The 72,089-nt window shown below is 37.4% G+C and overlaps 1 long non-coding RNA gene across 2 annotated transcripts; it reads right to left on the bottom strand.

The window, feature by feature from the left end:
- Window positions 1-11,763: 11,763 nt before the first annotated feature.
- On the bottom strand, window positions 11,764-70,302 carry LOC125317144. 2 transcript variants are annotated; one of them, XR_007199948.1, is made up of 4 exons: window positions 70,219-70,302; window positions 28,338-28,443; window positions 24,076-24,205; window positions 11,764-11,993 (listed from the first exon to the last, which is right to left on the bottom strand). It is a non-coding gene; the product is annotated as an uncharacterized LOC125317144 (long non-coding RNA). The 2 variants fall into 2 exon arrangements; XR_007199949.1 differs by having other exon boundaries at window positions 24,076-24,118.
- Between the last annotated feature and the right edge of the window lie 1,787 nt (window positions 70,303-72,089).

The following is a 72,089-nucleotide window of genomic DNA, read 5'->3' as shown; positions in this document are numbered from 1 at the left end:
TTCATCTGCAGCTCAAGGCCAAAAAAAATGTATTTTATTCAGATCATTAGAGTTACATGTAAGTCTCGTACCCCATGAACCTTGCCATCTTTAGCAGAAATTTACCTATTGGAAATATCATGAAGCAAAGAAAAAAACTACTTACTCTCTTATGCAATTTCTTGAATACTCACTCTTTAACTTAAAAAACAGCATTTGATGGACAAGCTAGCAATACCTATAATGACATACAGATTGAATTAAGATTTGATTTAAGATTATAATTAAGTACCAGCATTTGAAAATATTTGTGGAGATGTTGATCAAGTGTTGTTTTAGCTTTGAACACAGATGTTATGAAATGCATATTGGTAAAACATTTTTCTTGTGACTTTGTTGTAGAGGTTTTCAGATCAAAACACAATTGTTTTTTTCTGCCTTTGTTGAAATTTTCTTGATGTATTCTTTTATTCTTAGCAGCATGGGCAGCATAGGAAAAGAAAATATGAAAGTCTTTCTGAAGTCATACTTTGATATTAAAAGTTATCTGCCCTGTATTTGTCTGCCTGTTAATATACTGATTAATTCCTATCCATTATTATTATCAACACAGCACAATTTCAAGAAACATGAAGGCTTTTTATGTAAATAAAATGATGTTTTAAAAAAATTATACACATTATGGTATTTATGCACTAGAACAAGAACTTGTCCACTATCAATGTTTAGTGATATCGCTTAAGCCCCAATATTTATTTATGCCAAATTAACATTTGAGGGAAAATGGTTTACTGTGCATTACAAAAATCCTTAATGCATTTTCAGCAACAGTTCTACTTACAGAATTCATCAAATGAAATTTCACTGCCATAAAAGTTAGCTTCAATGTAGTGAAACTGACCAGTTAGCTCAAATGTAGTGAAACGCTGAAGAAGCAAAGTTGTTGAGATATAGGAGCCATTTAAAACACAGAATTAAAAAAAAAAAAAAAAAAAGAAAAAAAACCACCCCAAAGTAATGAGTTGGAAGGGATTAATTCAAGCACCTCAAAAGAAGGACCATTTTAAAGATAGATCCCATTTTCAAGTTAAAACTGCTTGGGGTTAAATTCAGTCCCATTTTGAATATCTGCAAGAATAGAGATTTCACAGGCTCTCTGGGCAACCTGTTCTACTGTTTAAACACACTCACTGTAAGTACATTTTCCTAATATCTAATCAAAATTTCTTTTGCTGCACCTTGTCCCCCTTACATTTAATTTCTTTTCTTCTATCATCGTCCTGTTGCTGAAAACCACAGTAAAATCCTCCCTCAGGTTTTTTTTCCAAAAACTGAGGAAACAATTTTTTCATTCTCTTTCTGTATATCACATATTTCAAGCCTCTAATCATCCTTGCAGCCCTCTACTAAGCTTGCTCTGTTGGGTTTTTTAATGTGTGTTTTCTACTGGGAAACAAATCTTGTTGTAGGACTCTGAATTTACTCTCAGAATTGTCAAAGGTAGGTTACCTGCTGTCTCTACTCTTGTTAATACAATCTATTTTGCAATGGCCTTCCAGGGTGAAAGCTCTCCTTGATGACTCTTATTCACCCTGTTGTCCACAGGAAGCCCAGCTCTTTTTCTACAGAGACGGTTCCCAGCCATTCAGTCCCCAGCTGCATGGGATTATTTATACATTTGCCCTTGCTGGACTTCATATAGCTTCTTTCACCCCATTTGTGAAACCGGCCCAGGTACGTCTGTATCAGTCCTGTCCTCTTCTCACAGGCTTTGTTCTCAACAACAACACTTTCTAAAGGTGTATCCTTACACACCCTACAGACCATTAATGAAGATGTTGAATAGCACTGGCGCTGGTCTTCATCTCTGAGGAGTACCACTGTTAATAGTATTCAGGTGGATTTTACACAGCTGACCACAGTCCAGTCAGGCCAGCCCTCCTGCCACTTTTCCATAGTGTAGTAGACCTTTCCAATTTGGCTACAAGATTATACGTGAAATGCCTTATTAGTCAGGATAAATAGCTTCCACTGTTGTTCACAGATTCAGTTACTACAGAAAGCAGTCAGGTCCTTCAGGTACAATTTGCCCCTGGTAAATCTCTGCTGGCTCTTCCCATCAGTCTTTGTTTTTTTCCAGCAGTCATGAGGAATGCACCTCACTCAAATGAGAGAAGCAAGAACATGTTTTATTTAGGGAAAATAATATAGTTCAATAAATTTGATGAAATTTAAGACAGCTTAACAGCAGTTTACCAAGATTCCATAAGTTTGGTAGCAAGGTTCACCTTATTAATTACTGCATCAAAGAATGATACAAAGGAAAATCAAGTTAGGTTTGAGTTAGAAAGATTTGCACAGAGACCCTTCTGCTGGGTCACAAGGATGAGAATGGATCCCCTTGCCTTCTAAACTTATAGATGCAGCAAGATCCTGTCTTAGTCTCAAACATGGGTGATGGTTTATGATGAATGGAATTACCCATACAAAGTTTATAATGATATTGAGTAGCTGAATGGTTTAGCAATGTTTCATTAATTCAGCATCAGTCACTTACCAAGTCAGATCTGTCACAAGCAAGGGGTCTCTATGCCTTGCACTAAGAAGAATCTCAAGTAAGGGATCTCAAACCTTGAGAGACATCCCTGTTCGAGGACAAATATACCTGGCGTGCAGTCCAGATGCAATTCAGGAAGAGCTCAAATGAATAAATCCTTCATCCTGACGGTAATATTTATAGAATGAAGGAGTTGGCTGTTAGACAATAGTATAGACAGATAGATGTCTTTATATTAGCTTTTGTATCTTGTTCTGTACTTTAGTTATCTTGCATTTTTGAGCTTTGAAACCAACTTTCAAAATCTTTTTCTGGGGCATCTTTGCTTCCTTGTATGTGAGCCAGGATCTCTTCAGCTCACAGATTTATTCCAGGGCATGAGTCCTTTTACTCATTAGTCAGTCCAATCCAAAGTATGGCTATGGGTCAAGTGTATCCATCACAAGCCTCTACTGACCCTATTTCAAAGTCCTTCTCAATAGGTTAAGAAGCCTGTTAGCAAATGCAAATATTTCTCTGCTCATCAGGTGTATCCTATCTCTCCCCAGAAATCCTAATTCCTCAGAGAGAGAGCTACAGTCAGAAAAGCCAAAGAGCAGTCTGAAATATCATGCAACCAATCAGGCACTGACTCACTGGATCCATCGGCTCATTTGTAAGTCCTTCCCTTTGACAGAATTGAGGTGTTCCTTGAGCTGCGATGTTGCATGCTTTACAGCCTATAAACTCCCTTGACAGTGTCACTGATGTCAATGCAGATGAGCAATGAGACATAAGACTGAATTCAGATGAACCTCAGCAATTTCTCTTCAACGTCCCAGACTGAGCTCCTGACAAGCAATAAACTTCACAATACAGAAAATCTGTTTGGGAGACAAATGCTGATCCCTGCAGAATGATGTCTCCTGCTACTATCATTTGCTACTTCCACTTGGTGCCGGTACATGGATCAAGCTGAGCTGGTCCAAGTGCCTTCTCTTAAACTTCTTCTGTCCTATGTAACATCATAGCCCTGTACCTGTTTTAAAGTGTGCATCAAGAAGTGAAGAGAGAAATATCTTTCTTTTTGCCAGAAATCACAACATTCTATGATGCCCATTTTAGGAGACTGTCATGGTTTGATGTAGCTAAGCATCAAGCACATGAAATCTGTTATTTTCATAAGGGGAAAAAATAAGAAAATATTGAGGAAAACTAGAGAGCTGCAAGGCAAAACAGGTTCAAACTTAAACAGTTCCTGTACAAAGAAAAAGTTTATTACTGACAGAATTAAAATTAAAAAGAAATAATGAGAAATTAAAGCAAACCTACCCTCTCTTCCAGCACCCCCTTCTTTTTACCCAACTCGCACAAAGGATAACAGAACATGGGATTTTAGTCAGTGTTGCAGTTCTTGAAAAGTCTCTTTCTTATGCTTAAGGAAAAAAGGGTTTCTTCTGCTTCACATGGTTCCCAAACTGCCACTAACAACAGATCTGCCTGGAAATAAATCTGCTGTAGTGAAAAAACATCTCCTCCATCCTATGAGAAATTTCACAGTTTCTTCACACTGCCAGACATGGGCCATCACATGGGGTTATTAGTCTTTTTAAGGATGAGTTATTTTGGCCTGAACACAAAGGCTTTCTTCGTCACAAGTCCCTAAAAGCCTTTCACTGCTTCTATATAGCCTGGCACAGGCACTCTTCACAATCTTCACAGGCCTTGTGTGAATTCTCCATCCCCCCATGTACTTCAAATGGACTAAAGAAACTAACAGTTTGTGATATTACAGTTTCTTACCACTGCCTGCAAGAAGTACTTTTAAGCTTACGCGTGAAAAACACAGCCCCGCCCTCTTTTCTCCCATCGCCATTTTCAGCTTCGTCTCACATGACTCACTTTCTCTCTGACTCTGAAGCCGCCATGTTGAGGGGTGTTCTTGTTCAGGCTTTACGGTGGAGAAAGCCTCGCTCCCTTTGTGCTGCTGGCTGCATGGTGTCTTCTTCAGTTCAGCACAAAGTGTGCTGGCTGCAGAAAGGAGGCTCCGCCAGCCCCCGCTGGCTCTGCCGGCTCCGCATGGAGAGGAGAGGGACCCATCGGTCCCAAGAAGCTGCGCCAGATGGGTTTAGTTGTGTGGCAGCTAGTTTTAGTTGCCTGCGGCTCTGGGATAGTTCCCCCCCCCCGCCCCCAGCAACCCAGGGTCCGTGCCATGGCATTGGAAAAAGGGGAAGGGGGCAGGTGCCCCAGCCCAGCGGGGCCTAGAGGCTTTGAGGACCCCCACCTTCTGGCAGGCAAGCTGGAGCAAGAGGAAATTCCCGCCTTTCCGCACGGCTTAAATATGTAAATTGTGAGAAGCGTTATTGGTCTAAAAATCTGTCCATTAACTCAGGTTCAACCCACTACAGAGACTGAATCCTCCACTTGTTTAGTGCAGCCATAAGTTGTCCATCGTTCTGTACGGTGTGACACACTCTAGTGGGAGAAGCACTAGTCACAGCCCACAACCTGAGACCAGGGCAGCTGCTGCAGTCAGGCCAGGGACTGTCTATTGTGACACAGGACTGCCGTAGTCATGCCCTTTCTATCAGTCCCCTCGAGCCTCAGGTACCACCTCTACTCTCTTCCCTTTCTCACAAGCCATTAAGGGCTTAGTCCATCTTTGGCAGTCCTGTTTGCTGAACTCAGTATATCTGACTAATTCAAGAACTACTTTAAAATTTTATGTTGGATGCTTCATTTTTGGCCTTCATATGTGCTTGTGGTGGGTTGACCTTGGCTGGCTGCCAGTTGCTCACCAAACTGCACTATCAGTCGCCCTCCACCAACAGGACAGAGGGAGAAAATATGACAAAAGGCTTGTGGATAGAAATAAGGACAGAGAGATTACTTTCCAAGTACTTCCACAGGCAAAACAATCAGCTTGGGGAAACTAATTTAATTTATTGACATTTACTTGTAAGAAAGTAAGAAACTAAGAAATAAAAAAAAAACCAAACAAAAAAAAAACTAAAAGACTTTCACATCAACTCTTCCTTCCTCTCAACTTCCCTCTCAACTCTTCTACCTCCTCTCCACCTGAACAGTGCATCGGGATGGAGAATGCAGACACCTTGTCTCTGCTGCTCCTTTCTTTTCACATTCTTCCCCACCCCAGTGTGGGGTATTTCCCATTGAATGCAGATGTTCACAAACCTCCAAAATGGGCTCTTCCTATGGCCTACAGATCTTCAGGAACTGCTCCAGTGTGGGTCCTTTCCACAAGGTACAATGCTTCAGGAACAGACTGCTCCAGCACGGGTCCCCTACAGGACAGGTTTCCTGACAAAAACCTGCTGTTTATGGACTAGTGTCCATGGGCAACAGTTTCTTCTCCAGGGTGGCCTTCTCCAGGGTGGGCTCTCCACAGGGGCACAGGAAACACATGCCTGTTGTTGTGTGGAGTCCTTCATGGTCTTCAGAGTGGGTATTTGCTCCTCGTCAGTTCTCTATGCTGCAGGGCAATCTCTGCTCTGGCATCTGGAGCACCTCCTCCCCCCGGCTTCTTCACTGACATTTGTGTCTGCAGGGCTGTGTCATACATTCTTACTCCTCTCTCACAGATCTTGAAATATTTTTTTACCCTTTCTTAAATATGTTATCACAGAGGCACTACCAACACCATTGATTTCTCCAGCTTTGGACAGTAATGGGTCTGTCTTGTAATCAACTGAAACAAGCTTTGTCCAACATGGGAGCAGCTTCTATCATCTTCTTACAGAAAACACCCGCTCTACTACCAAACCCCTGCCAGCTAAGCCCAGTACAGTGTCAAATACTCTGGTATCTTTCAGATGCCATATATGGACTAGTGCTATCTTGTTCACCTCAGTATAAGGAGTTCAAACCAGAAAAATGGATGCTAACTAAAATAAGAATCTTACCGGAAATGAAATAAGCCCACTGTACAGGACAGTGAACATGTCAGCTATTGGTGAATTTTATTAGCTGTGGATTCTATGCACACTGCCTTTGTGTACCAAGGAGAAACACCAGCACTATGAGATGTTCTCTAAAGTTAAAAAAGTTGCAAACATAGAAAGAAAATTTTGCAAACAACACTAAAGCTTCCAGATATAGGGCAGATGAGAAACAAAATGCATAAACTAGCAAAACCTTGAAAGGCTCAATATTAATATCTTTAAAGTAGCTTGGTATTCAATACCAGAAGTTTACTACTTCACACACAGCTATAGAAAAGTATGTCAAAATCATTTTTTTATTTCTTGTTTTCTATGTGGACGGGAAAAACCCACTCTGCCTAAGACACTGTTATCAAACATTATAATACAGTTGCTCTCCAAAACAATTGGAGAAGATGGAAGGCTTGGAAGAATAACTTTTCCTATATATTGGTGAAAGTTAAGAAAGGTGGGGGGGCAAGTTCACAGTTATGACATTTGTCTTCCCAAATAATTGTTATGCATCGTGGAGCCCTGCTTTTGTGGAGATGGCTTAAAATGTGATTACTGATAGGAAGTTGTGAAGGAATTCTGTTTTGCTTTTCTGCCCCCTTTTTTAAAATGAAGGCTTCTTTATTAAAAAAGCATTTCAATGCAACATTGTTATAGTCCAATTACTTTTCTTGTTGCATCGCATACTGCATGTGAAAGAAGAATGTGTTAAATGGGTTCTGAAACATGAATTTTTTTCCAGTTGCCATTTAATTAATTCTCATATCTGTATGCATATTTTCATTTTACAAACTTATTTCACTCTGAAACTGACACTCAATGACAGGATTTCTAGATAAATTAATATATCTAATCCATAATGATGAATTCCATGCCAGTATCAAAAGCATTTGGAGAAAGAGATTCAAATAGATATTTCACTGAAATAAGAAAGAACCAGAAGGGAATTTTAGATTATCTTTTTATCAAAGACTGTTAACTATTACGTTCAATCTTATCCAGGTTTAAGCATGAACTTTGGGAACTTCTGAGTTTTAGGAAGTCACACTTATCTTTATGGAAGAAGTCACTCTGCGAAGGTAAGAGAAAATGGAAGTTGAGAATCCAGATAGGTCCCAGCTGACTGGAAGATGGCAAATGATGTTCCTATTTTCAAGAAGGACAAGAAGGAGGATCACAAAAACTACAAGCCTGTTAGTCTCATTTCAGTGCCTGGCTGAAATGTGAGGTATTGAAAAACACCTGAAAGACAATGCAGTCAATGGTCACAGCCAGCATGGCATCATGAGAAAGAAGTCCTGCTTATCAAACCTGATTTCCTTTTATGGCAAGGTAGCCACTAAGTTGATCAAGGGAAGCCAGTTGATGCAACATTTTTGGATTTCAGTAAAACTTCTGGTACTGTTTCTCACAGTCTCCTGTTATAGCCGCTGAGCCAGTGATTGTGATGGCTAAGGGGCCAAGGAGCCCCAAAATAGCAGGGGCCTGCTGGTGGACCGATTCCGAGGTTTAAGAACACCCCCTGATCTCATGGTGAGAAAGGAAAAGCCTCTCTCGTCAGGCTTTGTGGTGCCATGCCAACTTGGTCTGTCTGAATGGCTTGATACCCTGCATGCCCCTGGAGTTTCCCTATTGGTTCCCTTACCCTAGTCCCACCTTTGTACTGCCCCCATGCCCTCAGATCATTCGTTTCTGATGCTCTCCCCGCTCCAGTACAAAAACCCTGGACCCTTCATGGTCCTCTCTCTTTTGTCTCTGGTCTCCTTTCACGGCAGGATGCAATAAACTTCGTCCGTGGAAGTGCCGTACAGGAGAGCCCTCCTAACTCTGCCTCTGGTAACGCTGAGCTATCTGGCTTGAGTGTGTGTGTGTGAGATCTGTGCCTAACAGCTGCACGGGTGAAAGGAATAAGCTTGCTGGAGTGCTATACTGCACCCACCGGAACAATTCCTTTGCCAGGGACATTTCAGGAAAACGCAGCAACCCTTCACGAACCCACCATGCAGTGCGTTAGTCTCCTTCTGGACAAAATGTCCAGCACACAGCTGGATAAATATATCATGCGATGGGTGAGCAGCTGGCTCATGGGTTGGGCACAGAGGGTTGTAGAGAATGGGAAAAGATCAGACTGTCCTGTCACTAGTGGGGTTCTGCAGGGCTGCATCCTGAGACCAATTCTCTTCAATATCTTCATTAACAGCCTGGATGCAGGACTCAAAAGAATACTAAGTTTGTTGATGACACCAAAAAAAGGAGGAGCTGTTGACTCACTTAAGGGCACGGAGGCCCTTCAGAGAGACCTTGACAAGTCAGAGGACTTGTGGGCAATCACAAACCTTACGAAGTTTAGCACGAGAAAGTGCTGGATTCTGCATCTGGGATGCAGCAGCCCTGGATGTACTGACAGACTGGGGAATGAGATGCTGGAGGGCAGTGCCATGGAAAGGGACCCAGGCATCCTGGTCGATGGCAAGTTGAACATGAATCAGCAGTGCCCTGGCAGCCAGGAGGGCCAAGTGTGTCCTAGAGGGCATCAGGCACAGCATCGCCAGCTGGGCAAGGGAGAGGATTGTCCTGCTCTGCTCTGCACTGGGACAGCCTCACCTCAAGTCCTGGGGGCAGTTTTGGTCACCACAATATAAGAAAGGTGTTAAGCTACTAGAAAGTGTCCAAGGGAGGGCAACAAAGATGGTGAAGGGCCTTGAGGAGCAGCTGAGGTCAGTTGGTCTGTTCAGCCTGGAGAAGAGAAGACTGAGGAGAGTCTTCATTGCAGTTACAGCTTCCTCATGAGGGGAAGAGGAAGGGCAGGCATTGATCTCTTCTCTGTCTGGTGACCAGTGACAGGACCTGAGGGAATGGCCTGAAGTTGTGTCAGAGGAGGTCCAGGCTGGATATTAGAAAAAGGTTCTTCACCCATGCAAAACAGCATGAAAATGTGGTTGTATTTTGTGTAGAATGGAACATTTTTTGATCTGTGGTTTGTTGTAAAAGAGAAATAAAAAAGTCCATACCTTCTGAAAATACATTATTTCTCAAATAATTGGTTTTTGTCAAAGACAGGAAAATTAGGAATTAAACACTGGTGTTCCTGTATAAAATATGCATCTTTTTTTCCCAAGTTAAATATTGAACAAGGCAAGCAATGCTGAGAGTTTAACACCTTAAAAAAATTTACTGATCTGGTTTTAGCTCTTCTCTGAGAAAAGACTTTCAGATTTTGAATAGTTTGTTTATGACTTCACAATGGGACATGATGCAAAAATTCTCAAATTGTGACTTCTCTCAGGGATGCTAATGGGTGAAGTGTTGGTCTTGTATTTTGTTTTGGAGAGAAAATTTTCTAGAAAAGATAGATATATAACTTTATATCTTAAGTAAAACATACTATCTAACTTATACCATCAACAATGAAATTATAAAATGAGAAGCAGGTCTAATGGCTGGATGTAGGTTCTTGTTTAAATCACTTGATTCACAGAAAAACATCCTAATTTTGATGATGCTGTGATTCAGTTGTAGACATTATATTTGAAATAAGATAGCTCCTTAAAAATAAAAAGTGTTTCAAAATCAAAAATGTGAACTCTACAAATGGAAAAAATCTTTAATTTTGTAAAAAACCTGACAAATGTAATTTTAAACAACTTACAAAAGGTCACAGAAAAAAAAAAACAGAATAAGGTTGGAGTACAAATCATTGTTCTGAGCTCTCAGAAATCATAACTTCTACATATAATGTTTTTTTCTCTTTGATCTAAAAGGAAAAACAGGAAATCATGAAAGGCAGGTAAGCTCTGTAAAGACAGAAAGGGAAATAAATTTGATCAAATGGACATTTCTATTGAATAGAAAGTTTCTCTCTGAGAAATTGACTCACAAATGTCCAGGAGAAATGGACATGTAGCTGGAGGTATTTAAAATTAATGAGCACTGCAAAAATGTAGTTGACATCGGGAAAGAAAATCTGCAAGTCTGGAGGGGAAGGCAGTAAAGGCCCCTTACAAAAAGAGTAAAGAATCCAAAAATCTTCTTTTGAAGATGATGATCAACAAATCCAAAATTTCACATAATTGCAAATACTACAATATTAGGTTAAATTATGATACAGTGTTATAATGAATTATTTTACACCATGGTTTAAAAATATGACAAGTTAAAAAAAAAATGCCTGCAATGATAGTCAAAATTAAAACAGAGTCAGGAAAAGAAGAATTGAAGATTGCTGGAAGAAGCTCAATTTAAAAAGGAGTTTAATGTAATGATCATAATTTGAAATATTTTGCTTAAACTGGTTGCTTATTCTAAAGAGAAATCTTATGCCTACCTTTCATATTGAAATTTAGCAGGATTTGTAGTAAAAATAACTAATTAAGAAAGTTACTTTGATCAGTTCAAATCAGTAATCAAGTATGAACTGCAAATTAAATCAGAAATAATTTTTAAAATAAGAAAAAAAGCATGTATGTTATATCTGTTTACTATGTAAATATCAGTATGTAATGGAATTCAAAATAAGTCAAACCTATTCTGACTCGTTCCTTAAAAATAAAAGACAGTTCAAAATTAGACAGATGATATTGAATAATAGTCTAGCAAAAAAATCTTTTTTCTCAGCTGACTCCAGTTATGATCAGATTATTGAGAGATGCCTCTCCCCAAATCAAGGTGCAAACGAGGCCGTATGTTGCAGTCAATAATACGGATTTTATTTAACAGTAAATGTGAGGCAGAGGAGAGAGACACAGAGAGAGAGAAGAGATTAAGCAGAAGATGGTTCCCACACGTGGATCCAGAGGCATCCCATTGGTCCTCTCTCACCCTGGACTTCCCAGTGGTGGGGGTCCCGGGTCGATCTTCTGGGGGTACCACCTTTATAAAGTCCACATTCGGATATCCGTGGGGTGGTCGAAGATGCAGTTCCCACAATTTTGGGTGATCTTTGTTTGTTTGGTGATATGTGTACTAGCAGTTGCTTCCTTTCCCACAGTTTGCCACTGTTGCAGTGGGGATCCTGCAACACGCATATATCAAACCAGGAGTCCCGTGGAAAGGAAATATATATGGACAGACAGATTCTTGATAGCTGTTTCAGAGATGTTTATTTCTCCAGCCGCATGGCCGGAGCTCTGCTGAGGAACTGTTCCAGTCACGGGACCAAGGGTCCTTCTGCCCGCGCAGGGAACACAAACCAACCAATGGGAACGAGGCTGAGCAGGGGCAGGGAAGCCCCGTGTCTGTGCCCTCAGGGCCCCTCTGCCAGGGCTACACGGCGGGGGAGGGACCCCAACATGCCACAGTGGGAATTTTTGTCCAGATACGCTAACCAGGATGTACTAGCCAGATCTTACCTCCACCAGGTCTGAAATTAGCTCCTTCCTGGCAAAAATTTCTCCTGTCTGTGTTTAAGTTGCTGTTTTGGTGTCTTATGGCAAATTCCTTCTGTGGCCTTGCTTTGAGACAGGCAGCTGTTTTCTTTCAGTCCTTATAGTTCCACATAGAACATTTATGCCAATTTACTCCAAAATCTACAATATAAGCAGTCAAAAAAAAAAAAAAAAAAAAAAAAAAAGAGATTAAAGGAAATAAGACTCTTAGAGAAGATAATATATCTGTGACTGAAGAGCTTTTGAAAAATATATTTTTTTTAAACTTGCATATTAATTAATAAAGCAAGATCTTGCATGCAGTATACACAGATTTTGGACATACAATGAAATTTAATTTGGAAGAAAGATCTCAGAAATTAATACCACATTTTAATGTCCTAATAAGGAAATTTAAATAAAAGGAACAGTTATGAAAAATAGTTATTGCTTTTGTTTTGCAAGTATGTGGTGATGAGGAACAAGGAGAACTTATCTTAGGCACAACCTTATTTAATGTGCTCATTTATGTTCTGGAAGATTTACAGGACACTGCATGAATATGATTCATAGGTGATGGTATAATAGAAGGCAGAACACTTACAAGAAAGATAAATTAACAGTTCCAGAGAGATTAGACATATGACCACAGATTTCTTATGTAAGTAGAATCAAGTACAAAGTATCAAACTAATGCAATTCAGACCTCAAAAAATTAAAGAAACTATAAATTATTTAAGAAATTATTTAAGAATTTAGAAGGGATATTCTGGCAGTAATTTTAAGGATTTAAGAAAAAAAGACATTAACAAAAAAATATCAACAATGAGATCTATATTCCCTGGTGACATGATAGAAATTCTATCACTTGAAACATTCCAGAAAGCCTAGGAAGAATAGTAATGAATGTACAATAAAGTAAAATGAGTAATTGTGGGGTAAAATTACTTAAAATTACTTTTTTCAAGCTCAGATTAAAATGACTGTGTACTACAGATACGAAAACCAATGAACTGAATAATTTTTAGGTACTTTCTTTTCACTCTCATCTACATCTGTTATACCACAGTCAGTATAATGCTTACTTTGGTAGACATATATTTTATTGGTGCTTATATAGTGTAAAATAAAAGGCACTTTATACAGTCAGCAATTAAATGAAATCTTATTTCTTCTGTCAATTAACTATATGACATTTACTACTTTTAAACAAGATGGCTCAAAATTTTCAGTCTGTCATTTATCTACAGATATGCAAGATGTCAAAATCTCAATATAGCATCATTAAATTGTGAACTTTCTCTCTTATCAGAAAGCCACTATTGCATAACATCTTGAAAGCTCAGAGTTTTGTTAAACATACAGGATCACAGCTTGTCAGAATCACCAACTACCACCTGGGACATAAAGAAGAAGAACAAAGAAAAGAAAACATAAAATACATTTATTTTACGTCTACTCAGAAGTTCTTTTCTGATGATACCTTGATAGTTTCAACTTTGGATTATAATACTTGCTTAGCACTTTCAATTGCAAATAAATGTTCTCATTAAATACATTGAGTTTTCATGGCTATGAAATGTTTCTGTTGGGCTGAATAATTAATATGTTGTTTATTTTAGGATTGTAAATGTATCAGGAAAGTTTTTCTCCATATCAGAAAATCAACCAACTTGCCGAACTTTACCATAATAGACTCAAAGTTTAAAAAGTTTTAGAAAAAATTTTTGGAAAGAACTGAAACATATCACAATAGTAGCACAAGAAGATGAAGGGAAAACCAAAGATGAAAACACTAGGACTACCCCCAGTAACAGTAACGCAACATGAAAACAGCATCAAAAATCTCACCAAAACGCTGCCAAATATAAATCTTTGTTGTCATTGAACAATAGGGAAAAAGAGTACATTTCCTGACATGCAATCTCTGAGTGTGAAGTAATATTTATTTATTCTTGTAAAGTGGCAACATAACAATATTTTTAAAATTTAATTATTATTTAAAATATTTTACATGTAGCAAGTATTATATGATTTATAATTTTAGTGAGCTAAGTGATTAATCAGATTGTCAGGTGAGCACTTTATGCTGCATAAACTCAGGACATTGGCTGGGTAATACTGCTAGCCCTTTGTTCATGATGTAGAAAATATGGAATGACACTGAAGAACTGATTTTTTAGCAGGTACAGTATGTGGTTTTGTTCTGAAAAATACTTGGAAAAGTACATTCATGCATTTGATATCAAAACCATTAAATATTGAAAACTAATAAGAGTTAAGTAAAACAAAAAGTTATTCTTTTTTTTTCCATTTCATAATGAAACAAAAATTCTCACAAAAACCCTTTACTTGTCTGAGATGTTTTATTATTGAAAGTCAGCCAATATAAACAGGTTGCTCACCATGTTCTATCTGCCTTTTTTTTTTAACAGTGACATCCAAAGGAATGTGAAGAAGAAAATAAAGAAAATATATGGTTTAAAATTCTGATGTTGATTTATACTCACTACCCCTGCCGTCTGCATGTAGCCGAGCAGAGGAATGGTTGACTGGCTCAAGACAGTCAGGTGGGAAATGGGTGGGGGAAGAGGCAGGATGGAGCACCTTCGTACAGTCTGTGGGTAGTGAAATGCGACGCGGGCCCACACTGTACTGGGAGCAATCAACTGCATAGGACCACCATAAGCCCCAAAGTGGTGCCAGTAACATTCTGGCATTTTGTAAAGTGCAGGCATGAGACTTTGGCACCACAATTAACATAGGCCAGCCTGGGGGGCCTGGAACTGATAAAAGGTCAGCAAGATATGTGCAGCGTGGTGCACTCCACTACCCTGGATTTGAAAGCTGATGAAACCACACTGGTTCCTAGGCTAGTGGTTATCTACTCTCTATTTTCTTTCTCTTTTGCTTCTTCTGCATTCTTCTTCTTGAAAGATATTGTAATCCAGACTAAAAAGTCTAGTCAAAGCCATGCCAAGTGTATTATTATATCTGGATATTCTAAAGTTTGCAAGCAAAAGTTGTTTGTTACTAAACCTGCTGAGAACGTTGTTATTTCTCCCATGCACCTCTGAGAGTATATCCAGCTACCTTTCCCTAAATCTGTCGAGTGGGATTGTCCACTACAGTGAATAATCATTAAGTGCAATAAATTTTAGCAAACACAATGTTCAGACAGCAAAAGATATTCAAAAGATATCTATAGTTGGAAATAAAGAGGAATTATGGTGTTCCAGGGTCTCTGAACCAATGAAACTTACTGGTGCTGCCTCTCTCAGATACCCTTCCCACTCTGCCCAGAACCCAGTTTCAGCCCCCCGAGACCCGGTAGTCCTGTCTCAGAGATGCCACAGTAGCGCCAGCCTCCATCTCCCTGCAGCTCTGCCATGCCTGGCCATGAGACCTGGTGATCATCACCCTTTCAGGATCTTAGCTATGATATCCATTCAGTAGGAAGTTATGTCCTCTGCACTCACCAGAATAGATGGCAACCCAGACAAAGCTCACACCAAAATATGCAGCCATCCAGGTCTCTGTGGGCCATAGCATTTAACTAGTAATGGATGGCAGGAGTGAGAACAGCTATGTGAGTTGTGATCAAGTGGATGATCTGATCAGTCTGGTGACAGAGCTACAGGAGAAGTAGAAATGTTAAGGAGCAGCAGGGAGTCTAAGAAAAAGATAGACTGGTGAAACTACCCTGGAATTACAGTTAATTCCTGAATGAATAAAAATATTTTAATATAGACTATCGCTAACAATTCTGAGATGTGCATTAACTAAACAAAAGCCTTTCAGGAAAAAAGTCTCTTGGTGCTAATAATACTAAAAATAGAAAGTAGGCTATTGTGAGTAATCAATACACAAAGTAATTTTGGAAGAATATGATACAGAGATATTGCTATTATTTCCCCAAGTTGCTGGGGGAGAACATTATATAAAAAAAAATTAGTGATTTTGCAACTACTTAAATATATGGTAAACCAATTTTCTTTTGTCATAGTTTAACCCCAGATGGCATCTAAGTACAACACTAAGTACAACAGGCTCGCTCCCCACCCAGGTAGGGTCGGGGAGAGAATCCAAAGGGTAAAAGTGAGAAAACTCATGGGTTGAGATAAAGACAGTTTCATAAGTAAAGCAAAAGCCACACACAAGCAAGTTCAAAACAAGGAATTCATTCACCACTTCCCATGGGTGTTCAGCCATTCCCAGAAAAGCAGGGCTCCATCACATGTAATGGTGACTTGGGAAGACTAACACCATCAATTGAATGTCCCCCACTTCTTCCTCTTTCTTCCCTCAGCTTTATGTATTGAGCATGACCCCATATGGCATGGTAGATGCTGTGGGTCATTTGGGATCAGCTGTCCCAGCTGATCCTTCCCAACACCTTGTGCACCCCCAGCCTTCTCACTGGTGGTAGAAGAAAAGGCCAGGATTCTGTGAAAGCACTGTTCAGCAATAGCACAAAAATTCCTATGTTAGCAACACTGTTTTCAGCATAAATTGAAAACACAGGCCCATACCTGCTATAGTGAAGAAAATTAACTCTTCCCCAGCCAAAGCTACTACAACTTTGTTTTTGTAAAGTAATGAAAAATTCTTTTATTTCCTAAGATATTTAACAGTAAAATGTTTTTCATGTGTTATTATTTGCAAGTTTCTATTCAGAAATTATAGCAATGTGACTGCTATATTTAAATATCTAATATAAGCTATAAGCTAATGACTCCTCTGTGATTTTATTTGTCCTGATTCATATCATCTCAGTATTTTCAATGATGTATTATAAACAAGCAAATTGCAAGTGCATATTTTTGGTAGCATTGACTTCTATTTAATAAATGCCTGTTGCTGTCATTGCATAAAAATATGTTCAATTGTCATAGTGTAAAAATATGAGGATTATAATAAGCAATATTATAATATAATATTATATGAAATTATAATAAACGAACATAAAACATTTCCTTTTGTACAGCTTTGATAATCTTACCCCTACTATGGAAAATTTTTCTCTCCAGCTTGAAAATAAAGGGCACACCCCAGTCCATAAGCATATATATGTAGAGAAATATTTTTCACTCACTCACTCTTCTGCTTTTGCCTTTGGCAAAAATAGAAAGATGGAACATGGTCTAGAGTAAGAGACACAGAAATTCTTTTTATAAGATATTTTTTCTTAAGAGGAGATAAATAGACTAGAATAAAGCATGAATTTTTTTGTTCCAAACAAAATCTGTGTGCGTCTTAAAAGGTCAGATTCTTTTTAATATGTGCCATTTTAAAGAAATATATAAAGAAATATATCCAGTACAAATTCCTCTTTCCTTTTTACGTTATTTAAATGAACTAGATCTTTTGTTAGAACATCATTCTTTAAAAAATCTAGTGCACAAGAAAGGAATCAAAATTACTCTGCTGAAACAGTAGCTCAATTAGCTTACATCCAAGACTAGCCAGCACTGTACACCAAGGTCCATTTGGACCAAAAGTTCATGCCAGTATCCATGGTGCCTCATATATATACACCTCTATGCTTTTCTGTCTTTTCTCTGTAAAAGTCCAAAGAATTTTCTTCATAAACCACTGGAAGTTTCCTTCAATTGCTCCAGATTTTATTGCAGACTAGATGCCTCTTTCTGAGTGTGTGGTATTTTAAGTGCTGGTGTTTCAATTCAGCTACTTACCTTATTTGTCAAAGTGTCTGTTTACACCAGAAATTAAGATTTAATTATGATCTATATATGTTAATACATCTACATCCTCAAATAGAACTAAGAAACACAATACTCATTAATGTATTTTTAGCTTGAAACACAATCTCTCAAATGAACTGAACATCAGTTTTGTTTTATGAGTGATTTAACATATTGCCTTGAAATGTTTTTATTGAGCTGATTAGTATCTCAAAGATTTCTCAAGTGAACAATGTTATTTAAGCTTTTCAGTGGCAAGCTGAAAGCCTTCAGCTCATATTTCATCACAAAAATAACACAAATTAAGCTGAAATTAAGTTACTGAACATGGCACGAAAGTTTTATCTCTGAAACTTTGGTGTCACATACACAGTAACATCATTTGATTTAAAAAAATTATTGCCTTCACAAAGTGCTGGAGCAGGACATTCACAGAGACAGGCATTGCCTAACAACATAGAATCTGCATGATGTTGAAGCATTCAATAATTTTTACTTTTTAATGCAATTTTTATGCAAATGTAGAAGATTTGGAACACAGTCTGTATGCTTTCCCTCTGACAGTGACTTTGTTATCTGTGCACCTTAAAAAATAACAGAGTTTCAGTCCAATCACTGTCAAATTCTTCATGAGCAAAGCTTTCAGTAGAATTATATTTTATTTCTAGTTAAGTTGACTTGAAAATGTTTTATTCCCGAGGTCTGTCTATTCAAGGGTAAGTTATGTATCAGCTAAGATACCAAATGAAGGTTTAGGTTGTCATAAATAACAATCATTTATCAAACTGAATATCTTCATCATTACTGATACATTACACAGCACGTTCTAAACAATGAAGCATTCTGACTGAGGAAATCTGCTCTCTAACAGAAATTACATTGAAAGAAAACATTTCTATGGCACAATAAGATTCTAAGTTGTAATAGCAAACTGAACCTCCAGTTTCATTAGGATCAGTTAGGCTGTTCAAAGTCAGAAATTAAGTCAGGTACAACTATCAGACAATCATTTGGGTGTTGTTTTATGAAAGTGAGAGCCCACAGATTAGTTAACATGTGAACAAAAATTCACCTATAGATATATACATATACACTAGTAGAGTGTAGAAGATAATTAAAGACGAGTTTAAAAGCACACAGTCAAATATATATAATATTATTTCCATAACAATTTTTCTGTATTGACCTAGAGCAATCAAGTAGCAAATTTACTTTTTTTCTACTTAGCTTTAAGCTGGGTTATTTTTTCTTCCAAACTATTTGAAGGAAAAATAGCATTATATTTTCCAGCATAGCCAAAATAGTTTCTTTAAATGCAGTTTCAAATTACTTTTTGATTTTTAAAGTTTTCTAGATACCTTTAGAAAAACATTTTATCTAAACAAGATAGACAGAATAGTAAATAAAATCTGAAGCCATTAGATGAATATTTCTTTAAATTTGAATTTTTGCTGTAAATAGTATGATTTTCATTCAATTTCTGTTGTCATATTACTTCCCAGGATAAGGTTTCTTTTACTTATACTTCTGTACAAAATATGCTGTTAGGAAATCAGAAGAAAAGTAATTTTTTATCTATTTTTCTGTATGATTTTTTTTTCCCATACCAGATAATTACAAAAAATAATTTAAGACAGACAGCCAGGCATACATAATTTATGTAAATATTAGTGAGTTTAAGGACTAAGATGAATTTGAAAAATTTCTGGAAGAGCTAAAATTTTGAACAGATGTGGAAAACTCTGTACAGGTTGCTTACAAATGAAACAAAAACCCCAGCACACCCCACCCTCAAATCCACACATATGCAGATGTCAACTGTTATAATATTAGAAACTGAAGTAAGTAATAAAGCATTGTACAAACTGTATCTATATAAGAGATTATAGGAATTGTGGTTTCAAAAAAATATATTATTTACAGTTTTTTTAGTTTTCTTTGTTCATGTTTTTCAATCTTGGCTATAACTATAAATTATGCCATAGCTATTCTTATAAAGAATTAGCATTCTCTACATGAGGAAATGTTTTTATGGAGAAAAATACAATGCAGCAACATTATTTTAATACATATAATTTTGGGAAGATAAATATACCCTTAGGAGTCTCAGTGTTTCCTGTAATTTTCCTGTAAAGTTTGTGAAACAGCTCATTGGGATGCAATTCATGCCACTTTTGTGTGACAGATGATTTGCAATGAGAACTGGGAGTCCTGAATCACTAAATGGCTAGTCAATTTTTAAACTTCAAAGCAAAGCTGAATTAAATGAATTTATTTTTTATAATCTACCAAGTGCTCCCATAGCTTCATCTACTACCACTAAGATTATGAATCTCATATGTCTCCCCAGCATGAATGTCTCTATCTAGACTAGGATCTCACAGGTGTCCTGCTGTTTCCCCAAATGAAAGGTGTTAGACTTAATTTCATGAACTTGCTCCTCTCTATTGACACTCCTGTAATATTTGGTACTGTAATTCACAGCCCTTGACTTCTCAGCTTGACTTTTCTCTACACAAAGCTCTGTTATATCTTGTGTCTGCCAAATTCTTCCCTCTTTGATCTATGCTCTGGTCCTCACCCCATGGATTTTATGCTTGTGTATATATTTGCCTTCTCAACTGACTCACATGCCACATCTGAAAACATGAGCAGGTTGGACCTCCAGGTGCTTTTATCTCTCTGAAAATAAAAGGGGATATTTGTGCACTTCTATAGCTAGAGAAGGGCAAATTACTTACCTTACCTGAGCAAGATAACAGGAAGAAATGAGAAAATACCACCTTCCATTTTTGCCTGTTTTGCAGTGTTGGCTACTGAGAAGTCAGTGGCAGATATCTCTGAGGTTGAGATTTGAAAGCTACTAGAAGTCTTGCAGTAGAAATTTATGTTGTCCCATTATCATGGGATATCACGGTGGTGCAGCTGCTAAAAATCTGTATTATATAGCAGCTTGAAAAAAACTCAAATCAACACAACAGTTCAGGTATTGTGTGTTTATTCTATGTGTGATCATTAAACATTATGGATTGTTATATTAATTAAAAAAAAACTTTAAAAAAAGTAATTAATTAGGCTGATGATGTTATCAAGATTTTTAAGGCTGAAATTTAGAGTGATTAAAAGCATCTCCATGAACTTGATTCTGCAAAGGTAATGGAAGCAAGGAATATGTTGCCACATAAGAATTTCATGTGATACACTGTGTGGAAAACAATGCTTGTTCACCGTTATAAATGTAACATGTTGACACTTAGGACTTTTAGTTTCATTGCATGCTCAGCAAGTGGAGTAATTCCACTACTTTTTGGAATAGGAACAAGTGATAAAAGGTAAACTGGTTTGTTCTGTAAGTACAATGAATTAATTGGTTCTGAAAGCATTAGATGTAAATGACTGAAGAATTGAGGAAAAGAACAGTAGACAGGGACAAAAAAGGAATTGCCAGGGTAGACACAACATTTTTTTATTTCTCTGTAACTTAGGGATCAAATCAACCAACTTCAATATGTGAAATAGATTCTATATTAATAGAAATAATTCTATATGAAAGTCGTGTACTAATATAGAACTGTCCAAAATGTTACTCTAAATTATCATTACAAATGAAAACCTAAACAAAACAGAAATTAAACTCACAAGGACTGAAAATATTTAAATAATTTGTGGAAGTTTAGTCAGAAAAAGAGCTATCCAGAGAATATTACAAACAGCTAATGGGGAATAAAATAAACCTTTCAAAATTAATAGTTAATAAAACAAAAATATTAATATTTTAAACAACAGAGACTAAGAGAAAAAAAACAGCAAAGAAATTATAGTCCATTTAGAATACAATTTGAGACCTGAAATGGAAATAAAGATGAGAACATCATAATGTGAAAGTCCTGTAGATCTGTATAATGTGAGAAAATTCTGTGTCATAAGACATGGCATTAGTAACAAAACATTAAATAACAGACTGATGATGTAATCAAGGTTTTTAAGGCTGAAATTTAGAGTGATTAAAAGCATCTCCATGAACTTGATTCTGCAAAGGTAATGGAAGCAAGGAATATGTTGCCACATAAGAATTTCATGTGATGTTACACTGTGTGGGAAACAATGACAAAAAAACACAGTTAAAAATAAAATAGAAATATCAGACAGTGGCAACTCGTATTTAAAGGTAAATCTTGGGATGGAAGAAAAGGTAAATTCTCAAAATGGCTGACTTTGGTCTTCCCAAAGTCCCTATATCCCTTTAAGAGATTTTTGTCTTTCATAGAAGGTAAAACTATACTTCACAAGGAGAAATTTGTCAAAATTTACAATATAAGATAAACTGCTTGAAGGGCATATTGCTGTGCTCTGTTTTTGTAATCTGAAGAAAAACTCGAAACTGATTAGTTGAATGGGCTAAAGAACACCAAAAAATTGAAAGCTCAGATATCACAGGGATGACAAACATTATAGGAATGTTTCTTTGTTAAAAATTCCATTATTGTTCATAACAGGAAGTTGCAAGCTACAAGCAAAATTTGCAGAGAAAAACGCTGTAATTTTCAATGAACATGTAAAATACAACTTATCCATCCCAACTAGCCATATTTAAGGAAATTGTGTATTCCTGTACGGATGTCATAATTCTTTTGGTTTTGAATTATTGAATAGTTTCTCACAATTTTCCTTTGTTTGCAACAAATGTGAAACATGGTGAATATGTGTTTGTATATATCAAATTGAAAATGAGAGCAACTGTTGTTGAAATGAGAATTTTACTAGGGAAAAACACTGGTACTGTGCTGTCTGTTAGAAGAAGGATATTGTTACACAGGATACATCTATTCCAGAGTCCTAGTTCAGATTAGAAGAACTGAATTTGTTTCACTTGTCACTAAACTAAAAGGGCAAGAAAATGGTGGTGACCTTCATTTTCAATTGGAGCTAAGGCTACTCCAGAGGAATTGCTCTGCCTATGTATATGTCTGTGTCTATATACACATATTTATATACATATATATATGCATGCATATTATATATACACAGACAATACATATAGAAAGAGAGTATGGATGTTGGTCCTCAGTTCCTGTTTCACTCCACATGTTCATTCCTAGTGGGCTAATGCACGGTACTCATTGTTAATGTACAGACAGAAGTATTCAAATAGTTCCCTGGAACCCTGTTCTGAACACACTTCATCGGTCTGAATTTCCTTTTTAGCAAGTTTTAATGTCTGGGAGTGAAAAGCTGTTGAATATTTTTCCCCCATATTTTTGCATCAAACTTATTTATTATCACAGCATTTGCAGCCAAAGTAATGCTGAGTGTCTGCATGCTTGAAAAATATAGTATGCTACTACTGATATTTCATATATAATATAAATAGTCAGTACAGCTTTAAATGAATATTGCAGTAGATTTATCTAATAAATATAGTCATGAAATTATGGGGAGTTTCTCTGATGCCTCATATAAAGTCTAAATTCAACCATAAGTTTCTTGAAACAATTGTTTGAATTCAAATTGGGCTATTTCAGGATGATTGAAATGTTGCAGTCTTCTGCATTTAAGAAGTCTGCTACTGTATCTTCATGTTCCTGTTACATTTATGTTCTATCCCATCTGAACTACTTCTAATACAGGGTGATTGTTATGAAATATAACTCTCCAAAATATGGATATACTTTCCAATTATTTCTCAACATTTAAAAAACTCTTTCACCTATGTTCTAAACAGGCTCTGCCAGTCTTCCAGCTTCCCCGTGGATGATTGTGTTTTCTCACTAATGCAAGAACAAAAAAGTATAAATCGTTTATAACGTCTTCCTCTAGACAATAAATTAGCCTCAATGAAAATGTGTGGTAGTTCTCAGAAAACAAAGCAACACAAAACTCTATCACAATCCAAAAGGCATCTCAAAGCTTTTTTAAAAGACCAAGAAGGAGGAAAAGAAACTTGCCACTTTTTCACTTGTGATGAAAGGTGAGACAGAGGAAATATTTTCATGCATCAAACTTAAGAGTTGATTTTTAAAACAAAATAAATATATAACTGAATCCATCAAGGGTGAAATTGGCAGTGATCCAGACATCCCTGGACACAAGATTAGAGAAATCCTTCAGATGAGTGTCTATAATAAATATGGACAAACTACTCAGTGGGGGAATGAAATGGGAAAAGTTATTTTCCTAGGTGTTACATTGAGGCTAACAGCTTTGGAGGACAATCAAAGGAGGAAGAAAAGATTGAAGTCTGTAGTTCTGTTTGTGGAAAAACAATTGATTAATCTGAATAACAGATTACAATTACATTTTACCAAAGCAGAACAATCACAATTATGCAATTTAGTAAAAGATAAAAATGCAGAAATGAGAAAGTGTGCCATGTTTTTGTTCAAGAATAAATGAAAGAATTACATTTAGTTCTAAAGGAAATGTACTAATTTCTAATAGATGAATATATTTTCATTTTCAGGGCTTAAAAAAACCTCCAGCATTTACAAATATGTTACAATGTAGAGGGATTTGGAAATAATTAAGCAGGTAATACTTACCAGCAATTTCATCATATTGTTCTGTGTCTGGCTCCTTAAGTATCTGGAAACAGGTCAGAGCAGAATGGCCACCACGTCCAATCTTACAAGGTCCTCCTGCCTCTTAAAACATTTTTCAGGGGAACCCTAACTGAAATACATCAGTCCTTTAGAAGTTTTGCAGTGTTATCCAGTTTGTTGTCAGTCTTTAGACAGGAATCCTGTGTTTTCTTATTACTTTCTTTCATGCAGTACCATAGATTTAGTATGATTATGAGTACAACAGTAAAATCTGGGGCTGAATAAAATTAAAATCTTACTTGAAGATCAAAACAATTACACTCTGCATTAGAGAAAAGAAATTCCAGGACTTCACATAGTTAAAACCTCACTGAAATGTCAGTGAATGTATTCTGTTTTATCCTCTTAGAAATTTGAGTTCTGGTTTAATGTTGATTGGTGCCATATTATGGGGCATCAATATTGAAATGTACGCACCATCAATATCAATTAGTGTAAATACATTTGCTTTTGTTATAGGAAACAAATTATACATTCCACTTTAAATTGTACACTTTGGGGATGACAATTTTAAGTCCTTAAAGCAGTCATAAAATAACAAAAGCTGTAAGCAGAGAAACAGTCCAGTCAACAGTTATAGTTAAATAATATTGACAAAAACACCAGTGCAACAGAGCTCTCAAAAATCACTGTTGTAAGCAGATGGATTAGGGATTGAGAAGATATGGAATATGTTCCAAATAGAAACACCAATTTATCAGATTCTGACAACACTGAGTCTGCAAAAAACATTAAAAGGGAGGGTAGCCAATAATAAGAATTGATAATAAAAATAAAATAAGCCAAAGAAAGCACTGAGTGGAAGGACAAAAAGAGAAGAATTCTTTGCGCTTATGTAAAGTCCAGTTAAATACTAGTATAGAAAATCATAAGGAAATGACCATTAACACAGAAAAATATGAGTAAAGGAAAATTTCTGCCACCAAGAAAACATTTCCTTTCCAGGATATTATACGTTAAAGGAAAGCAAATTATATACCTTGTTGGTTTGTTGGTTGGTTGGTTGGTTGGTTAGCTTTTTGGGAGGAGGGGGGATTGTTGGGTTTTGAGTTTGGGTTTTTTGTTGGTTTGTTTGAGATTTTTGTTGGTTTGTTTGCTTGTTTGTGTTTTCTTGCTGTGTTTTGTTTTTATCACCTTTCTGTGCATGCTACCATAAACTGGGAATTTAATCTCTTAAAAACAACTTGGTGTGTTTTTAAACATAATTTCAGATCACTTTCAATGTGCTTGAAACACATTCAATCAACAGGGTCTCTCTTATCTTTAAACTAAATGTTTTTACAATAAATAATTTTGTAAGCATGTTTTTAAGGCGAAATATCCTATGTACACGTTTAAACCAGGATACAGTGACAGAATCTACAGAAGAAGTCTGTCTAGTCTTGTAATTGATGGATTAAAAGAAGGGAAAGGAAAAATACTGTTATGGAAAAAGGGTCAATGATGAGCATCTGTGCATATATCATCAATTGTACTGCAGGTGTTTCTGAAAGGCAAACGCCCACTCATAGCCTCTGTTTGTGAGACACATAGCACTAAATTATGCAATTCTCATTCCAAATCCATTAAGGGTACTATAAGGCTTCAAGTTATATCAGTAATCCAAGTCAATGTTTGCATAATTTTACATCAATTGTTAGGAGTTTGCACTTAAAAAGGGCCAAATCAGAACCTAAAATTACAGTTTAATGGATAAGGAAATAACTAGGGGCCAGCCAATCAAATCTACAAAGCAAGTTAAAAAAAAATGCAGATCTAAAATAACTGCCTTCCTGGCCAGTGACAAGTATTCAAGGAAGTTGAAAGCAAAATGCTTTTCATAAAGAAAAAGGCTCAAAATAGGTAAAAATTTTAAGTGGTTTACACGTCTCAGAAAAAAAGTGGGTACCAACATCCCTGAAACTCGGATTTGAAATAGTAATTGTGGCTGATTGTTTGGTGCTAAAAAGGAAAAAATTAAAATTATAGAGGATAAATTAATAGAGTTATCAATACTGACAGTGACCTTACATTTTACATTTAAAAAAATATTTAGAGTAAACCTTTTGAGAGAACATGAAAAATTAAGTAAGTGCTGCTAATTTCTGCTGATTTGAATTTTTTGCAGTACTGTACATTAAAAGTATCCTAGTTTTCTAATAAAGGATATGTATGGTGCTACCATGTGCCTTTTTTTCTTTACTCCTTTCACGAGATTTTTCTACCCTGAAGTGCTAAGAGGCAGCTGAACAGGCTTATGGAATCAACTTCAGTATTGGGAGCTCTGTGTTAAGCAGTCTTTCCTCTCTGACGAAAGCAAGAAGGATTCTGACTGTCTGACAATCAACTCACCAGCTCTTTTTAATATTCTGAAACCTTCCTTGAAATTTCTGAAGCAAAAGAGCTTTTCAAAATCTCTCCTGCTGTAGTCTCTGAAATATTACACTGATACTTTATGTAAGTATACACCTCTAGGGGATTTTTTTCTACATTGCATCCTTTAATTTAAAAAGAGATCAATTGTTTTCCAAAATAACTGTCTCTTATTTCTCATTAGGAAGAGCTATATAAAGGAAGATGATCTAGAATTGGGACACTTTCTTCATCTAGCAGCACCTAGAAACTGGAAAGCCTCAAGAAACTTATCCTGCATGAAAATACCGAATTTCTCTAAAGAGTTTGGGTTGGGTTGGGTTTTTTGAGGTGGGGAGTTTTTTGGGAGGGGTGGAGGAACTTGGTTGGTTGGTTTGCTTGGTTTTTTTCCCAATAATGTTACTTAGAGGTTTGGCTGTTGGCGTTTTTTTTTTTCTCCTACAGAAATAGTCTTCTTTCTGTTTTGCTAGTTAAATTACCTTTGTGACACCTGTAACTTTGACTACTTCAGAAATGCAGATAACAAACAAAGGAAATACTGAAATTAAATTCCAGTGGAAAAAATTATGGAAAAAACTTCAGAGAATTTGTGCATTTGGTCTGTAAGACATGCTTGTGGGATTCCCTTTATTTTATTTCTTGGAATTAAAGAGAAATTAAGCTTTTGCTAGTGGAGCACACTTTCATTTAAAAAAAAATTCCATGTGAGTGTCTTCCCTTCTTTCTCACCGCTTGTAGAATGGGCAATATATTTGAACAACTAAGAAAACATACCAACAAAATCAAAAGTTGGTATATTTCCTATCTGTAAACACGTAAAAGAATCAAACTTATGGAAAAGGATTTTTTTTAGAAATTTAGCTCAAGCACAGAAAATATCCATTTGTGAAATGTCAGATGATAAATTGACTGATTTTTTTACAGTTCAATAGATATTTTATTGTGCATCTGTTCTTTTCCTCCAATCTGCTTTGTTCTTTCTGAAGCTGCAACAATGAAAGAAAAGCCCTTGTAATTAGTTATTGAATTGAATGCCAGCAGGTCTTAGAATTTAACCTCAAGGTTAGTGAAGAACTAATATATCACTTATTATGGCTGGCTTTTTTGTAGCATCCTCTGTTAATAGGACCCAAGAGACAAAGAATAGGCATAATCATATCAACAAAACATGTCGCATGCTGCACAAACATGCTACAAACTGATCACCCTTATGAACATATCAAAAAGGGCTTTATAGCCCTGGCAGCATTTTTCAGAGATACTCATAAGAATGAGTTAAGGGGGAGCATAATTCTCCCTAAGACAGAATGTCTCCTGATGTCCTCATGCACAGATGCTTGAGAAGCCAGAGTTTTAATTGTTTTGGAGTTTTGTGGTTAAGGTCCAGCACTTTTAATGGAGTGTATTAGAAAGTAAAGCTCAAGGGAGTCCAATACAAGCAGAAACACATGGCAACTAACTTCTTATTTTTTTAAAAAACCCTGCTCAGTTGCTCCACAAAAGTTGTCTTACAGTAAGGCTTTCTTTTGGAATTCAGAAGGATAAATTATAGAGAAAGTACAAGGTGGTCAAATATACTGTAGAAAAATCTCAGAGGCATGCTGTAACATTGATGTGCTCCTCTCCAGGTTCTGGTAGGTCTTCTTCAAGCTGGCATCAGTGAAATTTGAAAAGCAAGTTACATGGTTTATGGTCAAGAGAGATACAGTGATGAGGTGGGTTTTATGGGGAAAAAAAAATTATTATTAAACCAAAGGAACTTTAGCATATAGCAGTGTTACTATATCTTCCTCCTGAGAAAATATGTCAATGAGTCTGAATTCTTAAATAAAACATACCATTAGAGTTACCTTTTGCTATGTTTCTTTTCTTTCCTTAGTAAATGATAGTGAGTAATCTCTGGACAGCTGGTGAAGTTACAAGATTCAGATAAATGCTTCCCAGGTTGCAACTTGGCTACAACAGAAGAACATGACATGAAAAATAAATGAGCATACAAAAATGCATAACACTACTTCTAGCATTCTTTTTTCTTCAGAACTTCTTTTTCTTCAAAATAAAATCTGAACTTGAAACACAAATTTACAGAATATGAATTTAAAATTTATTTTATAGACTTTTTAAATTGAGAAATATGAATGTTTATATCTTGGGTAGATCTTCTTGCAAATTGAAAATCAATAGGAATATATTGGTGTTGTACCATTATTCAAGCCCATGGTCTTCAGTTTTCATGAATTAGGTTGATTGTTGACTCATGAAAGTGGATCAATCCCATTAGAACTGAATGAAAGGCAGTGAAAGTAGAGCTACTGCTAAATTAGCTTGAGAGTTATTTGTTCCTGCTACAGCAGGGATTACTGTAACACGCATATATAAAACCAGGAGTCCCATGGAAAGGAAATATATATGGACAGATTCTTGGTAGATGTTTCAGAGATGTTTATTTCTCCAGCCGCATGGCCGGGGCTCTGCTGAGGAACTCCTCCAGTCACGGGACCCAAGGGTCCTTGCCCACACAGGGAAACACAAACCAACCAATGGGGAATGAGGCTGACCAGGGGCTCAGGAAACCCTGTGCCTCCCCTCAGGGCCCCTCTCCCAGGGCTACATGGCAGGGGGAGGAGACCCCAACATGTTCCTGCTTGATACTATGAAGTATCTCTTCTCTCAATTGGTTTTGTGAGGTTCTCACAGTAGAAAGGCTCAAGATACCACTTAGAAACAAGAGTTAAAGAATGTACAAGTTTAAACATATAAAAATAAAACAAGTTGTTCCTTAATCAATGCATCAAAGAATCTGGATGCAAAAAGGAATGGTTGGTGCTTCATACCAAAACCACAAATCACAGTTGGAAGTTCAGTTCACTGAAAAATTATTTTACTGTCTGAATTGTATCTCAGAACTCAGAATGCAATGGGTACAAATGGATATAACATTTATTTAATATATGGCTATGTATTTTATTGCATTTTTTAACGTAAGAAGTGCATTCAGACAATGAACTAATGAATTTATCATGACAACTTATGCAGAACAGAATAATTTCTCAATTATCATTGTTGTATTTATTTGGTATCATTCTGAAAAATCTTTAGATGATATTTCTTGCATGTATATATATATATATATATATTTTAGACAGTGTCCCGTTTATTTATCAAAAATATAATCCTTTCCACCAAAATATTGAAGAGACTAAGTTTCTATTATGCAAAAAATTATTTGATTTGAGGTCAACTTTCATTCTCTTTTAAAAGTTTAAAATAATTCAGAATCTAAGGAAACCAGTTTTATATAAAACAAATGGTTTTTGGTTAATTGATTTTTCTTTTACTTTATCTTTCACCCTAATTTTGGAGGAAAAAATCCTTTAAAATGTTGCTGGAAACATTTTGTTGCTCTTTTGAGACCCTCCAGTGAACTGAAAAACCTATTATTTACTCAGCACTTCCCTTTAGCTTTGCTTTTTTTGCACAGGTATTCGGTTGCCTGGGCTGCAGTGACCATGAAATGGTGGAGTTCAAAATCCTTAGGGCAGCAAGGAGGATGCATAGCGAGCTTACTACCCTGTATTTTAGGACAGCAGACTTTGACCTCTTCAGGGATCTGCTTGATAGAGTACTATGGGATAAACACCTGGAGGGAAGAAGTAAACCAGAAAGCTGGTTGATATTCAAGAATCGCCTGCTCCAAGTTCAGGAGCAATGCACCCCAACAAAGAGGAAATCAGGCAAAAATTCCAGGAGGCCTGTGTGAATGAACGAGAAGTTCCTGGACAAACTCAAACGCACACACAAAAAAAAAGCCTACAGAGGGTGGAAGCGAGAATAGGCAGCCTGGGTGGAATACCGAAAAGTTGCCTGGGCAGTTGGGGGTCCAGTTAGGAAAGCTAAAGCCCTGATAGAATTAAACCTTTCCAGGGCCATCACGAGCAACAAGAAACACTTCTTTAGGTACGTCAATGGTAAAAAGAAGACTAAGGAAAACATGGGCCCTGTACAGAAGGAAACAGGAGACCTCGTTACCCGGACGTGGAGAAGGCTGCAGTACTCAGTGACTTTTATACCTCAGTCTTCACTGGCAAGTGGAGTCACACTGCCTTAATCACAGAAGACAAAGGCAGGTACTGGGAAAATGAATAGAAACCCACTGTAGGAGAAAATCAAGTTTGAGAACATCTAAGGAACACGAAAGTACACAAGTCCATGGGACTTGATGAGATGCGTCTGTGGTTGAGAAGTCATGGCAGTGAAGTTTTCACTCACTGGAAAGGAGGAAATCTAAGTCCCATTTTTGAAAAGGGAAAAAAGGAGGACCTCCCCCTTTTCCTATTTCTATCTCTCCCTCTCTACCTCACATTTACTGTTAAATAATCCATACTACTGGCTTTGGCATATGTTCTCCTTTGCACCTCAATTCAGCCAGAGGCATCTCTCTAATAATTTTAATAACATTGTATTGGCTGTTAAACAGCAACCACAGGAATGCAGAAAGTTAGGATTTCATTCAGGTTGTTCTTCTGGAAGCTTTAAATCAGCTAAGTGCTTTAGTGTCAAATACTTGAGATGGAGTCATGACTGATGTATTGAAGAATTTAAAGACTGACAATCTGGCCAATTATTTGCACTAGTTAAGGCTCTCTGACATATTTTTATGCTGTTAGTCTCCAACCAGAACTTGTTTATTCTCTCAGAAGTTACTTGTCACTGGATATTTTCAGTAGTGACACATAATATTGACAAGCACTGAAAGCTGTATCCCATAATAGTTTTTAAAACGAATTGTATGCCTCACTGTCTTGTTTCATATATCATTATTTCAGTAGTCTACCAGGAAGGAAAAAAAAGGGAGAATATTAAATATATTCTTATGGCACAGAATTTGGGGGGGGGGGGGGAGGGGGGGGGAAGCAAAAAAGAGGAAAATACAATGAGTTATAATTAGATAACACAATGTTACATAACACTAGAAAACACCTCAACTATTTTATCCTGTTTCCCCAACACAGGAAAGACATTAATCAGTTGGAGGGAATCCAGAGAAGAGCCACCAGGTTGACCAGAGGAATGGAGACCCTTCCCTATGCGGAAAGGCTGGGAGAATTGGGATTATTCAGCCTGGAAAAGAGAGGGGTTCAGGGTAGCCTAATTGTGGCCTTCCAGTTCCTGAAGTGAACTTACAGGAAAGATGGGGCAAGGCTTTTTACAAGGGCATTTACAATGGGTTTAAATTGAAAGAGAATAGGATTAGATTAGATATTAGGAAAAAAAAATCTTTACTGTTAGGGTGCTGAGGCACTGGAACAAGTTGTCCAAGGAAGTTGCATATGCCTCATCCCTGAAGGTGTTCAAAGCCTGGTCTAGATGAAGGTTTCCCCACCCATGGCAGGGGGTTTGGAACTAGATGATCTTCAAGGTCCCTTGAAGTACCCCAAAATGTTATCGTATTCCATATCTAACTGTGTCCAAACTTGTTACTGTCTCTTTAAGAGCTGGTGCTATGGCTGGATATGGAACTGCTAGGGCCTGAGTTTGCTGATTCCTTTCAAAAGTCATAGTACCCAAACCAAGTTCTCTTTTGCCTGGTGTCTTTTTCTCAAGGCAGAGGCTTCATGTATTTTGGGATTTTTTTCTAGTTTTGTTTCTCCTTTGCATCTTGGACTGACTCAAGGCAAATTCCAGGAGTGCCTGCTTGAAGTCATGGCCCTGTGCCCAGAAGAATGGAGTGCCTGCTCCATATCCAAGGGCCCACAGTTCTCCAGCAAGGAGAGGTGACACCAAGTCTTTCCAGCCCAGCTGCTTTGCCTTGCCTTTCCTTGTCTTGCCGTCTCCTGCCAAGAGGAAGGCGGAGTCTCTTCATGAGTTCTAGCCCTTGACTGAGTACCAGCCACCAGTGTTCCAGCCGCCTTTCTCAACAGAGCTGCTGCTGCCAGAGAGATAAGTGAGGGGGAAAGGCTGATGCCATTTTCCCTTTGTCTCCCTACATATAGTTGCCCATGGCAGCAGCCATCTTAGGAGGGATCACTCCGCCGTTTTAAGTTTCTCTTTGTTCCTGGGGGGGGAGAGGTTAATGAGATCTAGCAGTTTTGTATCTAGTAATTATTTACTGTTATTTCTTTTGCCTGTTGCTGTTTTGTTTCTTAGTAACAAGTATAACTCACTTGCTAAACATTCATTGCTCTGATACTGTCTTGTTTTAATTTAAAATTCTGGATACAAAATAAATGCCTCTTTCTAAAATAGGTCTAACATCTTTTGCTGCTAAACTTCTATAATTTTTTTTTTTTCACCAGACGTCTTGATAGAACACTGGAAAAGAACAAGTGAAAGCAGAATATTATTTAGTATATAATGCCATATACCTATGAGAAAGCAGAATATTATTTAGTATATAATGTCATATACCTATGGATGTGCTTATTTACAATGCAAACAAGCTAGTAGTGATATGACAATAATATTTTGGTATCTTTTGCTGTTAGTACTTTCCCACCACGGCAGATCTTTTTTATATACAAACTGACACTTGTATTTTCATCCTGAAGTCAAGTCATAATCTGAATGTCTGACAATGTGAGTATCCAGATTGTCGATAGATTTGGCAAGAAATAGACAGATACAAAGAAACCTTCAATTTCTCAAAAACATGCTCATGTTTCTCAGCTGGGAAAGAAAATGCTTATGTAATTTGAATGGATATACTTTAAAAAGTTCACTTTTAGAAAAGAAATCTGGCCCTATGTAGGAATTATCACATATGAATATGTATGCCAATGTGCACTGTGATACACATGTGCGTGCCACCAAATATGATATATAACAAGCAGCTGTAATCTGTAATTAAAATATTGAAGTGTATGGTTCTTCTGTGTCTAGGACCTGAAAGTCACATGTCTTACTTCAATCTTCTACTGAAATACCTAATTAATTTGGCCTATTTTAATAACTTCCAGTGAATTTAGTTGAAATTCAAGATGAAAAAAAAAGCAGTTGCACATGTGGAGGAATAATCATAGAATCATAGAATAGTTTATGTTGGAAAAGATATTTAAGATCATTGCATCCAGCCATTAACCCAGTACTGCCAAGTCCACATCTAAACCACATCCCTAACTGCCACTTCTGCAGGTCTTCTAAGTATCTCCAGGGATGGTGAACCAACCACTCTCCTGATCAGCTTGTTTCACGGACTGACAATCCTTTCAGTGAAGAAGTTTTTTGTAATATTCAATATTCAATAAACCTCCCTGGTGCAACTTTCTTCTTGTCTTGTCAATTGCTACTTGGTAGAAGAGCCCAATCCCCACATGGCTAAATCCTCCTTTCAGAGTGTTGAGGAGAGCAATAAGGTCCCCTCTGAGCCTCCTTTTCTCCAGGCTGAACAATCCCAGCTCCCCCAGCAGCTCCTTGTAAGACTTGTGCTCCAGACCCGTCACGAGCTTTGCTGTCCTTCTCTGGACATGCTCCAGCAGCTCAGTGTCTTTCTTGTAGTGAGGGACATAAATGAACACAGGATTCAAGGTGCAGCCTCACCGGGGCCAAGTACAGGTGGAAAATCACTTCCCTGGTCCTGCTGGACGCTCTTCTCTGATACAGGCTACGATACCACTGGCCTTCTTGACCACCCGAGCACACTGCTGACTCACGTTCAACTGTCTGTTGTGGTTTAACTCCAGCCAGCAACCAAGCACTGCACAGTCTTGTTCAACCCCTCCTAGTGGGATGGGCAAGACAATTGGACAGGAAAAAGTTAGAAAACTCATGGGTCAATGTAAAGACAGTTTAACAGGTAACGCAAAATACACATACACAAGCAAAGCAAAACAAGGCCTTCATTCACCACTTCCCATCTGCTGGCATGGTGTTCAGCCAGCTCTAGGACAGCAGGTTTCTGTCATGCATGATTCCAAACATCTCTACCTTCTTCCTTATTCCCCCCTCTCTATATATTGAGCATGATGTCATAGAGCCTGGAATATCCCTTTGGCCTGTTGGGGTCTATTGTCTATTGTCTTGGCTCCCCACCCAACTTCCCACCCACTCCCCACCTTCTTGCCAGTGTGGCAGTATAAAAAGCAGAAAAGGGCTTGACATTGTGCTACTCGCCAATAACAAAACCATCTCTATTGTTTACACTGTTTTCAGCCCTTTTAAGACTCAGTTATTAAAGTTATTAGAGATACCTCTGCCTGAAATTAAGGTGTAAAGGAGACCATATGCTGAAGTTAATAGTATGGATTTTATTTAATAGTAAGTGTGAGTTAGAGAGAGATAGAAAGAAATAGGGAAAAGAAAAAAGGAACAAGAGTAGAAAAGTATATTGTTGCTGCCTACCCCGAGGTGCAGCCTGGCCCCGGGACTGCCCAGGCACGTCTGGACTTGTCTCTGCCATATGCTCTAAATCCCCTTTGTTCCAAGTATGGGTAAAACTTGAAAGTAGTACAGACTCCCCCAAAACAGAGTCCAATTGGCTGGTTACCCCGGGTCCACCCCCAGCTCTCCCCTTTCCCTTCCCCCGAATAAAGTCAGCATTGCAGCTGGTTCCGCCCCCTCTTGCTCCTGCCTCCCTTCTGTGAACAGTCTCTCCCGTCTCTCTTGGGACAGGAGGAATAAAGAAAACAGGAGTACAGGCACAGAGTCTGGGCTATAGTTCTACTCTTTGCTTCTGCTTTGACGATAACTTTACAGCTAACACTTGCCACGTATCGGAACTGCTGAGCTGATGGATCATCCGTGCTGTCTCTCTAGGCAGCCTGAGGCTTTCCAGAGCAGAGACTGGTAAATCTGACGACTGAGCGAGCAGTGACTTTCGTCAGTATATAATGTCCATGACAAGACTTGATTGTTGCAATTTTGATGTCTGTTGGTCAAAGTTGGTCACTGTGTCAACCCATCAAGGGTGGAAAAAACCCACCAAAACATTAAAGTTCCCTGGGTTATAGTCACTCAGGTTCAGGTACCTCCCCTGGGGCAGGAAATTTTACACTAAATGATGTAATACTGTGGATCACAGGACACTTGGTGAGTATTTGACAATTTCTAAGTCGTTACAGCTGCCTATTAGGTCAGTGAAGTTGAGTCAATTACAGCCCATCATGGCCCATCAGCAGAGATGAATAGCTTCAAGCTACAGTGTGAATGTCCCAGTACTTTACCCAAAAGGGAGTTATCACAGCTGAGTTCACTTGTGAAAGGACAGAGACAGACAGTACCCTTATCACAGGGTTTGCCTGTTTCCTTATCTCTTTTCTTATCTCATTCAACACCGAGCTGTAACCTGAGGTGATGAGTGTGCTCACCGTCTGCACCTGGGCATTTAAGTGGTCGATTGTTTGAGTCATTCACCAGTCCAGTTTCCCACAAGCCCAAATCTGAAACACAGCCCCATACTAGAAGAGTTACTAGTTCCACTGTGAAGAAAATTAACTCTATCTCAGCCAAAACCAACACACTGTTCACCAGCATCCCCAGGTCCTTTGATGGGCAGCTTTCCAGCCACTCTTCCCCTATCCTGTCGTGCTGCAGGGGGTTGTTATGATCACGTGCGGGACACAGAACTTCACCTTGTTGAACATCACACCATAGGCTTTGGCCCAGCAATCCAGCTGGTCCAAATCCCTTTGAAGAGCCTTCCTGGCCTCCAGCAGATCAGCACTCCCACCCAACTTGGTGTTGTCTACAAGTTGACTGAGGATGCACTCAATCCCCTTGTCCAGATCATTGATAAAGACATTAAACAGGACTGGCCCCAGCACTGAGCCCTGGGAGACACCACTTGTGATCGGCCACCAGCTGGATGTAACTTTCTTCACCACTCATTTCTGGGCCCAGTTATTTAGCCAGGTTTTTACCCAGTGAACAGTGCATGTGTCTAAGCCATGAGAAGCCACTTTGTCACCGAGAATGCTGTGCAAAATGGTGTCAAAGGCTTTACTAATGTCCAGGTAGACACATCCACAGCCTTTCCCTCATCTACTAAGTGGGTCTCCTTGATATAGGAGATCAGGTTAGTGAAGCAAGACAGTAAGAGTGGATAGATGATTTTTCTCTCTGTCAGCAGAGTTCATTGAAGCTTTGAAGGGAGGACATACTAGCAGTCTATACAGATCCACAGTCCTTGGGTGAAATACTCTACTTGCTAGTGAATTTTATGGGCTCTCTTTCAATGATAATTTTCTCCACGCTCTACTAGAGAAAGTTACCATCAATAGGGTAGAAGATCCAATAACTATTCCTTCATTTTTCTTGATCTATCATAATCAGAAGCAGGCTGAAATGTTTTTTGGACTTACCAGTAAATCAAAAAAACATGATTTATAACTGAAGTATCCTTTATTTCAAAGTTTTTTAAAAAATGTAACCAAAGTGATTCCACTGTCACTCATTTATAAACTCTTCTGATGACACTCAGGAAACTATAAACATGACCCATTATTTTTAAACCAGTGATAATTCTGAGTTAGTGATAACTCCATTAGTAACAGAGATTACTTTATACCCATAGTGCTTACTTTATACCCATAGTGCTTACTTTATACTGAGCACCTGGATTCTTGCTGATTCTATCCAAAACGCTGTAGTGTCTAACAGCTGTTAATAAGAAGAAAGCCAAAAGGATATAAAATGAAAAACTGTATTTTAAAACACCTGAATTATTCAAACCCTTAAAAACAGACAGCAACTTAGCAACCAAAAATGCGTTTATAGTGTGATGCAGTGGCTTAAAAGAAAGTCAATCCATGGAACTGTAAACTCAAGTAGGACAGCACAACTGAGACAGCATACCCATTTGTGGCACGAGTTTCTAAACCAGTGGTGGAACAATTGAGAAGTGTGCTAAAAATAATACACTACATCTACAATGTCTCATGATCAAAGTCTAAGGAGGCTGAATTGGAGCCTAATGTTTTACTACTCTGCAGTGACAGCACTAAACAGATTACATTCTTGTTAATTCAGCATTCCAGCACAATTTTGTCATTAGACTGAACTGCTTTTGGAAGAAGTTTCAGCTTCCACCTGGGATATGTCACATGCACGTCTCAAATTACACATTTCTTCTCTTATCATACAGCTCACTGTGGCTTATTTACCATTAATCAATATGATCAACTAAAATGGGAAGGCTAAATTGGTAATAAAAATGTTTATAGCAGTACAATCCATTTACATGCAAATACTCAGGCTTGCACCCAGTAGGAAGCTAGGGAAATAACCTGGAATGTGGTCAAGAAGTTTGATAAAACTATAGTTTATGCATTCCTAATAGCTGAGAATTTAGTTGGTTTTTTTTTTCAACAAATGTTTTAACCCTGAAAGGGGGTCAAGCAGGACTAAATTACAAATTTCTTCCACTTTGAGGTTTATTAAACACTGGAACATCTCACCCAGGGGGATGCTGCAGAATTTACTGTGGTAAACATTTAAACCACAGATTAGATATAGTACAAAAAAGTAAGGGCATAATGCTGTAATTATTAACATCTATGACTGACTGTTCTGCAATAGATGTGCATTATTTTCCTTTTTGGCCTTAAAATTTGTGAATCTATCAAAATGTAGTGAGGAAGGCCTCTGTAAAGTAATTGTTGTAAGCTATTTGACCACAGAACTCTACACATCCAGAGAAATCAAGTAGACTTGCGATTTACACATAAGAAACAATGTAAGAATGTTATCCTGTTTCAAAAAAGGGAGGCTGAGAGTACAGTACAAAGAGCATGAATTATAACAAAATCTGTAGGAAGTGAGTTTAAGTGGTGATTAATTAAGGCCACACCCCAAGGTATTTCACACTTTATAATCTTGTTCTGTTCCATTTAGGAAAGACAGTGAAAGGATCTATCAGGTCATGCTAATTACAGGGGTATTAGCTTTGAAATTTATGGAAAAACGGAACATGAAAAAAAAATAGCATTTAATTCCTGTTCATTTTGCTTCACTTGGTGTGCACCTACATAGCAGACTGCCATGAAATTACTACAGTGTCATTTTAAATGAGGAGAAATGGGTTCGTTCCACAGTAATCTATTTCTTATTTGATCTTAGGTTAATTTACCCTTGTCATCAGGACATAGTAGGCACTTCCATTAAACACATTTCTACCTGTCAGATACCTTTGAAGGCACAGGGAGGCTATTCAAATTGAATTGATACACTGAACACTTGAACTTTTAATACTGAGAATACAGATAGTAGAATAATGAATCCACCTCACTAAAGTTAATTTTCTAAACCTTCCTTGGCCAGTAAAGCTCCAGGATCAATGTTTATGTATTTTTATTTGAAAAACTTAATTTTCAGAAATTCTGACTCTGTAAACCCCATTAAAGCTAATGAAAAACAATTTTTAAAGTAACAACTGATTAGAAATATTTCAAGAACCTTTGTCGGAAGCTGCTCTATGTTGACCTACATCATTACATAAAACATCTGCTTTAAAGGAACAGCATCAAGAGACTATCTTATGAATTTCCCTAGAAAGCACAGGGTTTGCAGCCTTTATGGTAAACATTAACAATTTAAATGAGCATTAGATATGTACAAACAAATACATAATATTTATTTACATTCTAATCTAAAAATTAATTTGATAGTTTTTAATGAAGTTATAGAACCTCTTCTAAATAATTTGAGTAAAATTCTAGTCACTTTGCCATAAACTCTACAGTCTCATCTGATGGGTAGATAATTTGGTCTCTTTAGTTCCTTTCAGTCTATTGTGAAATTAGAAATTTAGAAATTAACATGCTAAATTAAGCTAAAAAGAAAGTTGTTAGTCCTAAACTCAGAAAGATGATTCAGAGATTTCCTAACATGAAATCAGTTTATGTAATTCAAAGATAAAATTTAGAGAGTTTAGCCATCTTTAAATTTAATGGAACAAATATGTTGTTATTGAAATATACAAAAGAGATATAAACCAAATATTGCTATAGCTCTAAAATTATTAGAATATTGTTTCATATGCAACAATGTTTTGTTAAACAGTCATTCTAAAAGCATACATTTTAATTTGCTTAAAAAAACCATGATTGAGGGTAGTAGAAAAAACTCAGTGCATTTCTGCTACAATTTTTATTTTATTCTGTAAACCTGCACTTTTCAAAAAAGCAATTTACTCTTTAGTTGAGTGCTTTTCCTTATTACAGTTTTATATCTGCAGTTCCTCTGGGAGGAAAAACAAACCTTGCTTACAAGGAAAAAGCTGCAGGTCAAGAGACAGCGTCACCAGCATGTTTAGCATGTTAATCTCAGCATTTCAGGAAAAGCTTTGTTAATTTTGTCAGCCAGTCATTAAAAACAGAGTTGCATAATGCTCAAGTTAACCATATGCCTTATTTTCTTTGAAGGGAACATAATGTCATAGGTTTCTTCTTTCCAATTGTGTGAGGATTTTTGTTTCTCTTTTGTAGAAATGATTGTATTTACAACATCACACTGGGCATCTTCTAATGCCAGATTTCATTCATAAAAATGTCCCAGAAGATCTGTCTCTTCCATTGTTCTTTCTCTCCATAACCAGTTTGTTAAATACCACTCTTGTGAACTTTCCCTTTGTAGCGACATCTATGCTTTCTCCAGATCCTTTGGACACTCTCCCATTTGTTACTCTTCCAGCTGGAATTGAAATTGTAAGTACTATAGCACATGTAATTCTGACTTCGAAAAAAGAACTCATTATGGTTTCTATGCCTTTTTCTTTTCTCCCTCATTTCCTTGTTCAAAAGTATAAAAATTGGGGAAGTTATCAATTATACTGAAAAAATTGAGGTTTTGTTATTCCACTCCACTTTTTATATATATATATTCAAAGAGGTAGAGATATTTGACTATTAACTCATTGAATGTATATATATATATACACATATATATATGTGAGTACATTGAATAATTTTTACGTATTTGAGGAATCAATTGCATTAAGCTGCATGATTTAGATAGCTTGGGCTATGTCTTACTGATTTTCACCTGTAGTCAATTCCATCTGTGTGCACTGGCTGCAAACTGGTGAAAATAACCACTTTTCTGAATTAATGAATCTTTACATCCTCTTTGTTGTGATGTAAAGAAATAAAACAGATGACAATGAAAAATAGGGATCTGATGAGGAACCTAACTTACAGTTGAGTTTGTAATGGAAAAATATGACAGGAAAAACTGAGGCATGGTAAGTGGGAGGAAGACATATCCCATATAGTATGAGAAGTTGCACCACAACAACTGTCATGAAAAACTTGTAGAACTATTTCTGAATGGCTGAATTTTTTTAACTATATCTTTATAGTATTCTGCTCTTAAAATGTCACATTTTATTACTCTCTAACTGACTTATTCATTTAGACTGGTGTGGAGTGCCCTCAGGGCTCACCTGTGGCCTGAATAACAACAGATGTTAAGACAGAAATGTGAATATACACAATGTGTGTCAATGGGACTCCCAAAGTTCTTTGTGAGGTTGTTTGCCCTCATCATCTGAAAGAAGAGGATGACCATCAATCAGCTTAAAAAGTAGTTACGGATTCACAGAACCATTTGAAACAAAGACTTCAGCTTGAAAAGAGGCATAATTAACAGTGGGAAGAGACCTTGGAGTGAAAGCACCAGCTGCGCCCTACCAACACTGCCAGCTATCAACTGATGTGAAGTGCCTGCCCCCCCCCCACCCCGATACTGCAGTACCAAAGCGGGGTGTGGCACACAGAGACCCACGCTCAGAGGATGTGAACCTGAGCTTGTGGAGTGCTTTCTTACTGGCATGGCAATCTCAATAAGGTGTTTGGATATGTATAGCTTCGCCTGAAGCTGGAGCACCCTCAGAAGGGGTGTGCAAGTAAGTGGAGTAGCTCTGCGTGTGTGTCTGACAAAAGATTTTGAGGGTTAACAACACAAGAATGTTGAGAAAATTGTGAGTAAATATTTCAGAAGAGCCTAATAAGTGATTTTCCTTTTGAATTGCAGATAATGATCTTGAATCTATAGTTCACGGATTGCTGATTAATTATATGTCATTATTAAATCAATAAACCACTTAGTCTTGGTTTAGTTTAAACTACAGAGAGAGTATATTAAGAGGGGGGAAGAGGGAGAAGGGGGGAATATTTGGGGTAATGGCATTTATCTTCTGAATTCACTGTTATGCATGATGGAGCCCTGCTTTCCTGCGGGTGACTTGCTGGCCCATGGGAAGCGGTGAATGAATTTGCAGTGGGCATTGTCTGCCTTGACTTCAGCAAGGCTTTCACAACCGACTATCATGAAATACTTATATACAAATACAGGAAGTGTGGGTTGGATGAGTGGACAGTGGGATGGATGGGACAGGGAACTGGCTGAGTGGCAGATCTCAGAAGGTTGTGATCAGTGGTACAGAGTCTAGTTTGAGGCCTTTCACTAGTGGTGTCCCCCAGAGTTCTATACTGGGCTCAGTGTTTTTTAATTTGATAGTGAATGGCTTTGATGAGGGAGTAGAGGGCCTCCTCAGCAAGTTCAGGGATGACACAAACTTGTGAGGAGTGGCTGATATCTGAGAGGTCTGTGCAGCCCTTCAGTCACTGAGATATGGGCAGAGAAGAACCTTCTGAAATTCAACAAAGGCAAGCGCAAGGTCCTGCACCTGGAGAAGAATAAGCTCATGCACCAGTACAAGCTGGGGGCTGAGCTGATGGAAAGCGGCTCTGTGGAGAAGAACCTGTGGATCTTGGTGAATAACATATTGTCCATGAGCCAGCAGTGTGGCCAAGAAGGTCAAAGTAACCCTGGGATCCATTAGGAAGAATTTTGCCAGCAAGCTGAGACAGGGGATCCTGCCCCTCTACTTCAGCCATGGTGTGACACATGTGGAGTGCTGTGTCCAGTTCTGGGCTCCTCAGTGAAAAAGAGAGACCAGGATCTCCTGGACCAGGTCCAGCAGAGAGCTACTAAGTTGGCCAGGGGTCTGGAGGATCTCTCTTATGAGGATGGGCTGGGGGAGCTGGGCCTGTTTTGTCTTGAGGCCGTGGTGAGGGGACCTCTTCAATGTCTATAAGTACATGAAGGGAGGGCATCAAGAGAATGGATCCAGGCTTTTCTTGGTGGTGCCAAACAATAAAACAAGAGGCAATGATCAGAAACTGATGCACGTGAGGTTCCACCTGAACATGAGGAAGAACTTTACTGTGAAGGTGACATGAACTAGAAATGATTGCCCAAAGAGGTTGTGGGGCTTCCCTCCCTGGAGATATTCAAGAACCTTCTGGATGAAATCCTGTGCCATGTGCTCTAAGATGACCCCGCTTGAGCAAGGAGCTTGGACCAGATGAGCCACTGTGGTCCCTGACTGTGATTCTTTGAATTCCTTGTTTTTCTTTGCTTGTGTACAGGGCATTTGCTTTCCCTTTTAAATTGTCTTTATCTCAACCCATGAGTTTTCTCACTTTTACTCTTCTGATACGCTCCCCAATTCTGCTAGTGGGGGGAGTGAGTGAACTGAAACATTTATGAAGGCACATGCTAACGGAATGAGTGACAAACTTAGGTTTTCATCTGAGGTATTAAAAAGAAGATTGACATTTTTCTACTCTTTGCTGTTCAAATGTAAGCTTAATTAGACACCTTCTAATCAGTGTCTGATCACTTACCCTCAAAATGGGCAGAAATAACCAGAGAGCAAGTGATTATAAAAGAATGCTAGATGTAATGCTTAAAAGGAATAGCTATCACTTTATTCTAACTTCAAAGAAACATTTAATATTTGTGACCATGGCTGAACCCTAAAATAGCACTAAGATTTGAAATTTCAACATTAAGTTTATTTCTCATATAGGATATATGTTCTACATTAGCTTTATTAAACCATGATCTGTTAACTGTTGCTTTAACAAGCAGATTGCTTTAAAAATATCATAAAAATCAAACGTGAGCAAGAAGAACATGTGGAAAGTATAATGTTGATGCTAACATTTAACACCTTATCACTGTCTACAACTACCTTAAAGGAGGTTGTAGCAAGGTAGCAGGCAGTCTCTTCTCCTGGGTAACAAGTGACAGGACTAGAAAAAAATGGTCTCAAGTGCCGGGGGAGGTTTAGATGGGATATCGGGAAATATTTATTCACTGAAGTCCTGGGCAGACCAATGGAATAGGCTGCCCGTCCCTGAAGTGTTCAAAAGATGTGTGTAGCACTTGGGGATATGGCTACTGGTGAAGAAAGTGATGCTGGGTTAATGGTTGGACTCAATAATCTTAGAGATCTTCCAACCTTAAAGATTCTATGAGTCTATGTTTGATCCCCCAAAGGGAAAGTGCAAACCTATAGATGGGTTATGTTCCTTTTGCACTGGCAAATAGCATAGCCGACACAAACTGCATTCCTTCACTGCCTCTCCACAGTGCCTGACAAACTCAATGCAGAGATTTGTGGAGCCCTCCCCTACCCGTGTACAGGACTGAAAATAGTTTTCCTGTATTGATGCAACATAAAATAATTACAATCTGGATCATCATATTTTTGTCTTTAGCTACTTTCTTTCCACAGCCCAATGCTCTGCTGAGGGACATAGAGTCCATTCAGGATTAACTCTGCATACTTATTTCTGAAAGCTTAACCATCTGTTAAATAGACATGAGGTCTATCTGCATTTTAGCCTCTACTCAAGGTTTTAAAAAAAGGGAAAAAAATTTGCCTAAGACCTTCAAGAAAAGACTAGCAAGAAAGAAGACCAATCAGTGGGCTGTGATCCCTGAACCTCCCCAGCAAAATTCAGGCTGAAAAACCTCTTTGTCAAAATCAAGATATTTCCCATATGTTTCACAAAAGTTCTTAATCATCCTGATTAACCAGCTATTCTTAAGCTTCCAAATTCTGCATAAAAATGTTAAGGTATTGCTGACAGCTATGGAATCCATTTATCTCCATGCATAGTAACTGCAGCTGGGACTTTCTTATTGTGAACAAAATCAAAAGCTTGAACTGTGATCTGCCAGGAAATGTATCTGAAGATTTATTCAAGTTAAAAGAAGATGCTGAGGCAAATATATATCTTGTGGCTCAAAAATAGCAGCAAACCCCATTCTTCAGAAGAGAGTATGCATAGAATATTTACCTATACTGTTTTCACAGCATGAAAGAAACTTCACTTGCTTAAAATCTAAGCATGCAAAGTCTTTACTAATGACATTGTTTGGCCAATTTAAATGTTTGCTGATATATATTTTAGAAATTATAGATTTTTCTGTGTACTAACTGCATGAATCCTTCTGAGTAGGAAAGATTACAAAATATATAAGAATTCTTAACATGGAGTCTCTTCAAGCTCAATCTGCTGTCTAAAGAAACCGTCCAGGCAAAAAGAAGTTCTCCTCATTGATATCACCTAGCTTACTTAGAAAGAAATCTTAGTGTCTCTTATATTCAATGGACATAGTTTTTCAAATGCATTCATGTGGAAAAATCTTCATATTTATGTTAATAGAATTCTGGTTTTTTATTCTGTCATTCAACATACTGCAAAGAAGAAGTATAACGATTCTCCATTGATAATGTAAGAGCAATAAATGCAAGCCAGTAAACATTAAAATTAATTATGCCTCAGAAAAATCAAATTAGAATCTTAACAATAATGCTAATTGCATATTTTATACTGCACGAGTTTATCACCTTTTCCACAAAAACACAAAATTTGCTGATTTCAATGGTTTTTAGAAGATAATTGTGATCAGAAATTTTGTTTTCAAGAAAACACTGGAGTGTCAATGGTAATTACTCACAAAGCTGTCAGAGCAGTTTTTCAAGGACATTGCATAGCTGAAACTACAATAGAGTAAAATTCTAGACACTGCAAGTCTAATTGGGTAGATAGGTTAATTCTACCTTGAAGCCAGAACAAAATTCTTGGCCCATACCTGGTTTTTTCTGTGATGAAGTCAGAGGAAACACCCAACAGGCACCCAACAGAGTTTTAGGTACTAGACAGTTACATTTAAAAAGGATAGCTATGTGCCAAGTGTAGCTAAGTGTGTACCAAGTGGAACCCACATTAACCTAGTGTTGGTGGACATATCTCTTTCTGAGCTAGATTACTCCCTGAAAAGGTGTTTGGATTTTTTGGGAGGGTGTTGGTGGATGGTTTTTTCTATTTTTTCTTTTAGTTCCAGTGAAGTTCAAAGATTTCCTCTGGCATTTGACCTTCTCTCTGAAGGTAAGTCTGATATAGCAAAGATCTGAAAAAATCATTAAGACAATATCTTTAGGTTTTTCCATGTCTTTTCTCATAATAATAGTCTTATTACTTTCACCATCACAACAATGTCCAAAGAATGGGCTAATGCCTAAAGAACGGCTGAAATAAAATAAATTTAAATAAATTTTCTCAACATATGATTTTTCTGTCATTCCACTAATTGGGAAGAAATACCACTATAATCAGAACTTTCTAAGTCTAGGTACTGTACTAGTTTGAAAACAAACCAGTGGGAGGCACCAAGTCAGAATAACAATATAATGGGGAAATTAAAGAAAAAGAAAAAAAAAGAAAACACTGGTTCAAACTGACAGAGTCAAGATACAACCTGAGTCCCTGTTCGTCAGGGTGGTGGTAGCAGTCTGGTAGAATGGTGGCTGCAGTCCCCTGAAGCAGTGATCCTGTAGAAAAAAGGGTCTGCTCTTCCTCAGAAGGTCTAGTGGTGGCTGTGTAACTCCTGTCCTCTGGAAATCCAGTGGAAAGGGTTGTCTCTGGTGTTCAGAGTCCCAGATTATATCCACAATGGGATGCTTGGTTCCTCCCTCTGGGTGGAGCATCTCACAATGGGGTAATGAGTCCTGAGGCCAAGTGTTGATTAGGCTCATTAACAGAAGATAGTCCAGAGGGAGTTATCTCTGAGTCATGTGGCAGGACAATGATGGGCAATTAACAGAAAGATAGTCTGGGTGGAGGAGGCAAGGAAACACTGCTCCACCTGATTTCAACAGCTCATGAGGGTGGTGATAGAATACACTGCAACCCAGGACAGGTACCCAAGGGTAAGTGCTGACTAATACTGCTATTTAAAGTGAGGTTAATTAATTATGATAAAGATTAATTAATCTCTCCCCTTCTCTCTCTTTGAAAATAATTTTTGTGATGAGACCATGACAACTATTAATCCATATCAGACTTATAAATATAGAAATAGTGAAGGGGAAAAGGCAGAGGAGGATTTCAAGAACATTGTCTTAGAAAAAATTAACTGATCTAAAATAAAGACAAATTCTACTTTACTTTGCAATGATCAGTTGATTTATCTGGCACTTTTAGAAAGAAGCATGCTTGGAAACATGACTAATGGCTGTGATAGCATATATATCTACAAGCTGTGATACAGTCTTACAAGGCTCTGTTTAGAAAAGTCTTACTGCTGTCAATAGAGACTCACTTTAAAAGAAGTAGAAGGTACTAGCCATTTAAGTATTTAAGTGGAGGCTGCTTGCCTAGACTCAGATGACTAAGGCAGAGCTTCCCCTCCACTGTTTTGCAATCTATGTATCCTAGAAGACAGACAAAGAGCATGGCTAATAGAATGAATAATTGCACCAGTAGTACTGTTAATTACTGAATCAAAGTGTCTTGAAGTAATGTATTGGATGGCAGGAAGACAGACAGAACTGGCTCAGAGGGATTACAAAAAGAAGAAAATGCAAAATTAAAACCAGAATTAAAAGAAAAAAACCACCACAAAAACAATAACACAACAAACTCACAAAACCTCACAAAACAAACAAACAAACAAACCCCCCAAACATAAAAATGCTCCCCATTATGCCTTAAATGGAGTTGTTCCCATATATACGCTTGAAACCTGACCACCTATGGTATGGCCTGTCATTAGAATACAATGATATCTGGAAAAAGTAGTGCAACTCCATGCACTTGAATATTTAGACCAGTAAGAAGTGGGGGTTTTTTCCTACACATAGCAATTACGACTATATATTTTTCACATATACTTATACAACACTTTGAAAATGTTCCCTGCTCAAAAACTGCAATAAAAAAACCCAAATCCACACTCTCACCCCTCTTCCCCCCAAAAACCCCAAAACAATCCCCAAGACCCAACACCAAACTTTTGGAAATAAAATGTGAAAATTAATGTCAAGTAATTATTATTTTACATCTTTTAATTTTAATCCATTATTTAATGTAATAAATAGTGGTCAAGAATCACTTGAACATTTTTGAAAGTATATTGAGATTACAAAGTTTAAACAACCTGTATTTTCTCAGACTCTGATACTTGCTGCTACTTAGAGCTATCTGAATCAGCCTATGACACTTCAGGCTTGAGACGAAAGTGAAAACCTTAACCAACAGCAATTCAAATATGTTCTTAGTAAAAAATGAATCATTCTGTTTAGAATATGGTACATGTTTTTGACCCCATGTTAGATAGTACTGGTATCTCTTTAATATCAAATAAACAACAATGAAAATTCTGTAAAAAAAAAAGAATACCCTAACATGAAATTTCAGGTATTTATATTCTAAAAAATACATTCAAGGATGAATATATTTTAAACTGTTCTATTAAGTTGACTAAAAAACGTAATTAGAACCCATTATTATAATTTAAATTTCCTTAAGCAGCTCAGTAATATCTTTAGAATTTTATGTCCTCTGTACAGCTGAGCAGCAGGTTGCCAGGGCTCAGTGATGATGGGTGCTTCCAGGGAAACACACAGTGGGACCTCAAGGTCTGTCCCACCATCCCAGCCAGGAGCAGGCAGCTGGGGGCACAGGGCTAACCCCAGCCCCAGGACTCAGCCACCTCCCTGGAGATGCAGATGTGCTGAGGTCAGGCAAGGATGTGTGTTCAGCAGGGCCCATGGGCGAGGCAGGGGCTGAGGGCCCTGGGGGACTGACCGGGGGTCTTTAACCTCAGGCCATGTGTGGGGAGTCCTGGGCTGGCAGGGACAGGTAGACCAGGCAGTACCTGCAGTACCTGGACAGGGAATTCACAAAGCCATCATGCAGCAAATGAATTCATAAACTTCATACCTTTTAGAACTTTGATTATAGAAATTTTTACCCTTCTTTAAAACAAAGAATATGCACATTAAGAAATTATGGATATTCTAGACAGACATTTGTCCAAAGCCACCAAGAAACTGTACAAAAGTGGGACACAGATGTGCTGCCAGATGCTGTGAAGCCTTTTTGTTTGTCAAAAGGAGAACATTTCCATGTTCAGTATGCTCACATTTTTTGCATAGCCAGCAGGTGAACTAGAGAAAAATATCAGGAACCCTTAGAAGTCTTTCTAATTTACATGTACAGTGTTTGATTAAGAAGAAACATAATTGCATTATACACACACACATATATATGTATATATTCTAAGTCTTATTTCTAGTTGTTCTAAAGTGAAGAATGGGAAGTTCTTCTCTAGAGCCAGCATCCAGCAGGACAGAGTGGGTTTAAAATATCTGCTGAGTAGTCGACACTTATAACTCTCCAGGCATATGTAAAAACAATATTTAGAAATGTTAGTTTTGTATACATCCTTGAGATAAGTAGACTGCACTTCCCTGGTCTCTGCTCTCTTCATGACATCAACAGATAAAAATTTTATGCCATTAATCCAATCCAGAGCCTATGATCTTTCCCCAACATCACATTTCTATTTTTATTAACTCTTATTAGAATTAAACAGATTTGTTGGGTACTTTGCAAACCTATAAATTTCATTACTGGAATACATTAAACAAACTTTCTTAACTGGTCATATCATGTTAATGTACCTTCTTGGTGGAAGATCTATTTGCATTTTAATCTTTTCGTGATGAATTCCACTTTTTGGTTGCTCAAGAAATGTTTTTAATTTCATGTTCAGTTACTGAACTTCCTGGTAAAAATCTCTCAGGATTAAATCTTTTGTCATGTACACTGTAATATAAGAATACATCCTCTATTAGAGATTGTAGGAATGAAGGCTGTCATGGGTTAGCAAGGATAGTCCCGGAAGTGATGTTCTTGCAAAGGGGTGCTTACAGCTTCCTCTGTGACCTGATAGAACCTATCAGCTGGCCAGTTTGAATATGGACAATTCTTTAAGCCACTTAAAATTGTGACCGCCTCTGTGATCCACACTTAAGAATAGACAACCCCCCCCCCCCCCAGCTCTCTCTTGTTTCTGGTGCTGGGACAGGTGGCTGCGGGCCCTGTGTGGGGGCCAGTGGGCCACTGCCATCCTGGAGCCGATGGGCCCTGTTCCACCCGCGGAGCCCCCCCCCCCCCCCCCGGCCCTGCTATGTGCAGATGGGCGGCTCCCCCCCCCCCCTCCAGTGCAGCCAAGATTCAGCTGAAGCTGCACCGCTGTCCCGCAAAAGATCATGTGACCAACAGCGATAAGCGAAATTCCAGCTGCAAGGCCTAGGTGAGATTAACCCTTTTAGTGCTGTGAAGAGCTGAAAACCTGAGGGAGAAGAAAGAGGAGATGCTTAAAGCTGAAATTCTGTTGTAAAGCTATGATGTATCAAAGTACTTGTTGTAATTTCATTAAGGCATGGGGGGTGGAGCGTTCAACTTGTACTTGTGAGCAAAAGCACCTGCGCTGAGATAGGCAGATGCTGACGCAGCTGTAATTTCATGAGAAGTTTGAACAGGGAGAGATGGAAACAATGAGAACTTTTGCTCCAAATGGAAAAGGAGAAAACCTCAGTTCCTAGAGATGCTCCCAGAGATAGTCCTAAAGATGAAGATGAGGAATACCCTTTGCTCCCAGGGAAGGAGGAGGGCATCTGTTCTTAGAGATGAAATGCTCCCAGAAATGGGTGAAGAGAACTTTTATTTCTGAACGGCTCAACCTTAAAATTTTACCCCAGTAATTTCAAGAGTGGACCCTCGAAAGCAGTTGCGGGAAAAGCTGCAAGTTGTGGGAAGGGACTCACATGATGTGAGCAGAGAACCAACCCGGGCAGCTGTCTCATTGTGATACTGTTTTCATAGCATGAGCAAGAGAGACTCCTCTTCCTAAATGGACTGAACAAGGTTATTATGGAAGTGATAAACAGACTGAACATCTCAAGGGTTGTCTTTTTACATTGTCAGTGGGAGAAGGGAGAAAGGTGGGGGGGGGGAGAAGAGTTCTGAAAGTGTGGTATGATTTTTTTTTTTCTTCTTTTAGGTCTGTTAATAAACTTCTTTATATTCTTTCAAGTTTGGTGCCTGCTTTGCATTTCTCCTAATTCTTATCTCACAGAAGGTAAACAGTAATGAGTATTTTGGACCAAACCACTACACTAAATTGGTGTTTCTGCCTGGTTACAAACCAAACCCGCTACAAGGCTCTGTTACTTGTTCGTGCACAGAGCAAGACATATGTCATGCATTCACAAAAAAAGATGATAATCTGCTATTGAAAAACAATCTCTTTTTTAAAAGAGATATAAAGCAGAAATTGCTCTTTAAGCCCATGTTAAATAATTTTAACTGATGTAATTATAGTCTATGCATGTCTTTCAAGTTTTAGTGGTTCTGCACTACCAAACATTAGCATTTGACTGTGGAGGATGACATTTAAAATTAACTTTTTATTCTCTTAATTGGCTTCATTTTTCTTTTGGTAAGATGAATTCCCATCACTTAATTACTTCAAGTGCACCAGCTGCAAAACACTTGACTTTACCAGGGGCCCCAAAAAAGTAATCCAGACAGATATGCTATTTAGGAAAGAAAGAAAAACCTCTTTACATATTATTTTGGTAATTTTTTTTCAATAGAAAATAACTCAAAAAGGAAAAACATTTTACTTAAAGCACTACAATACAACTAAGTTCCCAAATTCAGTATACACAGAATATTGCTTTGATCTAATGAAATTCGGCTTTTAGAATTTAAATAATAACTTATTGCTCATAAACTAGAGAAAAGTTACATAAATCCACTCCTCATCTATTCCCAAATGCTTGGTTACAGACTGGAAAACAAATCAACCAACCTACATTCAACTTTATTTTCACGAGCTACACAGTTCCAATTGTGTAAATTGTTTCCTAAAGCTGTCTTCTTTGGCTACTGTTTGCTAGTTTTAAACAAAATGTCTTTACAATTCTTCTCTTTAATGTTGCTCTGACAAGTTCTTTTATGAAAACTGTGCCTGTCTGAATTTGGCAAAGTATCCAAAAAGGGAACAAAAAGCTGCAGCCAAGATCATGGGAAACAAGTGGTCTGTGCAAAAAAAGACATAGTATTTTCAATCAGTAGAAACTGGTAAATTAATTGTTAGAAATGTAAGGTTATTAAAAATTCATATTTAACTTAAAACACAATAATGTTTTTCTTTTTATAGTTTTCATGCTAGATAGGAAATTTTAACCATCTGACAGGAACAACATTTACCAGACTGCGTAATTAACCATAATTAAATTACCAGATGGATCAATATCTTACAGCTCTGCTTGCAGAATGGGTGCTTGGACTACAGACCAACTGCAGTGACAGTATACTCTCCACATATCCTGATATCCTGGTATCTCGATGTAGTGGTTTGGTTCAAAATATCCAGTACTTAGTTATTTTCCTTCTGTGAGATAAGAATTTGGAGAAAGCAAAGCAGGCACAAAACTTAAAAGAATATAAAGAAGTTTATTAACAGACCTAAAAGAAAGAAAAAAAGTCAGACTAAACCTTCAGAACACTTCTCCCCACCTTTGTCCCTTCTCCCACTGACAACGTAAAAAAACAACCCTTGCGATTTTCCCAGTCAGTTTGCCATCACTATAATAATCTTTTTCAGTTCACTTAGGAAGAGAAGTCTCTCTTGCTCATGCTGTGGAGACATCTCCACAAGAAACAGTTCTCTCATGGCTTCAATGTCACAGCGAGACAGCTGCCCAGGTTGGTTCTCTGCTCGCATGTGAGAGTCCCTTCCCTCGACTCACAGCTTTCCCCACAACTGTTTTCAAGGGTTCAATCTTTAGCTAATGGGGTACCATTTTAAGGATGAGCTGTTCAGAAGCAAAAGGTTCTCTTCATCTACCTCTGGGATCATCTTCATCTCTAGGAACAGAGGTCTTCTTCTTCCCTGGGAGCAAGGGTCTTCATTGCTTTCATCTCTCTCTGTTCAAGCTTCTCACCAGATCACAGCTACTTCAACATTTGCTTATTTCAGCACAGGTATTTTACTCACAATTGCAATTTGAACACTCCACCCCCCATGCTTTCATGAAATTACAACAGGTACTCTGATATATCATAGTCCATCACCATAGCTTTACAACAGAATTTCAGCTTCTAAGCTTGAAGCATCTCCTCTTTCTCCTCCTTCAGGGTTTCAGCTTTTCCTTCTTCACTGACTTTGGTGTCTTTATGGTGTTTTCTTCATGTGGCTTCACCTTTCCTTTTCCTTTGACTTGGGAGAGGATTGATGTCTGCAGGCTTCATCTGTTCTGGAGGAAACTTACAACACTAAAAGGGTTAATCTCACCTGGGCCTTGCAGCTGGATTTTGCATATCGCTGTTGGTCACATGATCTTTGCTGGGCAGCGGCCTCAGATGAATTTCGGCCGCACTAGGCGAGGGCTGGCCTGGCCTGTGGGGGCCGGCCTGGCCTGTGGGGGCCTGCCCACATGGAGCAGGGCCGTGGATGGAACAGGGCTGTGTGGCTCCGGGGTGGCTGTCTCCCGGCTGGCCCAGCCTGCAATAAGGGGGCTGGGCCAGGTGTCCAGTGAGCAGAAGTGGCTGAGATCTTCAGCCAAGCCGCACTGCGGCCAACCCGGCCGGGCCGCGCCGAGGAAGGTCCGGCCCAGCCCGGCCCCACTGGGCCACGCCATGTGTCTCCCAGTTGCCTGTCCAAAAGCCGGAAGCAAGAGGGCTTTCCTGGGCTTTGTTCGTTCTTAAATGTGGATCACAGAGGTGTGTCAAGCTTCTTAAGTGGCTTTAAAAAGTTGCCAATATTCAAACTAGCCAATTGATTGGTTCTGTTGGTTCTAGAGGAAGCTGTAAGCACCTCTTTGCAAAAGAATCACTTCCGTGGCTGATGGAGACCCTACTTAGCTAAAAAACGAAACTATGCTAAACCATGACACTTGATCATTACTACTGAGATGTGCAATTATACTTCTTCTTTCTACCAAATGCAAATTTCAAGTATATAATTTCACAGCTTTCAGACAAATTATACTAAATCTAGAGGTGGCAAGTGGGGAAAGCATCTTTGAGAATAAGACAATTTGTGTAGTCTGTTGGACAGTCAAGAGTTACATTTTGCTTCCAAACTGGTATGGTAGATGTGCAAAAAAAATACCACACCTCAAAAAACATTGTCTGCATGGCACAAGGTGACAGAGGACTACTAGCAGTATCTTATTTCACATGAACCATGCAAACATCCACGACATGATTATCTGACCTATGTTTAGTACAAAGAGTCAAGCTGGGTAATGATGTTATGCCTACTTATATGGGCACAAATGCTATAATAAATTATATCCTGACAGTGAAAGTGAAAGTGTGCATACTTATGGTAAATCATCCTGAAGAAAGTATTAAGTGGTATTTTACAACTCTTACTCTAAATGGTCTGTTTTTCCTCTGGGTGCAGTATGTCGATGCTGAGTTGGTGATTACTGTAGTGTATTAAGCTGGTAGTAGCCTATTTGTTTATAAAGCACTTTGTGATCCACTAGCATAAAAAACAAAATACTATCAGATGTCTAGATGTTTCTTATGGAATGAAAATAAGGGTGTGAATTACATAGTGTGCAATTCCTCACAATTTCAGTGAATAAAGCCAGTTTATGAGAAAGCTTTAGGACAAAAATCCTTCTGAGACAGCAGTAGATGGCTATATAGGGCACAAGAAAATAAACACAATGCTACTGTGTGTAATGGAAGATTTTCTCTTGAGTGAAATATATTCAGGAAAAAAACCAAAAACAAGCAACCAAGTAACCAAAAAAACTCAACAGGTTTTCTTTTGGAAAAAAAAAATTTACTTGAAAAGAGAACTTGAGAGTAAATGAAAATTTGAATTTATCCAAAGCAGTCTAACAGAAGTCTGGCAGCTAAAAATCTAAATTATATGGCAGAGGAAACTTAATTTAAGCTATACCTAAACAGGGAAAACAAGGCATTCCCCAAAGTCTCTAAAGTAGCAGAGAATTAACACTATTTAGGAATGACAGCACTCTGGTCTGAATTAAGGAAGAAGCCTCTACTGCAGGCAGTACTTCATGATCCTCTGCTCAATTAGAGACACTTGAGACAGCTGTGAGACTCATAGACACTCATTATTTAGTTTCTCTTGTAGTTAACTGTTGCCAGGAAATTCAGATCTATCCTTGTAAAGTCAGTGAGAGTTACCCTTGGCTATCATTGTAACACGACCAGGAGTATCACAGAGATTCACAGAATCACTGAATCATTTAGGTTGGAAAAGACCTCTGGGATCATTAAATCCAACCTTTGACTGATCACCAGTTTGACAACTAGACCATGGCACTATGTCCCACATTCAGTCATTTCTTGTGCACCTTCAGGGATGGTGACTCCACCGCCTCCCTGGGCTGTTCATTTCACTGTTTAGCAATCCTTTCCATGAAGAAATTCCTCCTGATGTCCAGCCTGAACCTTCCCTGGCACAGATTGAGACCATTTCCTCTTGTCCTGTCAGTGGTTGCCTAGGAGAAGAGACTGACCCCCACCTGGCTACAGCCTCCTTTCAGGCAGTTGTAGAGAGTGATATCCTCCCTGAGCCTCCTTTTCTCCAGGCTAAGCAACCCCAGTTTCCTCGGCTGCTCCTCATAGGACAAGCTTCTTGTTGGGGAGATATACACCTGATCCTGCTGTAATGGGTGAGTAGTGAAGTGGTTTCAGCAAAATTTGAACATTATTAAGGCTGCATTAGCTCTTTGATGTCTTATTTTGTTGTTTTACAGTGGCAAAATAAAATTAGACTGTAGAGTGAATCTTAATCTTTGTAGAAATTTCTGGTATCATTCCTTGCTCTCCTAATATATAGCTAATTCTAAAAAAAAACAGGGACAGCCAAAGTCATGTGAGGTGCTCTCATAGAATCTCAACATTTTCTAAGTAAGAAAGTAATTTACATTACAATAAACAATCCATAATCATGCAGATTAATAATAACTATAAAATCACAAATCTCCTTATTCTTTTACTTATTATTTACCTATACAATTTTGTAAATACACAGATAAATTTTTAATACACATATATTTAGTTCTGAGCCACAGCCACTGCTTTTCACAACAACACTAAGAATGCTCAAGGATTACGTCTCTAAAAGACTTCTGTTTGCCTATTTTAACTATTTTATTTTTCTCCCACATGCTGAAGTCATCTCCTCTGAATCAAGTGTGTCCTCCTGACCCAAGCTCATGCTTTTCTCATCTTCATGCTTTAAGGAAAATTCTCTGAGAACAGCTGCTCCCACAGTACTTCAGTAACAGGACTCGGAAGCAAACTACTACTTTTGTTCATTAGTGTATTATGCAGAAAGCCTAAAAATGAGGGGGGAGAAGCAATGATCCTGTCAGTTCTGAAATTGCCTTTACAATATTTTATAGCTATTTTGATACAAATGCTGGAGCATGCAAAATGGAACAGACTTAGGAAGGAAATCTTGTACTTTAAAAAGTAATATTTAAAGACTAGTATCACCAAGCTATTGATAATTTAGAAGACATATGAAGTAGACCTCTCTGCCTTCCAGATTGTCTACCCGTGAAGGGGACATTTAACATGCAGGTCTTGCATTCCCTACAGCATTGTTGAGAATGAGTGAGAAGTGAGTGTCTAAGGAAGATGACATCCCGTATGCATTCTACATACATGCAGCTGACATGAAATGACATGGAATCTGAAGCCTGTTTGTATAACTCTCTTGCTTTACTGAGTAATGTTTCAGGCAAAAAGAATGTTGTAAACAGTGTTCAGAGATCTCAAATCATAACGATTTTTATTAGAACTGAAAATCAGAAAAAAAAATAGACAAATAACTGTATCTTTTTTTCCCTTCACTGGTATTCTGAAACACTACATCTTATGTTGATAGGACTAGCTATCCTAGTCCTAACATTATTTTGAGGAAAGTTAGCTCTAGCAGCATTTTGACAACAGATGGTTCTTGGGTTTCTGTTTCACTTTCTTTTTGATGATTTTTTGATCAATTCACCTTTTGTACCTTTTTTGCTGCAGAGGGAAACATAACCAGTGATTTCTCAGGAACATGCAGTTACAGCACTTAACTACTGAATTCCAATCCAGCTCTTTAAGCATTATGTGTCTCTCTCTTTGATGTCTCATAAAGAGAAAAATGTTTGGCCTAGTAACAAATAGATTCATTCTGGTTTTGAACTATCAAGCCACCTGTGAGTTTCAGCTACACAATTCAGTTCAACAAGTCTTTTCCAGGATATCTGGAAAAGGTTTGAATAAAAACAGGGTGCACACAGATGTATGCATTTTATGGTTTCATTCATACCCATCATCAAGATAGAACAGTTAGTTCCAGTCATATTTGACCTCAACTTAGAATCATTTTATCAATTACTTAGATTTTATCTGAGTAATCTCAATCATAAGCCTACAAGAGGTTAACAAATACTTACAATGTTGTTTTAAAATACAAGATTCAATTCATCGAAGACATGCTGTAATGCATGTGGCATTCAACATAAAGGGGAGAATGTTAGGGTAAAGAAAGAGGCGGAAAAGATAAAATTAATCTATTTCTGTGTCGGTGGCTATAAGGACTGTGAAAGATGGCATCAAATCTACCAGAGAGGTGAAAGAGAGATGGCAAGAGATTCTCCAAATAAAGTAAAGTGGAAGTAATTTTTAGAAGAGAAAGACAGAACCTGCAGGGTACTCTTGTAGTTGTTCAAAAAAACAGAATGGTTTAAAAAGTTAACATCCTTCAACATACAGATTTCTCCCAGAGAAATGTAGCCTGAGAGACAGGGTGCTCAGAGAGAATCAATGACAGAAAAAGGCTCCACAAAAGGTCTGCTGAATGAAGTATTTAGGTTTGACTCTTGCAGTTTTTGGTTTTTTCTTTAACCATCCATGCCACCTATAAACATTTGAAGTTTCACTGAAACATTTGAAGTTTCACCTTCTCCATCAGTTGCTGGAAGTTTAAAGTTTTACTAGAATTTTGCCACCTTCTGAAAAATAGACAACTAATCATCTTCCTGATGACTGTGCATACCAAGTTGGGTAAATCCTCCTCAGCTCCTCACTCCAAAATACTTTTCCTTGATTACATGAAGAAATAGAAGGAAATGAGGAAAATGAATTCTCCATATTTTGCCAAATGTTTATCAGTGACTTAATCTTTAAAAAATAAAAGTATAAAGACTTAGATATAGGGAAGTGTCGTGGTTTAGGAATGGTATTCCCCAATCTAGTTCTCCCACCAAGACCTTCCAAACCACATTTCTGCTTGCTCACTCTGTCTCACCCCTCTTCTCCCTTCTCCACCCCCTCTTCCACCCTCTTGTGCCCTGAAGGTGGCTGGAGAATTGCAGGCACAAAAGGCAAAAATCATGGGTTGAGACAAGAACAATTTACTGAAAAGAGCAGTGAGATAAGAAAACAAACAGTAACAGCAACAATATTATTAACAGCAGTATTCAAAAAGAGAGAACAATTTCCCCCAACAAGATGAACACCACCCCCCCCCCCCCCCCCCCACCCCCCCACCCCATACGAGCCAGGCTTTGTTACCCCAGAAAGGGACGCCTCTCCTTCCCAGAAGTGAGAAAGTCCATCTTCCTCATCCCTGGCAATAATGTAATGTGGTATTGAATAACACAATGGCCACTCTCTCTCCCACTGATCTGGGCCAGAACCAGGACAGGAAATAAATTTTAAATTCCTAGTTTAGGGAAAACTCTACATATTAAAGCAATGAGCTCTGATTTAGAGCGATGTTGTATTTATTTACAAGTAGTACACAGTTGGATAGTGTTATGAACAATTTTCCATTATTGTGTCAATTTTGCACAATCACAGATATGATCTTGCAATTTTAGATAATGAAAGGCAACAACATTGCATGTCTAGAGAAAAGGACAAGATTGGCACTTGATGGATATTAGACATTGACAAAATGAAAAATTTATCAAAATTTTAAAAAGTGCTCTGCTTGGCTAATTTTCCTGGTCCAAAGAATTGCTTTTTAATATGCAAAATAAAAACCTGTAATTTTCAATTCATTTTCTTTATCAGGAGGATGGTATATCCTGGAACTGGTTTGTTAGTAATAAAACTGCACTGACTACCTTTATCTCAGGTAAAGAGGAGTATATAGGACTGTCAGAGAGCTGATACACCATTTTCACTACTGAAGATACCCCTCAGTACCATTCTTCACTTCCGCTTAACATTTTGAAATACTGAGGTCTTATAATCTACATAGTAAGGTGTTTGAATTATTGTTGCTAGGCAGTTCATAAAGAGACATCCAGAATTTTCTGCCATAATCTAATCTAATCTAATCTGTTAATTATACCTTCCTTGAAAACGAGGACTAAAAAAAACCAAAACCAAACCAAAACAAGAAAATAGCAATAACAACCAAAAATCACCACACAGATCCCCAAATACAAATACAAAAAGAAAACCATTCTTTTCATTTTCTTTAATTAAAACAAACTGCATTATATAATAAATGGATTACCTATAGTACTAATACAGTGAAATGTCACCATCTTCATGAGACTGAAAAAGAGTAAGCAATGATATGAGTCAAGAGCAAAAAGCACCACTACCACCACTACATTCTCTTCAGCATCTTCGTGTAATTCTTCCCACTTCTTCAGATATGAAGTATAAACAAAATTTTTTCTTCCCAACTAGTAAACTTAGCTTACTGCTTACCAATTCAGAAGCCAAAGGTCTTTACAGAGAAGCCCACTGGAAACATGGAAAACTATAAGCAGTAATAGTACTTGCTAGCAAAAAGGACTGCATATCAATTCCAAAAGGAGGAAAAGCAATGTGCCTTCTCTCTGATGTTCCAACATGAAATAGCAAGGTGGGTATTAAGAAAACAGAATACATTCCTTCCTTTCTTTTCAGCTTCTTTTTATTATTATTATGAATTATTATTATTATCATTATTAATTCTCTGGTCCCATTCTAAAGAATCTTATGTTAGCAGTAGGAACAGTACTCTGCAAACATAACAATTTATTTTATATCCTTCCTTAATTCTTACAGAAATTAATTTAATTAATTGCACTAGGTAATCTAATTTTGTCTAATATTTTACAAACTTGGAATATAACATAGTGTAGTGGGATGTACTTTTAATCAACTGGAATATCTGCATCCAAATCATTGCACTGACAATTTCTACTATCCAGCACACGAGTTAATTCAGTTTTAATGGTTTACAAAAAATTTGTTCTGCATTTTTTTGCATCAAAATGCATCTAGATAGAGAAAATACTGACATTTAATATTCCAGTCTAAAACTTGTAAATTCAAATTATTTTAATGTAACAGAAGAACTTGTAATGAAATGCATTCAAAAATAACATATTTTTGTGTCTGGGCAATAACCTAAAATTAAGAAAATAATTAATACCGTAGTAAGCTAACATGAAGAATAGGCATTTGCCAGAGGATAAATTAGCCTTTAAGTGGGAGACCATTTCTGAGGCACATGTCATGAAACATAGATGTAGAAAGACAGCTCATCAAAAGTGAAGGGAGTGAAACAGAAAGACAAGAGTCTATACTATTGTTTGACCATAAGTTATTTATAAAACTTATTATATAATAAAGCTGAAAGACTAATCAGGGCTGCTGATGTACCACTCTTATCTGTGTAAAGTTAAGGTCATCTTTAATTTTTTCTCTGTTGTTTCTCATATCACCAGCACCTTACAAAATTAGTAATTTCTTTCAAATGAATTTACGCTCTTCAAGGTAACAAAACTATTTTTCAAAAAAAAAATTTCAAAGCTCTTTCTTTAAAGACATCTATGTGCTATTGATTTGAAATTATGAAGTAACTATATTACTTTTTCTATTAGCTCCTACTTTTTCCATAAACTCTCAGCAGTGGCCTTTTCAGATCACATTTTACATTCTATTTATGCATCTTACATGGCTAAGATTCAGTCATGACAAAAAGGATAGTACTCCAGTCAACAAAGAAAAATATATTTAGGCTGCTTGAAGACATGAAACAATTTTTTAAGCCTAATAAGGTATTTTGCCTCTAACTCATGTGTTGTTTTTCTGTCCCTCATTCACACCACCCCCCCTCCTCCCCCTCCTTGAAGGAAACAGAAATATCAAAAAACCAAAGAGTCAGTTCACAGCTATTTTGGGAGATAAGATGAAAAAAATTAATACCATTATGTTAAAAAATTGAACTGAAATTCAGAAAGTATGAGTGTAATCCTTGCTTTAGTAAGCCATCCATAAACTTCCAGCATGACAAGGCACTTTTCTATGCTCCAATTCCAGCCATCTTCCTTTACCAATTTTAGGTCACTCAGGAAAGACTGCCTTGTAAAGCAGACAAAATGGAACTTTCCGAAGCACCATTGTGAAAACCAGTACAAATTCTTCTACTTGTGAAATACAAAACCAACAAGTGAATGACAGGGGATGTTTGAGTACCAAGAACGAGATGGAGGGAAGAGAAACAGAAATTGAACATCACCTAACTTTACAATAGTCTTGTCCCAATTAGTGTAAATCAATACATGACTCATTCCTAATTTAATTCTTTTAGACTGACACAGCTTCAACCTGACCAACTTTATAATGATTTATAGGAAAAGAAATAAGTCTTACAGGTGGAGGAGAAAACTCATGTATGTATCCTACTTTGACACTGTAACCCTCAAAAACATGTTATGTGCAGATAGGGAAATATGACTTTCATGAGACACCAAAAATTTCCTACTAGTCTCTTTAAAGTTTCAACGGCATAACTAATTTACTCCATTTTGTGTGGTTAGTCTAGTTAAAATGATACTAACATTCATAGTCTAATTTATGTAAACAACTCAGAGCAAATCTTATTATCAATACACTTAAAATTTGTTGTATATAAATTTTCTAGTGCTCCCGTTTGTCTGCTGTTAATCCCTACGCTGTTCTCCTGTTCATCTCCAGCAGAACGGTAATGTTAATCATGGCATTTATTTCGCTTTGCCAGGAAGAAATATGCTATTGATTCTGTGGCTTTCTTCTGTATTGTGGTTCCACTTCAGACTATTTTACTATCTTTTATACATTTATATAGGTATTGCATTTAAAAATAACTAAAATGTTTCTATATTTTAGATAGTTACTCTTCTTTCTTTTAGCTACTGTAAACTCAGTTCTGTCCAGCTCCCAAATCTGCACCACAATAGCTCACTACTGTTGATTTTTTCATAGCTTCAATCTTAAGTGTACATTTTTTTATCATCTCATTTTTATACTTCTCTGCACCATGGAGGTCTCTGTTTCACTTTTACTATCAAGGCTTCGTATTTCATTCTCTACAGAACAATTACTCTTTATTACTTCATGAAAAAATTATGGTTATACCATAAAAAGATAAGCAAAAGCAATTAAAAAAAAAAAGAGTCAAAAGATGCTGCTGCAGGCAAAGAAACTAAAAAAAAAGAAAAAATTCAGTGCAAAAATCAGTGCCCTGTTCCTAGCAATGGCAATGCTGTAAATACTGGTCTGCAGGCTATAAGCCTGAGTACTGTAGTTGGAGTAACATCAGAAAAGAATACCTCTTCCTTCTACTTTTAAAAGAAAGCAGAATCATCACTGTATTTTTCAGAGGATTTGGTCCTGATGTCATGCTTTGACATGAACCTAGAAAACCCTGTAGACTGAAATCTCTCAGGAAAATTAGGTAGAGGAGCAATAGTATCTAAATCCTGACTAGTCTTAATGTAAGCTATATTCTGAGCTATCCAGCTCTGTCAAAATGTGGTGTCAGTTGTCAAAAATCTTCACAAGAGAAGGGAAGTCTATGGGCTCTAAGTTCCCCTCAAGGGCATAAAAATTCTTTAGGGAAGGAGGCGGATTTTTTGAATTGTGGTTGTGAATGCCGTTGAAAATATTGCACAGTCCTCATTGCAGGTCTATATGAACTGAGATTAGAGAAGTATAACAAAGCAATGAAGAAGAGAAGTACAAATGAGCAACACCTAATATAAAAAAATGAAAAACTACAGAGAGCACATTATTTAAAATATTTTGGCCAAAGCCAATTACGATATTTTGATACATAAAAGGACATGTTGTGCCATCTATTTCTCACCTGGGATATCATGTAATCAATAAAATAAAGCAGTATGAAATATATTAAAAGGAACATTTCTTTCCTGATGTTAGCTCTAGAGATACAGGACTAGTGCTATTTGTACGAATGCACTTCAATCAGAAGACTTCTCATCTTACAAATCTTGTCCTATTCTCACTGTAGCCCTACGTTTGACATCACTATTTTGAGAGCAAAGCTGTTGATGCTTAAAACTAAGGAAATTGTGACTGGGCTTAGAAACTGATGAGTTTGGGAAAGATAACAGTCTAAAAGGTATAGAAAATAATCAATTGGGGAAGATTTATCCAAAACCATATGCATAAGGATTTTTGCATTCTGAAATAAGACAAAAAATATATTAGGAATGGTTGAGGAAAAAAGATTAAATATAATATTTGCTACTTAAATAGTATGTCAATAGTATGTCAATAGCAAGCCAAATCAAAGACAAGTGTGTTTCCATACCAATGTTAAATGTCTAAGGGAATAAAGTATCTAAGGAAGCAAGAAACAAGAAAAACAAACTGAAATATCTTGCCCATGACGAATGTATTAATGAAATAGACGCACCAGAAATTTGTTGACAACCACTGGGACAATAAATGCAAAGATGAATGCTAGAGCCTAGTATGACAAGAAAGAGAACTTCAATTTAAACAGATGAACATCTTCAGAACAGAATTTTAATGAACCAAAATACCAGTCTTAAATGACAATATACTTTTGGGTAACTGTTACAGAGTGTCTGACCAGGATAAAGATACTGATTACCAGATTTTCAGAGAAGAAAGTGAGAACAAGCAATAAAGATTTTCTGGATAGCATCAGCATGCTCCTATCATTAGGCAAATGTCACTCTGGGAAATTAAACAGATAACATTTTAAGAGACTAAAACTATGTTTGTTCTAGGATCAGCTAATCAGGGAGCCCCTCCAGAAAAAAGTTACTACTGATTTGATGCAAAACAATGATACTGTTCAAAATCCTATAGAAGAATACAATTTCATAATTGTGATGGTTCACTTAGATTCAACAGCTCTACAGACGAATAAAGGACAAAAAGAAGCTTGTAAACAAAGCAAAAGTAGGAAGAAATTTTGATAAGCAGTTGTATAAGAGACAGGAAAAAGGAGCTAAGAATGAATGTTCAGTTGTTCATCCAGCATTGACAGTAACCAGATGTCTTCCACTTGGGTTTATGTAATTCAGCATAGATATGAAACCTTAAGACAGTGTCTGTGCATTAAGTTGTGCGAGGACAAAAACAAATTATGAATTTAACAATACATACACCTCTGAGTCACTGGTCAAGGATATAACAGGTGCAATTCAAGGTACATGGAGGAAAAAAAACCCAAACTTTTTGGTACACATGTAAAACCAGTGTGACCTGAGTATAACCACTCAGCAGGAAAGTTCTTGGCTGAATGTTAAATCCATGAAAATATAAACTCAACCTGCAGAACAAGTCAAAAATAGAAAATCAATTGTTAAGAAGCATTGAGAAAGAAAGCAGGGGAGAGAAGAGAAAATATCATTATGCCACTATTTAAATCCATGGCTTACCCTCAACTAACCGCACTGTTCTTCAGGGGTTGATGCTAGGTCTGATACTGTTTGACACCACTGTTGATCTCCATGGTGAGGAAATGCAGACACAGATTTACAGAAAACACCAAACCAGGAAGAGTGGTTAATATTTTAAAGTCTGCTATTCAGAGGGATGCCATCAAGCTGGGGAAATAGGATGACATCTGAAGTTCAAAAATGGCAAATGCAGAGCCTAACTAGCACAGGTTAATAAAAGCTGGGGCCTGACTGTCTGGGGACCTGCTTTACAGAGAAGGACAGAAGGGGTCTTGAATAAGCTGAGCATGAGCTGCGCATCCTTGCACTTGTAACAGTGAAATGAAGGGGAGAGAGAGATGCAGTGATGTTCCTTTAAAGGTTGTAACTATTCGTATTCAATGTAGGGTGACACAGTTATTAAAGGAATATCGTAGTCCTAATTTTGCATTTCTTTTCTTCACAAGTTAAGTGGAAAGTTAAAATTTATGGACACGCCAATCTACAACTGAAAAAAAAATTATGAGAGTGGCTCAAGGGAAAGAGTCAGAATAACTCACTTTTTAGGACTCTAAGCTGCTTTGAAGCAGTAGCAAACAACAGCCATGGATTATTTCACCTCAAGCACTTTTTAAAGAAGTAGGAAAATGAGAGCTGATTTTTCTCCAAGTTTATTAAAAGGGGTGTATAAACTAATATTTTTGTCACAATTGCCTGAAGAATTTCTGTGTGACTAGCAATGATTTTTATAAAGTATAAATTAGAATATCTATTCCATTTACTATGCAGAAGCACAGAGTGAGTGCTCAGCAACATCATCAGGATACTTGAAACTGGAAGATTTACTATGATTTTTTCCTTTTGTGTGTTACTGTTGAAAACTTTCTTAAACATAAACAGTACTTATTGGAAGAATGTATCTGTGTGATTTTGACTGAAATTAAATCCTCATCTCAGGTCTTCTAGAAAATGTTTGGACTAAGAAAGGGGATGTCATCTCTGTTGAAACACACACATGTACAAGAGACAATAATCTACCTGCATTAAGTATAGAATAATCTATTGCATATCTTAGTAACTGTGAAATCACCTAAATTCAAGACAGACTACAATCTCATCCTGGTAGTTTTAGTGAATAAAGATAAAAAACCCCCTTGTGGTGGTGCATCCTGCATCCTTCTCCCCACCATTTTTCTGTGTATGCTTTATCTATGTACTAGGCTACAGAGTGAACCTTGCCTGTGAATTCTGTTAAATCACACTTTCACAAATTTATGTTAAAACCTGCTTTTTGCCAATACCTTTGACAGTGATTATTTAATTGGCTGCACCACTCATTCACAGCAAGCCATTATATACATTAAAAATATAAGGCGCCTTGGATACATACATAAAGGAAGTATAAAGGAAATAAAAATTATATTGTTTTCATCACCACTATATCACAAACCTAAGGTATTTAGAAAGTGCAGGCAAAAGTTAAGCTCCATGAGTATTTCAGTATCTGAAACATGAAAAAATAAATTGGTGATATGGCCTAAAGTAAGGTGAAAATCGCTTTTCAAGATGCAGACTTTCTGTACAGAACAGTAGGTGGAAGTATATGTGATGCTTATTGAATAATAAGCAATCATATTATTTGTAAAGCTTTAAAAAAATTTAAAAAAAGTAATATGAACTTTGAGGAAAAACTAGTCAAACCATATACCCTTAGGGGTAAAGTTACCATAAGACTGTAAATAACATAGTTGCATTCAAGATCACTGAACAAGAAATAGAAGTTACAGAGGACATTTCACCAGGATTATTATTCCACTAGATAATGCATAATTATGTGTAGTTAAAAGCATAATACATGTGAGAAATCACTTGATCAAAACTAAATTGAGGTCAAGAAAACTGTCTGACTGTTAAACAAATAATTACTGACATTTTCATTACTTGAGACAACAGGTCACAAGCAGAAGCTGAAATTAACTAAGATAGAAAAATATTAAACAGAATCTGGCTAACCTGAAGTTGCACTTTATTTGGCTTAGTAAGAGAAAGTGCCTCGTGTCATATTTTTGCTGACAAAACATGACTAAACCGTGATCTGAAAAAAATCATAAAGATGTTCAGGCCTGTAAATATGTCAGTCAAAGAACTTTAAGGATAGTGCTGGACTTTCTTAATAACTTGTGAAAAAAGAATATGAGCTTCTGAGCCAACTAATTTAAAGTCATCATAGGGGAATGGACAGAAATACAAGAAAAAGCTTTTGAGGAAGTAAAGAGAATAATTTCAAAATCTCCATTAATGAAATTTTATAACCCAAAGGAAAGTCTAGTCTTAGAAAGTGACACATTACGGAGTAGTCAGGGAACCACATTAATGCAGAGAGAATGTCTAAAAGCACTTATGAGCTGTTATTTCTTAGCTAATGAATGAGAAAGAATTAGCACTAGACCTTTACAAAACTGACTAGAATCTTTCACAAGCTCTGCCAGGACAAAAAAACCTGTACAGTGTCATGTCCCCTCAACTTTGCTTATGTTTTAAATTTCTGAAAGCATTAATTTAAATGGAGAATGGAAAATTGGTTCATCAGCATGCACATTTAACTGGGTCTGACACAGTTACGATCTCCTGCAATGCTTTTCCAAACCCTATGACAATGCAATTGTCAGACCCATTCCTCCCATACAATCAGTGTCCCCCATAATCAGAAACTAAGCCTGAAAAGCCATATTGCATTTTTCTCATCAGAATAATGTCGCCTTTTCTCTCAGCTCCCAATATACTTTTTCACCCAAAACACTCTGTACTCAAAAAAGACCCAGTCAAGCAAAGCAAATTTGAATACCCACCACTTTCAATACAATTGCATTTCCAGAGTTAGGCTGAACTTCAACACATCTCACTTTTAAATTCTTGAAGTCAGAGTGCCTCATGGGACAGCTGCTCTCTGGGGTTTGGGTACATCAGGGACTGCCCAAGTCAGCAGGGCAGGGCAGGACTTGGCAGCCTGGGCCATTCCCACCAGCTCAGCCAGAGGCAAGGCAGCTGGGGGCACTGAGGCAGCCCCAGCCCTGGGCATGTCCCTGGGCACAGGATGAAACCAGGCAGGGATGTCAGCCCACATGCAGGGGTCAGGAACAGGCCCTGTGAGGGAAACCATGGTCAGGTATGGTCCCAGACTGGCCAGAAAGGGTGTTTGCAGGAAGGTTAGGTTTGGTTATGCTCAGTCAACAGCTGGTCACAGATACAATAGATGTTTCTGAGCAAAAACTTTTCTGCACACCCAAAAATGGTTTCTCTGGGTGTTCCCAAGAAATCTCTCATCACTGGGAGATCAGAGGTAACATCTGAGCACTCAGCTGCTGGTTCAGTGGGGATCGAGATATTTAACATGATTCTGCTTAAATCTCAAATCTAACAGATGCTTTCAAAATCCAATTAATAAGTCTCCAATTAACAAACAGGACCTGGTTAGTAGCCATGCTGAAGATGGTAACTGAATCACAGAGCAGCAGAAGAGTTTTCACAGTGTGACAACAAAACAGCAGAGATACAAGTCCAAGTACTGGTTGATTGGTGAGAACTCAATCAAAGACATATAGAATTTTAGTATTTTTGTGAGATAGTGAATATCTTAGTTATAACATCTTCTACGTAACACATGTATATGTAAGATACAGTTTCTGATTGTTTTCAAAGTCAGATTTTAACCTTTTATGGACAGTATGAGTTTAATTTGTGATACTACTTTCTTTTATTAAACTCAGAACAGTGTAATTTCGAATAGTTAAGATGGCAAAAGGAGAAGGATCACTTTAGTCTTTCAAAAATTCCGGAAAATATTTTGCCTTTGTATTGCTACTGATCAGGAAAATCACTCAGATCATAAAGGATTCAAATCCTGAGACCAAGCCAAAATACAGAATGGATTCAGTGTGCCTATAATGCTATTTGACTCTGTGTCTGGAATTGTTGCCCTTAGCAATTGCCCCAAAGGTCCTTCCAGGAAGAAGTCTAAATCATTTTCTCAGTTCAGAGGTGGTCAACTATTGTAGTTATAAAGAAGCAAACAAAAAAAAGATGTGGCAGCCTGGTATACAATGCCATGAAACATACACATTGCACAGGAGTGGATGTCTGCACTCTTAAGAAATTTGAGTTCATCTTTACCTGTATCTAAATTTGCCTTGTTGTCTGAGGTTTCCCTTCACATCCAAAGCAGTACAATCTTGTATCAGAGCTAAACATAGATTGCACCAGCCTTAAATAAGAATGAGAAAAGCTGGCAAGCCTGGTGTTGAGGTTGACCTCAAGTCCACTCCTGCACTGTGCTCCTAATTAGGTTCACCCAAAACTTCATTTTAGCAAATAATGTTCTAACCTCTGAACACTTAATACCAGGTGACATTATTCAACAAGAACTTTTTCATTTCTTATTCAGTATTTAGCTAATTCAAAAGCAAGCAGGACATATGCAATGCCAAAGGTCAGGGGAAAATGCTGAAACAGTTTATTTCGTCATGAATATTCATGAAATTACTTTGGAAAAACACAGTGATTGCTTTGTTATAATCTACCTTAGCACTAAACACATCACAAAATATATATCTTTAAGCAGATAAGGATAGAAAAAGTTATTTTTTAGGAATATTCTCAGTTACCCAGGACAACCTTCTCTGAGAACTTTAAACATGAAAATAAAGCATAAGAACTGAGGAGAACTAAAAGGTTTTCCAAATTTTTTTCCAGATTTTTTTTTTCCTAATTTTTTTTAAAATTAGATGTCTTCTCTTTATACCACCCCAAGAGAGTTTAAGCATCAAAAATCAGTAATTTAAAGTGCAGTTAGTAACTTTTAATACAGAAGTACATTGAAGTGGCAGAAAGATATAAGCTAAGAGTAAGAATGAAACTGTTTCATCTAACTACTCATAGTACTGTAGCCAAACTCAGCAGAAGCTGCTAAATCAATTTGAGCAGCTAATACATATGGTGCCTTACTTTTCTATAGATACAATAATGACAGCACCCCCCATACACAAGTTCTTTCGACTGCAGGGAAGGCACATTATTAGAGTTACAACCCATACACAAGCATTCATCTGCTTACTAGTGACAACTGAGTTCTGATTATTTTATATATCTGAGCAAAAGACAAAGAACTGCAGGCATTGAATAGCTAACAGAATAATTCATTTTTCAGAAGAACATTGAATGTGACAAATAATAGGTTTCAAATGTACCTAGGATGTATTTTTGCATATTCCCAAAGCTAGAAAATTCCATGTGACAAAATTTGTGGTTAAAAACTCCTTGAGTCTGCCTGCAAGCACTTACATTGTCATCTTTGAGCACAGTAAGAACGACTGAAAAATCAAAAGAGTTGCCCAAGGTTTTCTGAGAAAATTACACACTGGAGAAAATAGACTATGATTGTGCTTTAATATCCCAGCAACTCTCAACCAAAGGCCCCAGATGGGAAACAAAAAAATCCCCAATGCATTCAATGACTGTATCCAAACATCTAGAAAGTATCTGATGTCAGAATCTCTCCTTTATTATAACACTGATATTATTTCAAAATGTTTGTACAGTATTCTACACTTGGCAGAAACTCTGCATAATTGTCTTATTGTACTTGCATAGAATTTTAAAATTTGGCATCAAATCAAATTTTGGGAAGCCATTGTTTCTTTTCCACTGAATCTGATGGCTTCTTGATATTCTACTAGACAGCAATATAAAATCAAAGCAAAAGTTAGAAAATTAGAGAGGTACTTGTCAAAGGCTGTTAATGTAGGGAAAATTAGTATTGCAAATAGCTTTAAGAGCTGCTCTTTAAAATTATAACTTTCGATTCACATTTAACATTATAGATGAATTACCTTAATGAACACCTACAAGACTTGCTGAGTACAGTGAGGACAGATGAACATCTGAAAACTTGAGCTGGAGTCTATGTGAGTGACATATGCTGATTGGTTCCCTTAATCCTAAGCAGACTTCTTGTCGTGTACCTAAATATGGACATAAGTATCTAATTTTAAGCCTCAGGGTCTGAAGGACAGTTAAATATGTTTCTGCTTGAAAATGACACTTCATATATCAATAATGCTTCACAAAGTTGAGATCAGCAAGAGAAAAAAAAGGACCTGGTCATTTTGAATATATGAATATCTCCAGATTTGCTTTAGGACTAGAGTCCTCACATGAACAATATTTTACAGATGATGAAGTGATGCTTTGCCAACAGACACCAGATGGTTGTTAAATGACAGATGAGGGTCTACATTTGATAAGAGTCAACAAACCAGGCTGTAACATATGTAAAACTAGTAATCCGTATTCATGTTTCAGAGACTAAGAGCTCACTGATGATTATAAAAAGTTGGTTCAAAATCACTCAGTTTTCAAGATTTACTTTGCCTTAACATTTTTCTGGTTGAAACTGTGTCTTTCTCACTTACTTTGAAGTGGTGAATGCTAATAGCCTCACATGTGATGAGAGAGAGAACTGAGTGGTCTGATTAGGAAAGGCTTTCTCTTTCTAATGAATGTTATCCTGTCAGTAAATGAAAAGAGGATCATCCTATTGACTCACATAGGAATTCTGTTTGATATTGCAAGAGGTGATTACTGATCAGCATTTTCATGTGGCTGGTAATCAGAATAAGTCACAGAACCACAATACTAGGGCCTGTAGACCGCCAGCACAGTGTTACCCTGATCTGCTGCTTCCTGGGTTGATGGTAAAAGAAGAAACAGAAACAGCATTTTCATTTTTAAAGTATATATTTCTTGCAGGTATTTGTGGAAAGAAAAGAAAATCAGTCTTCATTTTTATTGTCAAGGAACATTTTATCTAATTAGGTTGCTTTTGTAACACGACATACTATCTAGGAAGATGTGTTTTTATTTCTGCAAGGCGTAAATTCTGATATGTAGTTAGAAGTTCTTCTGCAGAAATTAAGACCCAATAAGGAGCTGAAAAATGTCAAGGAAGGATTTTCCCACAGTGAGAAAGTATTTGGGTTATTTTTTCCTCTTTCTCATCAGTAGGAGATTATAAAAACTGTTTCCTTTCTCAGCATTCTGAATATGATTTTGTGTTTTAACTACTGCTGAAATCTTTATCTGGAAAAAAAGCTTTTGAAATTTCTTATTTTTTGGTTACATCCTCCAGCTTTGCTCTGGAGTTTAAAATACCAGCTGAGGCACAAGTCAAAAATCTGTGCATACAGACCAGTTTCTAATATTCCAGAGATTAATATCTCTGTTCCATTTCAACAGAAGATTAAAAAGGCTTTTAAAGATTACCTTGACCAAAGAAAGTATATGAGTAATTAATTGTTTCTGCCAGAACCCTGATAAGTGAACATTGTAATGACTGACAAGATTGAAGAGAATATGAAAATCATATACTGGTGTTGACAGTGGAACCCCCAGGCCTTTTCTGTTCTATTTTCAGATTGATTTAAAGTCCATTGAGTTTTAATTGACTATTTTTTATTGTGTAGTTTAGAAAGAGGAATGTGCAAGATAGTTTTGTGTGTATATGGTTATTGATATTGACTGGATTTTACACATACATGTGAGTATATAAACTCGATGTGGAATATAGCTTTAGATTGCTTTTCATCTTTATATTGATGTTAGACTCTTTTACAGTCTCTTTTAATAAAGTGTTCATGCATGAAGGTATAATTTCTTGCAGTTCTTTCATTTATCCCTGTTAGTACTTCCTACCTGTTCTGAG

This window comes from Corvus hawaiiensis, chromosome 26 (genome assembly GCF_020740725.1).
Source record: "Corvus hawaiiensis isolate bCorHaw1 chromosome 26, bCorHaw1.pri.cur, whole genome shotgun sequence".
NCBI classification, from domain to species: domain Eukaryota; kingdom Metazoa; phylum Chordata; class Aves; order Passeriformes; family Corvidae; genus Corvus; species Corvus hawaiiensis.
Note: the sequence above shows the minus strand (reverse complement) of the source record. Positions and strands in the feature narration are given on the sequence as shown.